Below are 72,089 nucleotides of genomic sequence, written 5' to 3'. Positions count from 1 at the left end.
GGCTAGACAAGGTAGCAACACAAGTAGTAACAGAGAAAAGAGAGAGAGTTTGAGTGAAGTGTATGTTTTTGAACTCAATTGGTTCGTGTCTTTGAAAGAAGGGGGTGCAGGGTATTTATAGTTTTTTGAAAATGAGTGAAGGAAAAGTAATAAGATACAGACATGAAAACAATTATAGGTCATAATCAATTACACGAGTTATTCCCTTTAATTAAGGAATCAATGTTTAATAGATTCAAATAAGGAAAGAGATCAGTTTAGATACAGACTGATTATTGCCATAAAAGAAGTAGTACAAGCATTCAGTAAGTAATCAAGTCTAAGTACAAAATATACTTATTTTGGAAATAGATTCAGCAAGGTAAATATTACAATAAAGGGAAAAGAATCAATCAATTTTGAACGGGTGAGTGAAATCAGGGTTCATAAAAAGGAAACTTTAGAAATCAGTCACAAGGTGAAGATTAATCAAGGAAGAAATTTCAGCATATAAATAAAGTGAACAAGGTCTTTAGACATGCGAGGCCAAACAAAAGAGATAATCACAAACATGCAATAGTGGCATAAATAAGCTAGTAGTAAAGCAAATATTCGAAGAATTTTAATCAAGTAGGTCAAGTCACATTGAATCAATAGTGAAGAAAAAATAGAGTATCAGAAGCATGCAAAGGTCTCACAGTAACATATGTGAAACCTTTTGAAAAGTTAGGGTTTCAAGCATAGTCAAGTTTTAAAGATAGTAGAAACCCAGAGTCAGAGGAATCACATAAAGGAAAAGAGATTCTGAAACAAGGAACTTTAAATCGAGTTAGGCATTTAAACGAACAGTTTTAGACCCAAAGCCACAAGGTTTTCAACAATAGTCGAGCCATAAAAATAGATCAAACAAAACTTAACCAAACAAACACTCATCTAACAAACAGCTTTTAGAAATCGACTGAGACCCACAAGAATTTAGGGTTTTCAACAACAACGAGTTTTAAAGATGGTAAACAGAAGAGTCAAGCAAGATTTTAAACAAACAAACGCACATCTTAAACATATTAAAAGTCAGAGAAGAGATTTTAAATTAACTTAACAGGAAAAAACCCTAATCGGAAAAAGACAAAGAGTCGTTTTTGAAAGAAAAATTGAAGAAACTTCGAGAAGATGCTTAAAAGTTCAGAGCAAGCATAGATATAAAGTAGATCTGAAAGAAATCGAAATAACTTAGAGATTAGGGTTTTAGAAAACCCAGAAAAGATTAGAAAGGCTTCGAAAGTTATCGATCCAACCAGGAGAGTCAAAGGACTGACTCGAATGACCATGGCCGGTCGGAGAAAGTTCAATGATGACCGGAAAAGGGCCATGAACTAAAATCGAATAAAGACTGGATCAGAGCTCTTCATAGTCTGGCTTTGAAACCATAAGGACAAACACATAGGAGCCAGGGGAAGGCTGGTATAGGTCTCCGATGACCTCGGAAGGCCATAGATTAGGGCAGATTAGGGTGGCGGCGGCTACGGTTTAAGTTGTGTTGCAGAGAGTGTTTGAAAGGAAGGGGATTATAAGGCGGAGATGAGTGAGAAATGATAGGGTTTTGGGGTCGTTTGGAATTAATTAGGGCAAGGGCGACTATTGGCCGTTGATCTGAGTGATCAACGGCCTGGATTAAAACGGGTAAGTGCGGCGGTTTATGAAACTGGGTCTGAGTCTGGTCCGATGAGTTCAATTGGGTCGAGAATTGGGTTAAAATTGGGGTACGAGTTAGGCTATGATTGAAATGAATTTAGGCTATTATTTAAATAGCCAATTTTCCCTTTTAAAATTATAACAAAGAGCTAATTGATTTCTGAAGATAAATTAAAGGTACTAAAATAATTTATAACACATAATTATAAATTTAAAAATACTGGAATTAATTTTTATAAATGTAAACACAATTAAATCTCAAAAGGGGCTAATATTGCAATTATATGCAATTTAGCTTTAAAAATACTAAATAGATTTGTAAAAATACGCATAAATATCTTAGCTATATTTTAGTACAATTATGAGAATCCAATAAATGAATCACCAAAAATGATAATTTTGGGAATTATTATTGGATTTTTATGAATAAAATAGGGGAATAAATTGGTTAAAAATCTTTAAAAAAATAAGGAAAAGTAATAAAATATTTGGAGACACTTATACATGCATACACATGCTGTTTTGAAAGTATCTTGCATATTAAAAAATATATAGGAAAAAATTGGGTATCAACACTAACATTTCCGGAATAACGAAAATGAAAGCAAAAAATATTTAACAACTAACTGCAATAGATAATTAAATTACTGATAAAAATATCACTCGGCATGTACAATAACCAACACTCTAGAATACTTAGTACTCCCAAAACCCGAAAATCATAAGTCACAAGCTACAGAAGAAATCTAGTATCTCTATACACCAGAGTCTAAGAAAAAGGTACGGAAAGGTAAATGACATAGGAGGGAATAGAGGGGGACTCCGAGGGGGATATTCCGAGGTACCGCCTCGTAGTCCCAAAAGTAAACACACAGCTCCATACCGACGAATATAACAATTAACATCAAGAATCTTCAATTAAGACTGATACAGATAACGCAAAAATAGGAAATCAACTAAGAATGCTGCACATAGTTCAAATAAGCAGTTAAGAAACGTAGACATGTGAAATTAGGCTAAACAGGGTAACTACATATGCTGGTATAACTCAATTAAGATGAAACATGTTATTACTTAGTAAAAATTGGATTTTACAATAAATAGTCTGTGTACGCACTCGTAACCTCGCCTACATGGCACTCACATATCATAGAAATATCATAACAGTACGAAATTCTAAGGGGACTTACGCCAAACAAGGTTAGGCAAGCCACTTAGCTCGAACCAAGCTCAATTAATCAATAAGAATGTTTTTTTCACGATTTTCCGACTCCGAATATCCCAAATCTAGCGAAAAGCAATTATATATCATAAATATAGCTATAAGAAAATAATCTAATTAATGAAATCAAGGCTTAAGCAAGAAATTAGAAAATAGAAACACCTATTCATTCACGAGTTCACTCGTACCAAAATTACCCAAATCCGATGTCAAAATAATCAAAACTGAAAAATTTGGTTGATGAACTTTTCCCATTTTCCCAAATTTTCTCATCCCAAATCCAAAATTAAAAGGAATTAATGATAGATTAGTGTGATATAAACAAAAATAAGTGAAGAATCACTACCCAATCGATGACACTGAAAATCCCTCAAAATGTCATCCAAATCCGAGCTCTCTATCTCAAGTTATGTTAAAAATGACTAAACCCTCGATTTTGAAATATAATCTGTTGCCCGGGCATTTTATTCTTCGCGAACGCAGACACACCCTCGCGTTCACGTTGAACAATTAATCAGTGACCCAAAATCCCTCCTTCGCAAACACAAGTGACCTCTCACGAATGTGTAGCTTCCACTGTCTGCTGCTTCGCAAACGCGTTCTTTACTACGCGAACGCGTAGAACAAAGCCTTGGGGTCTCAGCTGCTCTACTTCCTTTACGCGAATGTGACGTCCTTCGCGTGTTCACGATGCACTACTGAACATACCTTCGCGAACGTGGACCACACTTCGCGAACGCGAAGCACAAATCGCTTCCTGTTTCTATCTTCTCTTCACGAACGCGAAACTCCCCTCGCGAACGCAAAGAAGGAAACCAACAACTGAAAACACCAGAACTTTTGCAACTTCCACAAGTCCAATTTTAGTCCGTTAACCACCCGGAATCCATCCGAGGGCCCCGAGACCTCAATCAAATATACCAACAAGTCCTAAAACATCATACGGACTTAGTTAGGCCCTCAAATCATTTCAAACAACGCTAAAATCATGAATCACCATCTAATTCAAACTTGATGAACTTTGAAACTTCAAACTTCTACAACCGATGTCGAAACCTATCAAATCACATCCGATTGACCTCAAATTTTGCACACAAGTCATATTCGATATTACAGACCTACTTCAACTTCCGGAATCGGAATTTGTCCCCCGATATCAAAAAGTCCACTCCCGGTCAAATTTCCCAAAAATTCAACTTTCGTCATTTCGATCCTAATTTAGCTACAGACCTCCAATTCAAAATCCAAACACTCTCCTAAGTCCAAAATCACCCAATGGAGCTAATGGGACCGACAAAATTTTATTCCGGAGTCATCTTCATACAGTTTCAACTACAATCAAAATCCTAGAACTTAAGCTTCCATTTTAGGGACTAAGTGTCCCAAAACACTCCGAAACCAAAAACAGAACCTTCCGGTAAGTCACATAAATAGAAAAACATACGGGGAAGCAATAAATAGAAGATTTGGACTATTACTCTCAAAACGATCGACCGGATCGTTACAAAGGTAAAATAGCTAACGGCTGCCCGACTCTCTCTATATATTTATAGCCACAGATACAAATGAGACCGAGTAACATCATTTACTTTATACCCAAAGTACACAGCAAAAACAATGAGCTACTGCGACTGTTCTAAGAGCTATCTTTGAATGTTTTTCTTTTCCTTCATTAAGGTTCTAAAATTTTCTAAAATGTTTTAAAACTAATACTTTTCTCTAAGTTCTAATTTATGTGACCGAGATTGACTCGATACAAAAATAAATTAAAAATAAATTGTTATTTTAAACCTACCGTAACATGTGACTATTAAAATTTGATATCATTCAATTTGAAACAAACTAATAAAAAATTACTGTCACGTAAAATGAGATATTTGAGTAATCTAGCTTTATCTTGAACACTTTTAGCGTGTTTATAACAAACGAAATTTACTAACATCTGATCATGTAATAATACTAACCTAATAAATATACATGTGTAATTTATGCCATTTATCGGTTATATATATTAGATGTAAATTTTAATCAGTATAAATTGACAACAGAGTGTCACGATCCGAAATTTCCACCTTCGGGACCGTGAAGACATCTAACATTTCATTTGCTAGGCAAACCTATAGTACCTATATCTATTAATCATTTTTAATAATTTTCAAATTAAATGAAAATAATAAAACCGAATAGTCTGAAATACGGTATATAACTAATAAGTGACAAAATCCAAATACAAATCCCGGAATTAGTGTCACGAATACATGAGTGTCTAGAATACTATAGATAGTGGTCTGAAATGAACATAACTGTCTGAGTCAAAGTAAACAGCTAAAACGAAGTAGAAGGGGACTTCAGGGCTGCGGACGTCGTGCAACTGTACCTCAAGTCTCCACTGATAGCTAGATCCGAGCAAGTCTACTGAGCGCCGCTAGGGCCAACTCCAAAATCTGCACAAGAAGTGCACAGTGTAGTATGAGTATAATCGACCCCATGTACTCTGTAGTTTTTTAGTCTAACCTCGATGAAGTAGTGACGAGGCTAAGGCGGGCCACTTACAAGAACCTGTATGCGGTATAATAATAATAATAATAATAACATGAAAGAAAAATAAGAAATGAAAGTAAGACAGTTAATTTATGAAAAACAACTCAATCCTTGCAATCATAGAACCCAGAATAACCGATCTCACAATTTCATGTAACAGTGTTGGAAACCAACACAATAACAACAATGAATACAACACACACATTCCATTGCGGTACGCAATCCGATCCCACCGTACACACACTAACCTCCTTTATTTCACCATAGCATCATTTATCAATATCAAGAATCACATATAAAATCTGTTACGGCGCATAATCTGATCCTACCATATCATAATAATCAATGTCATAATCCTCCCTCATTTTACCATGTCATAATTTATCAATATCAAGTATTGCGTACACAACCGTTGCGGCGCGCAACTTGATCCCATCATATCATTATAATCAATATCAAAATACTCCCTTATTTTACCATATCACAAATGTTGCGGCGTGCAATTCGATCCATAAATAATTTTAATAAATATAATCGATCCAATAACTCAATTTACAAGAATCTCCACAATTAAAGAATATTAAATTAAAGCAATAGAAGAACCATATACTAATCAAAGGAATGCTATAAATAATACAATAGCAACAAGACAAGTTAAGTACCTGACAATTAAGGTGTGTAAGTAAGACAACTAAGGCAAGTTTCAAGTAATCACGGAGTCATGAAAGGGGCGAAAAATTCAATACAAGAATAACTAATGACAAGTAATAAATTACGACATAGAAAGCGACTAAAGCATGTAACAGTTAAGGCATGGAATGAGATAATTCATGAAATACGAGAAAATACATGGAAATAATTATTTTGACAGCGTACATGCACTCGTCACCTCGCATATACGTTGTTACACACATAATTCACATAACATATAGTTTAATGGTTCATAATTTCCTCAAATCAAAGTTAGACTCAATACTTACCTCGTTCCACAACCAAATCAAAGCTCAACCGGGGTCTTTCCTCAAATATCCACCTCCAAACCAATCGAATCTAACCAAAATCGACATAATATCATAAACAAATGCTAGAAAATCAATTACAATAGATAAAGTAAAGATCTTTACACTTTTTTCAAAAATTCAATAAAAGTCAACCCCCGAACCGCTTGGTCAAAAACCGAAATTCGAACCAAAACCTAATTACCCATTAACCCCTAGCCCGATTATGTGATTAGTTTCTAAATCCGGCCTCAATTTGAGATCTAAATCTCAATTTTATAAAAATTCCTAATTCTATCCAAACCCTTAATTTTTACCATGAAATATCATAGATTAAAGGTTAAAAATCAATGGGTGTTGATGAAAATGGAAGAAAATGAGTGAAAATTTACTAACCTACGAAGTGGTGATGAATATCTCCTTCAAAATCATCTATATGCCGAGCTCTAACTTGGAATGGTGAAAATGGGTTAAATCCCGATTTCTAGAAGTTTTATAGTCTGGGCATCAGGTGGTGATGCGTTCGCGAAGAGCACTGGCCAAAAAGCCATCACGATTGCGGTCAACTCTTCGTGTTCGCGAAGTCTTATCCCCCCACCTTCGTGTTAGCGAGCCGACGCTCGCGTTTGTAATGGCTCAACTGGTCATTTTGAGTATTTACATCCCGTTTCAACTATTTTAATTCTTGGGCAGCTTCATATGATATATTATGACCAATGTGTATGGTTGGCTTTGGTTTTCAGGTGTTTCAGGATTAGTTCGAAAGAATGAATTTCTTGTTTACAAGCTTAAATGAAAATAGTTGACCGGAGTTTGACTTTTGTGCAAACGAATCCGGAATAGAGTTTTGATGGTTCCAATAGCTTCATATGATAATTTCGGACATAGGAGTGCGTTCGGATATTTATTTTAAAGTTCATAGTTTAATTTGGCTTGAAATGGCGAAAGTTGAATTTTTGGAAAGTTTGATCGGGAGTGGTCTTTTTGATATTGGGGTCGAAATTTGATTCCGAAAATTGGAATAGCTTTGTTATATTATTTATGACTTGTGTGCAAAATTTGATGTCCTTCCGGGTTGATTTGATAGATTTTGGCATTCAATGTAGAAGTTGGAATTCGTTAGTTTTATTCAAGTTTGAATTGGGGGAGATTCGAGTTTTTAGAGCTGTTTGATGTGATTTGAGGTATCGAGTAAGTTTATATGATATTTTAGGACTTGTTGGTCTATTTGGTTGAGGTCCCGAGGGCCTCATGTGGATTTCGGATGGTTAATTTAATTTAGAATGTTTCGATGTGTTTCTTCAAGAATAAGTAGTATCACATTAAGCAAATGAATTCCAAATTCAGCTTTGATTGAAGCATTAGATTTGTAATGAAATTTCGGAGCCATAGCGAAAAGAATCGTCGAAACGGAAATCGTATTAGAGAGTTATGCTCATTTTTGTATCGGAAAAAAATAATTTCTCATCACCAGCGTCCAGGGTAATGTGATGCCCTAGCCTTGGTCCTGGGAATTATATAGCTATTGGAAACACTGCCACATGCAGCGCCCCACGCCACCCGTGGCGCCCGAATAGTAAGACTCTCTAAAGCGGGGGTTTCTGGCATTTTTACACATTTGGGGCTATAGAGCTCAGTTTGGGCAATTTTCAAAGGCAAATTTCACCACATAACTTGGGGTAAGTGTTCTTGAATCTTTTGTGATTATATTCCATGAATTAATCTTCGTTTTCGGCGTTAGATTATGGATTTTTCCAGAGAAATCGGAGGAATTTTCTACAATTCCTTAAAATAACTTTTCGAGATTTGAACATTAATTTGAAGTCGGATTTGATTAAAATTAGTATGGTTGGACTAGTAATTGAATGGATTGTCAAATTTTGTGAGTTTCGTCAGATTCCGATATGTGGACCCCACTGTCAAATTTTTAAGCAGGGTTGGGAATTTTCATAAATTGTTAAATTGTAAGTATTGGAGTATATTTTTATTAATTTGCATGTTGTTTGTCTAGTTTCGAATTGTTTGGCTTGGAATTGAGGAGATAGGAAGGCGTATGGAGGTTGATACGTGCAGAATGGAATTTTTGGAGTATGTTTGTTTTGCTCGGTATTGGATTCAGCTTGTTCGAGGTAAGTAACTCTTCTAAACTTAGTGCTGAGGGTATGAAACCCCGAATTACGTGTTATGTGATTGGTGTTGAGGTGACGCACATACTAGGTGATGGGCGTGTGGGCTGCACCATGTGAATTGCGACTCCGCTATTTCTATGGTAATCTGTAGCTACCTTATCTTATATGTAACCATGAAATTTCTACGTACTTGAACTATTAAACTGTGACCCATGTTAGAAACCATGTCTAGGCTACATGCTTATTCGTTGGGACCCACTGAGTTCATTTCTGCAGTTGAGTCATATGCTTTCATATGCATATCATATCTCAGTCTCTGTTACCATTTATTGGCATATCATATCATCATGTTGGGCTAGTTTCATCGAATTGTGAGCCCGTGAGACTGGATATTGATGACTGAGTGAGGTCAAAGGCCTGAATGTGGGTGATATTATGGGGTCGGGCTGCACGCTGCAGCATGTTATATTGATTACAAATATGGGATTGGGCTGTAGGCCGCAGTGGTTATACTGATTTATGATAGCGCTTGAGCTGAAGGAGCCCTTCCGGAGTTTGCACATACCCTAGTGATCGCGGTTGATTATATTGAGGGATGGATCTTCCTGGACATGGATCTCGTTCGAAGCATTTATATGCCTGGGGATGGATCTTTCCTACGGTTTGTATTGGGCCCTACTCGATACTAAGCTATTGTTGGTCAGTTAATGTATATATTCTGAGATGGATCTTTCCTAGGCCGGAATGGCCATATACGATACTGAGTGATTGAGCATGATTAGCAGAAAGTGTCAGACAGTGAGATTGATTACTCTAAGAGTGTGAGTACATCAGTTCATCTCTGAGATACATGGCATTGACATGCACACATACATGCATAGAGATGCATTTTTCTCATGTCGTACGGTATCACGTAATTCATGACTTCTCACACATAATGATATATGGGCATAGAAAGGTATTTCACACTTGCTATCTGGAAAGAAAATGAAACACTTTATTTATTGTGGAAAGGATTTTTGGGAAAAATTCATAGTTTTCAAACTTATTCATATTTTCGACGATTTCGGTAAAGGATTTGGATTTTCACTGACACACTTGAAAAGCTAAACTATTTTTCAGGACACTATGAAAAAAATGCTGAGTATTTTATCTCTGAGTTACTTCTTTTATTAATTGCTTTGTGTTGTTATGAATTATTATTGGCTATTGGGTGTTGGACCCGACCTATGTTCCAGCTCATCATTATTCTCAACCTATGGTTAGGTTTGTTACTTATTAAGCACATGGGGTCGATTATACTCATACTACACTTTTGCACCTTACGTGCAGATATTGGCTGCTGATGTTGTTGTGTTCAATAGTATCTGGATATGAAGATGTACCTGCGTTCCGGTTGTAGTTGCCTTTTGTTCATGGTAGCCTTAGATTCATAAAACTCTGTTTACGGAATTTTCAAATAGATGTTGTATTTACTTCATACCAGCTTTGTAAACTCTATTCTTAGAAGCTCATGATTTGTAGTATTATTCCTTGGGAAGTGTATACAAGTTAAGTTGTTTCATCATTTATTTTCTCAGAAAAATCTCATTGAATTGGGTTGTTGTTAATTGGCTTACCTAGCGGGTTGGGTTAGGTGTCATCATGACTATTTGGATTTTGGGTCGTGACAAGGTATTATCAGAGCTCTAGGTTCATATGTTCTATAATTTATCAGCAAGTGTCTAGTAGAGTCTTGCGGATCGGTATGATTACGTCCATACTTATCTTCGAGAGGCTACAAGACATTTAGGATATACTTCTCATCTTTCTTTCCTTATCGTGTGACATTGATCCGGCTTGAAGTGTACCTCTTTGAATTCATTCCACTCACTCGTACACATATGTGAACGCTCGATATCAGATGTGCATCGACAGCTTGTGATTCTATTAACGAGGTACAAGATGTGTTTTCCGTGCTTTGGTGATGGCCAGTCTTGAGGACTTGATGTCAGGTTTAGACCGTAGCTTAGGCTCGGTAGTTTCAGTTGTGAGAACTTGTGCTTTTGGACTTATATGTCCGACAATGTTCCTGTGAATGGGATTGCGACTCAATGAGCGGTTGAATGGATATGCGATGAGTATGACGTGGTGGCGGGATACATTCATATGGCTCGAATGTGATGAAAAATGGGCTACTGGGTGCTTGGTGTTTGTCTCGATTTGATGTAGAGCCTCAAGTTATGAATTTGTTGAAGGATCTTTCACTTGGTGAAATTGTGGAACCAATTAGATTTTCATGACTTGTCGATGAGTTCAAACTCAGGAAGGTTAAGTGATTACATAGTAGTTGTGGCGGTAAAAATGGTATAGAAGATGCCAATTTGAGGCTAAATAGGTGTGTTAGCACATGCGGAATAAACTACAGAGGTGTGATCTTTACAATGTTGTGTGGAGAATTTCTTTCCTACCACTAGGCTAGATGTATTGAGATTTGAATTTGAATTAGTCAAGAAAGTTGACTTGACTGTCACAAGAATGAAGGAGATGTTAGAAAACGATTTTAGTTACCCTATAGGTCGTGTTGCATGAACTTGGGAAGAATTTTGTTAAATCTCACTAAGGTTTTATGGCAGTAATTGAATATGGGTATTGTGAGTTATGGAATATTTTGTTCTATGGCTTTGAGCGAAGTGGGTGAGTCTGCTATCTACAACTTGGTTGTACGGTTTTGGATTGCATTGGTTTTGGTCTGAGGCATACTTGTGGGTTAGCTAGAACTTGCAAAGGTTGAAATCGAGGAAGACTAGAATGATGAAATTGTGAATACATGTTATTTTGTGCTTTATGAGTATATGAAAATCATTGAAAGATTAAGTTGTTATTTTAAGGATGCAGTGTGCACAAAGTATGAAATTGATTGGTGTTTTTAAAGCAAGGTTATTTCTTGACTGTTGTTGTACTATTGGGGCACGCGTCTTTCGGCCCGTTTAGGTGGCGCAATTTAGATTTGAGCAGAGTGGATGACTCTCGAGATGGTCCTGATCGCAATTGAAATTTTTTTTCGGATTTGTATATCACTAGAATTGGTTATTTAAATTGGATGGTGTTGAGACTCGCAGTAATTCTGTATGACTATGGATTCTACATTCCAGTATAAGAAAGGTAAACAAACAATTTTAAGATCACATAAGGTCTCTTCATAATGGGTGTCTCGGTGGTGGTGCTTATAGGGTGCTTAAGAAGGAATACAACGGCTTATGGGCCTTAGCGTGTTGTGGTTTTAAGTTAAGATGTCTTGTAACGAGGATTTACGAGTATTTCGTGGCAATACTCTCTGATTTAGCGACAAGTGTGGCTTGGTTGAATTAGAAATATTCAATTCTGATTGCTTGGTTATGTACAAATAGATTTCAAAGTGTTCTTTATGGTTTCTACCATAGTTTGAGCCGGATATTTTCTACTGATGTAGGGAACGTGTTATGTATTGTGATTTCCTCTTGGAAGGGAGCAAAAAGGAAGGTTTCTCACTAACCGGGTATGTAATTTGCTGATGACTCAGAGTTGATAACGAGATCTTTGTGCCTTTCACATGATGGCATAATAGAGGTAGTGTGTTATGTAGGATTAATATTTTCATGTACAAGGTGGCAGTTCAGTCTTGGAGGGAAGGTCACGAATTTTAGACAGCATGGCCAGTTTCAAATATATAGATGAATGTTATAATTACTCGATAATCCCTGAGAAGGGTGCGCATTTCACAAGGCATATTATGTTTTGACTTACGGATGTTCATTGGTATTACTGTACTCTTTTGGTTGATCGACGACTAATATTCAAATTTTTCTATGTGGCACTGAAGAATTATGAAAGTATTTCTTGTGGGATGATCGTGCGTGAAGATGTGTTAGTCTTCGAGTGCTAGGGTTGGGGTCAATTACGGTGATCCATGTGTTATATGAATTTGGAGACTGGGAGTTCTCATAAGTATACTATTCCGGGATTGCGGCATGTTTGAGGTGAGTTTTTATTTAAATTTAGTGAAGGCACTAGTTTCACTAATTGATTATGACAGCTACGCGCTGTGAGTGCACATACATGTGAGGTTTGAACCCATATGCGAGCACCGAGAAAATTATTCATGCTCAAGGAATATGCATAGTCTATGATATGCCCAGAGTTGATTGTTAAGCTTAAATTTATAATGTTTCTCGTATTCGTAAATTTGTTGAGAACTATCTGGACTATACTTGAGGTTACAAAGAGGCTAATTCCTAGACCAAACTTGGTAGTTACTAATTCTGCGCTAACTTTTTGATTTGAGCCATGATAGCGCAATTTGCTCACGCCTACAATATAACGTGTTATTTATATCAGTTTAGGAGTATGAGAATTCTTATTTCATTTATCATATACGTGTGTACTTGTTGGATTGCTCACGTATGATATACTTGGACTAGAGGCATGTGACCATGCCATGTGGATTATGTTATTAGCAAGTGAATTGCCCTTGTGGTTGACGTTAATGTGACCTCTACGAGAGCTAGTTATCGTTATTAGATTCGTGTGTCTTGGTTCTACTATGAATGATGAGCTCATAGTATTTCAGTTGTGGTGTTTCTTGTTGAACTTGCAAAAGTGTTCTCTTCTTTGACACATTTTCCATTTTTGGGTACACGGATTGTGCAGTTTGTGGCTTGAGTTATATTGGTGTAGCGTGTATGCGGAATAGTTGTGTTTGATAATATAAGGCCATCGGACCCTAGAATGTGTACTAACGGATTTGATTACGATATATTTAGGAGGATGATATAGAAAGTTGGCTTAGAAAGTGATTATGGTTCTGTTTAGAATAAGAGAGCTCTATGACTTGTTGATCTAATTGTTGGTTAGGTAATTCCATGTGTTTCTTTCATTATCGATAGTGTACGAAGTTTTTGTAATGAGGTGTTGTTTAATGTGGGGTTTTTATGTCGGTATCGGGATTGTTTTTAAGCAGCTACAGTGATTAGAAACTATTGCGAGTATACAGGTTGTGTGGTATATCGTGTGATTACATCTGGAGTTATGGATAAGGCTTAACACAACTTGTTAACACATATGCAGTGCGTAGATGTGAGATTCAGGTCATGAAAAGAAATTTTTAGATGTTGGGAATTGGATTCCATGGTTTTTGGGCTAATGCTAAATTAGTGATTTTCTATTATGTGGTGTCGTCAAGCTTATAAGGAATAGGGTAATGTGGGATCACCCCTTGGTATGTGGTTGGAACAGTGATTTAAAGGCTTAGGAACAACTCTCAGCACGTTCGAGGATTAACATATATTTAAGTGGGGTAAAATGTAATGGACCAACCGGTCATTTTTAGAATTTACATCTCGTTCAACCATTTGAAGTGAAGAGTAGCTTCATATAATGTATTATGACCAATGTGTATGGTTGTCTTTGGGTTTCAGGTGTTTCAAAGGATTAGTTTAGAAGAATGAATTACTTGTTTAGAATGTTAAATAAAAAGAGTTTATCGAAGTTTGAATTTTGTGCAAACAAATCCGGAATGGAGTTTTGATGGTTCTAATAGCTTCATATAATGATTTGGGACTTAGGAGTGCATCCGGGTATTTATTTTGAAGTTCGTAGTTAAATTTGGCTTGATATGACGAAAGCTGAATTTTTGGAAAGTTTGTCCAGGAGTGGACTTTTTGGTATCGGGGTCGAAATTTGATTCCGAAAATTGGAATAGCTTTGTTATGTCATTTATGAGTTGGGTGCAAAATTTGAAGTCATTCCGGATTGATTTTATATGTTTCGGCGTTCAATGTAGAAGCTGGAATTCGTTAGTTTTATTTAGGCTTGAATTGGGGGTGATTCATGTTTTTAGTGTTGTTTGATGTGATTTGAGGTATTGACTAAGTTCGTATGATGTTTTAGGACGTGTTGGTATATTTGGTTGAGGTCTCGATGGCCTCAGGTGGATTTCGGATGGTTAACGGAATTTAATTTAGAATGTTTCGACGCGTTTCTTCAAGAATAAATGGTATCACATTAAGCAAATGAACTCCAAATTCATTTTTTATTAAAGCATTAGATCCACATTTAAATTTTGGAGCCATATAAAAAAGAATCGTCAAATTCGGACATCGTATAAGAGAGTTATGCCCATTTTGTGTCGAAGAAAAACAATTTCCCGTCGCTGGCGTTCAGGATAACGTGGGACACTAGCCCTGGCGCTGGGATTTTTTTAGCTACTAGAAACAGCACCACAGGCAGCGCCCCATGCCAGTATGGCGAGAGAATAGTAAGACTCTATAAAATGGGGGTTTCGGCCATTTTTACCCATTTGGGATTATAGAGCTTGGTTTGGGCAATTTTCAGAGGCAAATTTCACCATACAACTTAGGGTAAGTGTTCGCCCATTTTTCTCGCGAATTCGGGTTTAGACACGTGACAACTCTTTTAAGGAAGCTGTTAAAAGAGAGAGTCTCAACCTAACGGGTTTGAGGTGCGTTAGGACACCTACTTGCAAATAACCCTGGTTTAACCAGTTTGCGTCACCAAACATCGGGTAAGGCTCAAATTACCTCGAAGAGAAGGTGTTAGTCACTCTTCGTATTCCACAATTGTATGTCTCGGCCGAACTCGAATTATATTAATTAGTCAGACAAACAAAGACAAAGAAAGTAAGAAGTTTGGGAAGTTTTATTAAACACAAATAATTGATTTAAAGACAAGATGGGGGGATCCTAAATTTTTTAACCTAAAGGATCACCCCGTGCAACATAAATTATACTTCGTAACTCCCTCATGATGGGGTGTTACTCATATCATTCAGCGGGCACACTATCATCTCCTTCTATCTGATTACTATTTTAAAGTTTTTACCTAAAGCGCACTAATTGATTCTAAACCGTGCCTTATGCGTGCACTACTTGTCCCATACCTATGGTCCAGGAGGCGTTTTGACCTCTATTTTGGATAGTTCTAGACTTAACTTAGGTTGCTCAAAAATGATAAAACTAGGCGATATACAAAACAAGTTGAATATCATGTAAAAGCAATTAAGGGCTCATGTTAGCCTCCACACTAAGACAACAAATGCACGCAAACAAATTAGGCGTTTGAGAGTTCCAGAATTGAGATGCGTTAAAGTCATTAAACCCGATAGACATGGTTTTTATGTGACCTAGGAATTCAAACATGCAGACAGTTTCATATGCAAGGTGCCATTTTAGATACAACTTCTGAGCGACTACACAATTGCCTACTGATTGTAGGTTATAAGTGATTAAACCTATAGACATGCTATCTAGGTAACTTACGCAATAGTTAGTAGTGATAGTCATGGAAGACATTCAAAATTACTCAGTTTGATCCTTAGGCATGCTTTCTAATAGTGGCAATGAAACATTGTTGAAAGTTTAATATTAGCACTTAAAAAAAGTGTGTGGGATTACCTGATAGGCAGGATATCTACAAATAGCGATTGAACTGGTTTTAGCTCCTATAGGTATGTCTCTTAAGAGAATAACTATAACAATAGCACATTAACCAATTAAAACCCTATAGGCATGATTCCTAAAATGAAGATTAGCATAACATAAACTAACATAACCCTATAGTCATAGTATCTAATGAATATGTAGAAATGCAAATTGAAACTATTGATCATTTTATTTCCTATAGGCATGATATCTAACAAACATATAGAAATAGAATATGTTAAACAAATTAAACATGCAAGTCCTATAGGTAGGTTATGTAACACACATAGTAGCAGAACATGTTCGAGCAAATTATACACCTATAGGCTGGATTAGAATAAACCCATTTTCCCAATTTTAGTAACACCAATTATTATTACAACATTATTACAGACCCAATGAGTCAAATAAATTACAGAATTACAAAATAACTATAGTGGGCCTAAGGCTGGCCCAAAGTATACCCAGCCTGCCCAGGCATTCAATATCATATCCAACAAGCTTCAACATAGCCCAGAAAAAACATTTCTAGCCAAAAACCAGTAACCAAAGCTAACCAACAGCCATTTACAGAAACCAACTGGTTTATACAGTAGGTGAAAAGGGGTGCAAAGTTGAGTAATTAGGAAAAGTTTTAAATAACCTTGGACCCTAGTGCGTCAGAGTTCCCAAGGGCTTTAAGAACCTAGGGCAGTTCTCCCACTAGGGAGGTTGATAGAGCAGACATAAGGGGGTGGACTTTGGCTTTCAACTAGCCCCAGAATTAAACTCATGGCAGGAAACAACCAGTGAAAATAATAGTAGAGTAATAGGTTTGGAAAAGCATTTGCAAACTTATAAGATAATCACATGATGAACATGAACTAATATATTGGGCAGAGTAACATATGACAAGAGACAGAGAATATACGATTGCAAAGTTAACAAGTAAGGGCATTAGGCTAATAAAACCAAGTAAGGCAACCAATTTAGAACTTAAAGGATCAGATTATACCAAACTCAGGATTAACCAGTATAATACAAACAGGATCAAGTATCATAAAGTGCATTAGTCAAAGAAGATTAGTTTCAAAAAGATCACAATTTATTAGAGGTACAGATTGGACATTGCAAGGACACATAGAGTGGAAACAATAGTCATAGGAGCATACAAAATTTAGTGCAAAGGTCTTAAACAAGTTGGGGCAGGTCAATAACATCAATTAACCATTGGAAGTTCATAATTAGGCAGAGGAACATGGATTAAACCATGTAACCAAAACAACACTAACTAAGCATGCTTTATTCTGTCTAAATTAACTAAGTTAGGTGCAAATACATCATTAAGCTAGCAATTATAGGCATAATTAAATAGGAAAAGAGTCAGGAGAACATATTAGATCATGCAATTCAAATAACATGCTAATTAGAACGTCATAAACATTGTAAAGGTTAGAAACTAACCAGTGATCGTTCAATAAACAAGAAATGAACTGCAGTAAGGATCTAACGTCTCGAATGTGTCAAGTTACAAGGGTTTCAAAAACCCAGGGCAGTGCTCACACCCAAGAGAGGTCGAGAAAAGTAGAAATCTGATGGTCTTGGCTTTCAGCCGGCCAAGAGCCAAACAGAACAAAGTAGTAAGCAAATACAGAATAGAAACGTTAATTTTTGGTGAAAAAATAGTGATTGAAGTTTTGTCCAGAAAGGGGAAGGGGAATGTGTTTTTATAGTAGCAAAATTAAACACACAAACAAGGAAAAACAACCAATCAATCTTAAAAAAAAAAGAATAACATGCGAAATTGATTCAAAATCAATTTAGGAGAAGTCAAGCAAACCCTAGTTTTTTGTAGGAAAAACAAATATTACCAGAATATACATGAAAATAGTAACATAGGACGAATATAGACATAATAACACTTAAAATCAGAAATCGAACCAATTTTGGTTCGATCTAAAGAGATCTGAAAACCCTAGTTTTAGGGTAAATAAGAATCAACAGTAAATACACAAAGATTCGTACCCATAATAGAACAAAGGATGAATATACACGGAATAGCAGAAAGGCCAAGGATTTGAACCGATTTTGGTTCGAACTTGATGATATCTGCGTGCCATGTTTAGGCAAGCAGTATACAAGAGTAACTAGTATAAGGTAGAGGCCTTATATGGTAAATAATAACCATGGAATCCCATATTGGGTGGGATTAGGATAGATTTTTAGGGACGGGGCTAGGGTTATTAGGAGGGAGAAGGGAGGTGAGGATATAAGGGTGGCGGATGGTGAGAATAAAGTTAGGGTTAGGGGGGTTGGGTAGTTAAAGGGGGTGGTTTGATGTGGGTTGTTGATCTCAGATATCAACGACCACGATTAGAAGGGAGTTGGGTCGGGTTTGTTTGGACGGGTCGCGAATGGGCTACTATTCATGAATATGGGCTATTATTGCAAAAATGTGCAATTAGCCCTAAAAATGCAAATATAATTATAAGAAATATAGTAAAATATTTAAAAACATTCATGTTGGTGTAAATGATAAGTTTAGATGACTAAATCATCATAAAAATAATTTAAAGGATAATTACTGGATATTTATATAATAATAACACATAAATAAATCGATCTAAAGCCTTTAAAAATTATAGAAAAATATGAAAAATGCTTGTATAGGCTTATAAGATAAATGATGATGCATATGTACCATGTTTAAGTATATATATGAAAATATGGGTATCAACAACTGGCCATTTTTACCCGAGAATGAAGGAAGAATTGTCGGGTAAAGAAAATGATGACCAATTTTGGCCGAATAGAACGAGGAATGATGTGATTAAAAATGAGAGATGAACCCTTGTTCCTGAGTTGCCTACATATCCCTGGTGTTTCGGGAATCAGGCCGTGTGTAGTTTTGGATCCAATGGTGAACGAAACCAATGGAGTTGTTATAGGAATGGTCGTGTGTTTTGGAAAGGGATCTTTTGGGTTGGACAGTATCAGATGAATTTATGTTAAGTCATGAATATGAATTTGAAACATAATGGCTATATCAATGAGCAAATACTTGAACAATCATAGAGTAAGAAGCAGAATTGATGATGTTCGGTTACGTTTTGAAATAATTGCAGGATGTGAACGTTATGAATGGAAACCGTAGCGAAGATTGCTCCTATTTGAAGAACAGTTACTTCTTAGCTTACCTGCAAAACTTAAAACACGATGCATGCAAATATATATGGGTTATTGTGAGAATTTAAACATGATGCAAATTCCCTTTGGACCATAAAAATTGTCTTTGAACGGTGAGGATGATGCCCTTAGACCGTGATGTCCTGGGCCATGAATAATGTGATAAGGTATTCGCAGGTCGTGAAATGATGCTATTAGGCCATGAGAATGGTGCCTCTGAACTATGATGCTTGTAAATAATGATGTGCAATATTCAGAGATCCTCAGGAAATAACATGCTGTCTTCAGGCTATGAAGATGATGCCTTCGGACTATGACGCCTTCGGACAAGATGGCGATGTTTCAGCGCATGAGATGCAAGGATATTATGCTAGGCTATATGAGAAGCGAAACAAGACAAAGCTTAGTCTTGCATGAGATTGGGCAGAGTTTAGCCCCAGGGAAGTAAAGATAGTGCTAGACTTCAAGTAGCATAGCATTTGGTATTATGCAAGGAAATGTAGATCATAGCCTTATGTATTTAAAGAGGCAGTGCTTAGTCTCATGCAGGGAAAGGAAATGCTTAGCCTTATGCAATTGAGGAGGCAGGGCTTAGCCTCATGCAATGGAAGGCAGTGCTTAGCCTTATGCAAAATGGGAGACAATACTTAGTCTCATGCAAGGAATGGAGATGCTTAGCCTTATGCAATTGAGGAGGCAGGGATTAGCCTCATGCAAGGAAGGGAGATAATGCTTATCCTCAAGCAATTAAAGGAGACAAGGCTTAGTCTCATGCAATTAAAAGAGACAGGGCTTAGTCTCATGCAATGGAAGGCAGTGCTTAGCCTTATGCAATTGAGGATGCAGGGCTTAGCCTCATTAAAAATAGTAGACAATGCTTTGTCGCATGCAGGGAAAGACAATGCTTAGCTTTATGCCATTGAGGAGGCAGGGCTTAGCCTCATGCAGAATGGGAGACAATACTTAGTCTTATGTAATTAAAGAGGCAATGCTTAGCCTCATGCAAAATAAGAGACAGGGCTTAGTCCCATGCAATTAAAGGAGACAGGGCTTAGTCTCATGCAATGGAAGATAATGCTTAGCCTTATGCAATTGAGGAGGCAGAACTTAGCCTTATGCAAAATAGAAGGCATTGATTAGTCTCATGCATGGAAGGCAATGCTTAGCCTTATGCCATTGAGGAGGCAGGGCTTAGCCTTATGCAGAATGGGAGATAATGCTTAGTCTCATGCAATTAGGGAGTCAATGCTTAGTCTCATGCAATTAGGGAGGCAATGCTTAGCCTCATGCAAGAAGAGGAGACAATTCTTAGTCTCATGTAAAGAAACGACAATGAGTGATAGCAGAGTATTTCTTATCTAGAGACATATTTGCGTTTGGTAATTTTGTCGTTATCAAGATAATGATTTTGATATGTGTGTATTTATGAAAACTCCTGTTATGTTCATTGTGCCTGCATCCAAGAAAAATCGTGAGTTTTGCGAGGAAGGTTGGTTCATGCCTTCTCCTGCTTGCTTTGGTTTGCTTTGCTTTGGAGATCCTGTTTGAGTTACCCTAGGTAACATCTGGCTGCCAAAGAAATAAAGTTTTTGAAAAATATGCACGCATTTGATAAATATAGTTATTTAAAAACATAGTAGTATACGATGTCGAGTAAATTAGATGAACCAATGACTGTGACACTTTAGAGACATTCCGACTTCTTTGCATTAGAATTTTGAGGGTCCGCCTCAAAATTTGGCCGCAGTTTAATAAGCGATTCTTTGGCTATTCCGCATACGATGAAATTGGCTGGACTTGCACCGGAATGTTGAGGGTCCTCCTCAAAATTCTACCCCAGTTTCTGACAATGGTGAAATGAAGATTTTATTAAAATGTGACAGAACCTACAGGGTTACCTACATATCCCTTCTTAAACGGGAATCAGGTTGTCACAACCCAAACCGATGGGCCGCAACGGGCACCCGGTACCTTACTCAATCGAGTACCAACGTAACGTATCTTTCTTATTACATTATCATATACACGTGATATATGGGCCTAATAGGCCACCATGATTATTTATAAATTCAAAACATAGGCCGACAAGGCCGTACAATCTTTCACGTACACGATATATGTCTACAAGACTCTAAGAGTACATAAATGTCATAAAGGTCGGTATAGAGTCCCGCCATACCAAACAATACACATCAAAATCATACTAGCTAAACGAGCAACTCCGAAGCAAATGGAGCACACCAACATCTTTCGCTGAGCTGATAGCCTACTTGGAGGGCTCTCGACCTGTCTAGAGGTACATGCGATCATCAAATGCAAGTCCCCAGGCAAAAGGGACGTTATTACGAATAATGTACAGTGTATGTAAGGCATATAAATAAGTACATAAGAGACATGGAATAAATATAAGGTACATGACTCAACCTATAAGTCTGAATAACTTTGTAAATCATAAATTACTTTTAGCGTCATGCATATTCATATGAATGTCATGTCGTGCATAGGTACATGTTTCATAACATCATCAGCCTCTGAGGACATCTCATCATATCATATCGGCCACTATGGGCAAAATCATCATCGTATACCAACTGATCAGGTGGTGGTGCATAGATAACGCCATAATATTTTCCATATCCCATATACATATATATACATACATATATACGCGTATATAACGCAGTTTGAATCATATTTCAGCCACTGTGGGCAACATCATCAACATATACCAGCTGATCAGGTGGTGGTGCGTATATAATGTCATAATCTTTCCCATATCCCATATACATATATACGCGTATATAGCGCCATCTGGTTACGAGTCAATGTACGTGAATGCAATGCATAAAAAGTACATTAATAAAATCTTACGGAGTCATCATAAGACCATTTTGCCTTTGAGTAATATCATAAAGTAACCTCTTTTCAACTTTCGTATTTTTTTGAGACCCATAAACAGATGATAAAATATAATGACACATGGAAATTCAAGAACATAGATATTTCTAATGCTTCTATGAATAGAGTCATTCATGGAATTTGGGCATTTGCATGTTTCGCTCGTATCGTATTGATCATGCCAAAAGAAAGAAGGGATAGCCTTAACATACTTGGAGTAAAAAAAATTTGTATGATATTCTTGGAAAACGTTGCACCGTACTCCCTTAGAATCGCAAAATCTCCGTTTGATTTATTTAAGATCCGAACCCTTTCTACGTTAGTTGCCTCCTACATTAGCTTCAGGCAAAAGGGACCTGCGGGCATGAAATGCAGCGTCCCCAGGAAAAGGGACGTCAGTACGAATAATGTACCGAGTATGTACGACACATAAATAAGTACATAAGAGACATGGAAGAAATATAGAGTACATGGCTCAACCTTTAAGTATGAATAACTTTGTAAATCATAAATTACTTTTAGCGTCATGCATATGAGTATGCATGTCATGTCGTGCATAGGTACATCTTTCATAACATCATGAGCCTCTGAGGGCATCCCATCATATCATATCGGCCACTGTGGGCAAAATCATCATCGTATACCAGTTGATCAGGTGGTGGTGCGTATATAACGTCATAATATTTCCCATATCCCATATACATACATATATGTGTGTATATAACACCGTTTAAATCATATTTCAGCCACTGTGGGCAACATCATCAACATATACCAGCTGATTAGGTGGTGGTGCGTATATAATGTCATAACCTTTCCCATATCCCATATATATATATATATATATACATATATACGCGTTAATAACGCCATCTGGTCACGGGTCAATGTACATGAATGCAATGCATGAAATGTACGTTAACAAAATCTTTTGGAATCGTCATAAGACCATTTTGTCTTTGAGTAATATCATAAAGTAACCTCTTTTCAACTTTCGTATTTTTCTGAGACCCATGAACAGATGATAAAATATTATAACACATGGAAATTCAAGAACATAGATATTTCTAATACTTCTATGAATATAGTCATTCATGGAATTTGTGCATTTGCACATTTCGCTCGTATCGTATTGATCATGCCAAAAGAAAGAAGGGATAACCTTAATATACCTGGAGTAGAAAACAAATTCGCATGATATTCTTGGAAAAGGTTGCACCGTACTCCCTTAGAATCGCAAAATCTCTGTTTGATTTATTGAAGATCCGAACCCTTTCTACGTTAATTGTTAGTTGCCTCCTACATTATCTTCAGATTGTGGGTTTTAGAATGCCTTACGTAGAGCCAAAGATTCATATTCTTTCAAATATGTAGGAGGATAAGCATTTTTATTATTAAAAGACTTATGGCTTTTCTAAAGACATGGCTTGCGTTGAAATTAGGTTGCCACCTAATCTAACATGAACAAGAGTCATTTATTTATTGATGGCTTGCTGCCACATGCTATTTTAATCTTATACATTAGTCAATTAATTTAATTAGATAATACTGCGCTACCCGGTAATTAACCAATTACCCGCATAATTAAGAATTATCTCAAATTACTTAAAATTCTACTTATTTTTAATACACTTTATACATCCTACTATCTTGGTCATATAGTACCTTGTATGGTACTAGTCCATAAATATCGGGTATTAACACTCGGCCCGCATTTTATCCCGACATGCCAAACTTTGGACGAAAATTCATTTTCTTTGACTTGCTTCCCCTCTCACCTTCACAAATTTACTCATCACTTGTTTGAAATAGTATAATTCTTATAATCTCCAAATAATCTTTTCCTTGGAATGATGTCAATTACCTTACGACAAATTCAACGTACAATACTACAGAGTGCAACATCATCGTAATTTAATACTGCAAATCGTAACATTATCGTAATATAATACTGTGGGACGTAATATCAACGTAATATTACAGGGCGTAACACAGGTCAATCATATTTCAGTTACATCAAATGAAGAAATGTAGACAATCTCAACATAGTATCTCTTCACTGCATCTGAGTTGATAGGTTTTGGCCAAATCTCTCCATCCATTTTTGCAAGTATGAATACTCCTCCTGTTAGTACTCGATGAACCATGTAGGGCCCTTTCTAATTTGATGAAAATTTCTCTTTGGCTTCATCCTAAAGATTCGCTTCAGCACCAGTTGCCCCGGTGTGAACTGTCTAGGTCTAACCTTTTTTTTGAAAGCTCAGGACATTCTGTTCTGATAAAGCTGACCATGGCATACTGCATTCATTCTTTTCCCATCGATAAGAGCTAATTGTTCATAGAGACTCCATATCCATTCTGCATCATTGAGTTCTTCTTCTTGTATAATTTTTAAAGTAGGAATTTCGACTTCAGCGGGAATGACAGTTTCAGTATTGTAGACCAACAAGTAGGGAGTTACCCCGGTTGATGTGCGAACTGTGGTACGGTACCCCAATAAGGCAAATGGTAATTTCTCATGCCATTTGTTGTGGTTGTCTACCATCTTTCTAAATATTTTCTTGATATTCTTGTTTTCGGCCTCCACGGCTCCATTCATTTAAGGCATGTATGTTGTGGAATTCTTATGCTTGATTTTGAAGGTTTCACACATAGCATTCATTAAGTCACTATTGATTGGCGGCATTGTCGATGATGATGGATTTTGGTACCCCAAATCGGCAAACAATACGATCCCTGGCAAAATCTGCGATGACTTTCTTGGTTATAGCATTGTAAGATGCAGCCTAAACTCATTTTGTGAAGTAGTCTATGGAAATTAAAATGAACATGTGCCCGTTTAAATCGGCATGCTTGACCGGACTGATGACATCCATTCACCAAGCAGCTAAACGCCAAGGTTTGCTTGTTACATTGAGTTCATTTGGTGGCACCCGTATCATATCTGCATGTAATTGGCAGTGATGACACTTTTGGCCATACCTGATGCAGTCTGTTTCCATAGTCATCCAAAAATATCCTGCTCTAAATATCTTCTTGGCTAATATGGAACTATTCATGTGTGGTCCGCAACTTCCGGCATATATCTCTTCGAGCATTTTGGAAGCTTGCTTGGCATCAACGCTACGTAATAATCCTAGTTCTGGAGTCCTTTTGTACAGAATTCCTTCACTTTGGAATAAATGGTTGGATAATCTTCGGAGTGTGTGTTTTTGAGTATGATTTGCATGCTCTGGGTATTCTCCTTTTGCCAAGTATTCCTTGATATCATGGAACAACGGATTCCCATCTGTTTCTTCTTCAATATGATCGCAATATGCTGGCTAATTATGGATTCTTACTGGAACAAGGTCGATGAAATTCTTGTCCGGGTGCTGTATCATAGAGGACAAAGTGGCCAATGCATCTGCGAACTCATTCTAGATTCTTAGAACATGTTTGAATTCTATCTTTGTGAACCTCTTCATCAGCTCTTGCACATGATATAGATATGGTAATATTTTGGTACTCTTTGTAGCCCACTTTCCTAAAACCTGATGTACCAAAAGGTCTGAGTCACCAATTACAAGTAATTCAAAGATATCCATGTCAACGGCCAAATTGAGCCCCAAGATGCAAGCCTCGTATTCTGCCATATTGTTGGTGCACGAAAACCTGAGTTTTGTGGATACCAGATAATGTTGACCTGTTTCTGACACCAAAATAGCTCCAATCTCCACTCCTTTGAAATTTGCAGCCACGTCGAAGAACATTCTCCAACCGTTGTAAGTTTCGGCGATATATTTTCCTACAAATGATACTTCTTCGTCAGGAAAATACGTTTGTAGCGGTTTGTATTCTCCTCCTATAGGATTTTCTACAAGATGGTCCGCTAATGCCTGTCCCTTGAGCGCCTTCTGAGTCACATAGACAAATCAAATTCACTCAACAGTATCTGCCATTTTTCTAGTTTCCCTGTAGGCATGGGTTTCTGGAAAATATATTTTAGAGGATCCATCCTTGATATGAAATATGTAGTGTGGGCATAGAATTAGTGCCTTAATTTCTGAGCTATCCACGTTAGGTCATAGCATGCGCGTTCTAGCAAAGAATACCATGCTTCATAGGGTGTGAATTTCTTACTCAGATAGTATATGGCCTGCTCGTTTTTCCCCGTCTCGACATGTTGTTCCAAGACACAACCGAAAGCCCCATCTAGTACGGACAAATAGAGTAGCAAAGGTCTCCCAGGTTCTGGCGGGACCAGGACTGGTGGTGTGGACAAATATTCCTAGATTTTGTCAAAAGATTTCTAGTAGTCTTCAGTCCAACATGTTGTGGCATCCTTCTTTAACATTTTGAAAACGGCTCACAGATTACTATCGATTGTGCTATGAAGCGGCTGATGTAATTGAGATGCCCCAAGAAACTCATCACATCTTTCTTATTGTTTGGAGGTAGCAAATCATGGATGGCTTTGGCCTTTAATGGGTCTAGCTCTATTTATCGGTGGCTGACGATGAATCCTAATAACATCCTGGTAAGGACCCCAAAAGCACATTTTGTGGGGTTCAGTTTAAAATTGTACCTTCAAAGACGATCAAAGAACTTTTTCAAATCCGCTATATGATTTGTACCCTTCTTGGATTTGATGATGACATCATCCACGTACACTTCTATCTCCTTGTGTATCATGTCATGAAAAATGGTTGTCATAGATCTCATATAAGTGGCCACCGTATTCTTTATACCAAATGGCATTATTTTATAGTAATACACTCCCGATGGTGTAATAAAGGTTGTCTTCTCGGCATCTTCTTCATCCATCCAGATTTGATAATATCTCGCAAACCAATCCACAAAGGATTGGAGTTCATGTTTGGAACAGTTGTCGATTAGTATGTGTATCTTGGGGAACGAGAAATCATCTCTAGGACTTTCTCTGTTTAAATCCCGATAGTCAACACACACTCTGACCTTCCCATCCTTCTACGGAGCTAGCACGATGTTAGCCAACCAGGTAGGATATTCAACCACTCTGAGAACCTTAACTTTGATCTGCTTGGTGACTTCCTCTTTTATTTTCAAACTCATATCTGGCTTGAACTTCCTGATTTTCTGTTCTACAGGCAGATACATCGGGCTGGTAGGTAGTTTATGAGCCACTATAGACGTGCTCAAACCAGTCATATCATCATAAGACCATGCAAAAATATCTTCATACTCTTTCAGGAAATGGGTGTACTCTTCTTTCTCTGATGGTGACATGTGAATGCTTATGCGAGTTTCTTTGACTATTTCAGAATCTCCCAAATTGACTATCTCGGTTTCGTCCAAATTGGACTTAGGCTTGTTCTCAAAATTTTCCACTTCTCTGAAAATTTCCTCAGGTATTATATCTTCTTCTTCTATTTCCTCTGAATCACTATCCTTATGTTGTGTTGTCTCATTACATGTCGCAATCGTCGGTTCATCAGGATAAGTAATAATAATAGTATAGAGAAAAAATGTAAAGGATAATAATAAATACTAAAATAGCAATGCATTAAATAAAATCTTGAAAACATCAAACAAGTAGGGCTCGATGGCTCAAGAAATTATTTCAAAACAAAATACGGTCAAAACAAAATACTAAAAATGTCTTAAATGCTTAAAATTGCTTTTTATTTTAAAATAGATCATGCTAATTGTTAGGCTACCCAGAAACTCAATGGGCTCGGGACGGTGCAGCAGTCCAGTTCTTGAGGATAGCTCCTTTTCCCATGGTCTGAATAGTAAGGTCTTTCTGTCCTCCTTCTCAATTATCACATTGTAGTCTATGTCTTCATCATCCAGAAATAGGTTCCTCAGGCCAGCTAAAGCTTCATCTTCTTCAGATCCCCATATCATGTCAGTTTGTTGAAATGTCTGGTGCAAATACGGTTTTGGATTTTTGAGATGGTAATAAGGACCACACCATAGTGGCAACCAATCATCATACTCCTGCCAGGTGTACTGATATCCTAGTCCAAAGGTTGTACCATAATGCTTTGGTTGTATTGGTTTAGTGATACCCTGGAGATTCTTGCCAAGACCCTTGCCGGGTTCATACCTTGTCCATAACAATATGCTTTCAATCTTATTACTCCACCATTTGTCTTTCTCAATTGCATTGACGTGCTCAATGCGATAGTATGTTTCTCCACCTAACTTCCTTTTATTATCGACAATCGAAATAGTGTGATTGGTATAAATGGGATTGCTCTCATCCCCATGGATGATTACTTCCTGATGATTCCATTCAAACTTCACAGCCTGATATATAGTGGAGGCTACGACCCCAGAATCATGTATCCAAGGTCGTCCCAATAGCAGATTGTATGTGGCGGGTATGTCCAATACTTGAAATTCAACATCAAACCAAGTCGGGCCCATTTGTAAGCATAGGTTGATTTCCCCAATCGTGGCCCTTTGGAACCCATCAAATGCTTTCACTTTCATAGTTCTTGCTCGTATCTCATGCAAACCTTTACCCAACCTTTTCAAAGTGGTAAGAAGACATATGTTGAGGCTCAAACCCCTATATATTAGGACCCTGGAAATGAATTTATCCTCAAACTGCACTGTGATATGTAGTGCTTTGTTGTGACTCAGCCCTTCTGGTAGCAGCTCGTCTTTGTAAAAAGTGATTTTGTGGCTTTCCAACACTTGTTCTACCATATTAGTCATTTCTCCACTAGTGATGCTATTGGATACATAAGCTTCATTCAACACTTTCTTCAATGCATTCCTATGCACCTTGAAATTCTGTAGTAGTGATAGAATGGATATCTGAGCAGGGGTTTTATTCAGATGATCAACCACAAAATACTCTCTTGCTTGAACCTTTCTCCAAAGATCATCCGGGCTAGTTTCAGTGATAGGCTGCTTGGAAGCGGCTTCTTTGCTTGTTCCTCCCAATGTTTGGGTGTATACACCCTACCAGTTCGGGTCTAGCCTTGCGCCGCACCTGTTTCCTCCATTTTTGCCTTTTCTTTCCTTCTTTCTTCTGCAGCATAGTCCCAAAGTATAACATTGGACTTAAAGGTAGTGTAGGTGCTTCTGTCACAGTGAAGGTTGTGGTAACTTCCACCTCAAATGGAGTTGGCATGGCTGAGGGTGTTGTTATTTCAACCTCAAACGGAGTCGGTGCGGCTACTTCAACATCAATTGGTGACTAAATTTGCACCACAATAGGTGTGATAGTGACTGGAGGTATTTTAGGTTCATCCCCTTCACGAATGAGCCCAATTGATCCTTCTAGATCCTATTGTTCATCAGTTTCGATAACATTTACCCCCTTGCCCCTGTGATTTGGGAAGGGATTGTTGCAGACATTAGGTGCATCCTCTTTTTCTTGTATAACCTTGGTATCAATCAATGTCTAGATCTTATCCCTCAAAGTGCAACATTCATCGATAGTATGACCTTTCATGCCTGAGTGGTAAGCACATGTCTTGTTTGGATTGACCCACTAAGAGGAGTTCTCCATGGAAACGGCGGGAATGGGAGTGATATAACCAACAGCCTTCAGTCTTTCATACAATTGGTCGATGGGTTCAGCAATAGGGGTATATTTTCTGGGCAGTCTACGGTCCAAATTTGGTTTGGGTTTTTGGTAGTTTTGCCAGTAGTATGTTGGCTGAGTGTTATAAGCATGGTAATTGGAGGTGGGTTGTTGGTATATGGGAGGTGAAGGCTGATACGTGGGTGGTGGTATTTGGTATGTAAGGGGAGACTTTGGACCTTGGGCTTCCATCACAACCTCTATTTCCTTCTTTTGAGAAATACCGCTTGACTGTAAGGCTTTGTTTGCAGCCTGTAGTGCCTCAAAATATTTCACCATTTCGCTTTTAATTCCTCCCTCTATTATTTCTCCCAGTTTGATGATATCAGAGTACTTATGGTTTTCAATAACCATCAACCTTTCATAGTAGTGTGGATCTTGAGCTCTGACGAAGAACTTATTTATCTGTTCTTCTTCCAGTGCCGGCCTTACCTTCGCAGCTTCCGACCTCTATCGAGTAGCATACTCGTAGAAAGTTTCTATTGGTTTCTTCTTAAGATTCTGAATGTAAAAAACATCCGGAGCATTTTCTATATTGAACCTGAACTAATCCATAAAATCTGATGCCATTCTTACTCAGTTAACCCATTTCTTCGGGTTTTGACTGATGTACCAGAACAGGGTGTCTCCAGTGAGGCTCCTCATAAACAACTTCATGCGGATTCTTTCATCTTTGCCAAGTCCTACCAGTTTGTCGCAATATGTTCTCAAGTGTACCTTAGGATCACCTATCCAGTCGAACATTTCGAACTTAGGAGGTTTGTAACCCTCTGGTAGTTCTACGTCCGGCTGAATACACAAATCGTCATAATTCAAACCTTCGATTCCTTTTCCGCCTTCAACACCTTGGACTCGACTATTAAGTTTCTTGAGTTCTTCTTCCATGTTTTTATGAACAGGTCCTTCTAAGAAGATTCAGGTATGTATAGGGTTTATTGTGGGGTGTGGAATAAAGTTTCCACGTATATGGGGTTGCTTTGATGGACTCCAGGAATCTGGGCATAGTGATGGTCGTTGGTTGAGTTTTGGGGATCAGGGGTAGGTTGTGGTGCGTTTTGAGGAGTGTGGTAGGTGGTGGTTTTTTGATACTGGTTTGGATGGTGATTATGGTATAAACGGGTCGGTACTGGTAGAGGATTAGGATTTTGAGGAGGTGTGGCATACTGATAAGGTGTGAGAGGATTTTGTTAGTTTTGTGTGTTCTGGGGAGGTGTAGGGTTTTGGGCATTTTGTTAGTTGACGTTGGGGACATTCAGGGTAAAGGAAAGGTTTGCCAAATTTCGAACCTGCTCAAGTTCCCCTTGTAGCTCCAGTATTTTTTGTTTTAACCGTAAGACCAGATCATTCTGTGCTAGAGTACTCCGACCATCCGAAGTCTCGACGTTCTCTACATGCGTAGCGTTGCTTTCCTGATACCACTCATATCGTCCATTTTAGCTTTTCCCTTGCTTTTATTATCACTTGAAGGATGTGGAGGTGGAGCACCTCTAGATCTAGTATGAATGTTGATTGATGCTAGTATGCATGAACCAATCTTAGGGGATGGGAATAAACAAATAAAGAAAAGAAGAAAAAAAAAAGTAATCAAGTCAGTAAGGAGCATTAAAGGATGTTTGCGATATTTATACACATATTGTAGAATTATAAATTCGCATCCTATTTTGGGGGACCTCATTATGCCTGAGGTAGGCCTAAGCGACATATAGATTTGGAAAAAATTGATGTCAATAGCTGCGTCATTTCTTTAATATGATGGATGAACCAAATCTCTACTAAAACGACAATAATTATAAAGAATCACTAATGGCATACAACCAAAGTCTAAAACGAGTCTAGAAAGCAGGATAAACATCATTCCCAATATATTTTTTCCTAGAGGGGCCTTCTTCATGCTTGGCCTTCTTTGCCCCATCAATCATATTCCCCAGGTCTCGCATGTCCAGCAGCAGCTATGCCCTTGCTGGATGCCCTCCTTCGCTGCCTTCTGCATTCTGACAGTCCAAGATCCTTTTCCTTATCTTTCCCTCAAGCTCCATCAACCCCTGCTCCAAATATTCCAACGTGTTGACTTAGTAGCGATATCTCTCCACTCGTTGATTGCTTCCATGTCCATTTTATATTGTTACAAATGCCTGGCTTCAGACTTGAAAACCTTTTGTGCAACATCCTGTATTTGACTTGTGCTTCAGCAACGTCGTCTATATTCCTATTCTTTAGATTAATCCCTGACTTGAAATCCCCTGCTATATCATCTACCAACCATGATGGATAGAAGTGCACATGGCCGGCATGATACTGATATGGCTCAGTGGTATCTTTCTCCACAATGATCTTTTGATGCCACATGTGTTGTGCCTCAAACTTGAATGGAATGGCATTCCCTTGGAAGTCCTCTTTGTACTAAACCATTTTATAAACTCGTGGTATAACTTGTTTTCTCCCAACTTGCCTCATAACCCTGATAGGAGAATAAGGATAGATCCCCCTCAATCCGATTAGCACTAGATGAGGACTATCTATCGATCTAATGATGAATTCACTGCTAGGGAACCACTCGAACATCCAATTTACCTTGTCATCAATTAGATTGCTGAAGAAATGTACCCAGCTCACAGCGTTTTCTGGTTGCGCAAACCTGTTTAGGATAAAAGTCATTCTCTTCGGATTGTGATAGGCTGTGTGGTCATTCCATGGTCGTCGTAGAAGTTCTTGACGGTATTATGCCCTCTAAAGGTGTTTGAACAACCATACTTGTAGCAACAGATTGCAATCCTCGAAATGATATACCCTTTTTTGCAATGGTCTAAATCCCGATACATCTCGACCAAAATCATAGGGACAATAGTGTAAGTTTGCCCTCAATCCCTTCCATTAAGGTTTAGTGACCATATCTAGGTGAGTGTGGATCCTCTCTCCATGTATTGGAAATACCAGCATCCCTAGAAAGCAGACAATGAATACAAAAACTCAGTGGTGAGTCCAACCTAAAGAAGTGATGGCAAACTCACCATGATAAAGGCGATATGACTTGTTGTGCCCATAATTCTCATAAAGGAAATTGACTGGTATGTAAGACTTCTTCAGACATACTAACTCATCATTATTCCTGAAACACATCATTTTTAGGAAACCTCGAGAAGTGTGATTTTTCGGTACCAACAAACTAGGGCTATCCCATGGGAGCCCAGCGAAGCCTCTTATTTCTTCTAAAAGGGGAGTCATTTCTATGTCGCCAAAACAGAAGACGACTCTCTTCTCATCCCAAAACATGGTGGCGGCCTCAATTAATGCATTGTTTGGCTGAATGTCTAACAATGAGGGTAAATTTCCGAGAACTCTTTTCATATGATTTTTGTCACTTGGGTGGGAGATTTTCCCGCCAATCCAGTAGCAAAGGTGGGATATTTTGAACCATGCCGAACCTGGGGAATTCGTGCCTCATTTCTGCAAAATAAATAGAGTTAGCCCTTTCCCCCTCCAGGTTTGGCTATTTATACGTTAATAATAAACATATTGGCATGTTTTCTCCAAATAATGCACAGATCGTGATTGTGTCCATTGGAATTATGGAAGTCCTGGCAAAGTTTGGACGAGGTTTGCCTTAGCGAGTTATTACGTGGACAACGTTCTAACCCATACTAGGTTTGGACATGATGCATGTACATTCAATATTAGAGTGGGGGTTTCTAGAAGAGTCTAGACCGGTACCCTCAAGCGGATAACTTGAGAGGGAAAGGCACAGAACCGTCGACGGCTCCACTGATCGACTAGTTTTACCGCAAATAAGTTTTTCCAAATTTAAAGGGTGATTTAAGAAGAGTGCAAACAATCATTAAGTGCCGCTATTGTATTAATTACGCATGAGTGGAATATGATATGGAGCATGCTTTATGCAAAGTTAAAACAATACGTTGTCAAATATTCTGCATGATGAAAATAGTAAATGCAATATTGAATGAAACATAAAGACACAAAAACATAAATGCCTTATGTGTGCACTACTTGTCCCATACCTATGGTCCAGGAGGCGTTTTGACCTCTATTTTGGATAGTTCTAGACTTAACTTAGGTTGCTCAAAAATGATAAAACTAGGCGATATACAAAACAAGTTGAACATCATGTAAAAGCAATTAAGGGCTCATGTTAGCCTCCACACTAAGACAACAAATGCACGCAAACAAATTAGGCGTTTGAGAGTTCCAGAATTGAGACGCGTTAAAGTCATTAAACCCGATAGACATGGTTTTTATGTGACCTAGGAATTCAAACATGCAGACAGTTTCATATGCAAGGTGCCATTTTAGATACAACTTCTGAGCGACTACACAATTGCCTACTGATTGTAGGTTATAAGTGATTAAACCTATAGACATGCTATCTAGGTAACTTACGCAATAGTTAGTAGTGATAGCCATGGAAGACATTCAAAATTACTCAGTTTGATCCTTAGGCATGCTTTCTAATAGTTGCAATGAAACATTGTTGAAAGTTTAATATTAGCACTTAAAAAAAGTGTGTGGGATTACCTGATAGGCAGGATATCTACAAATAGCGATTGAACTGGTTTTAGCTCCTATAGGTATGTCTCTTAAGAGAATAACTATAACAACAACACATTAACCAATTAAAATCCTATAGGCATGATTCCTAAAATGCATATTTGCAAAACATAAACTATCATAACCCTATGGTCATAGTATCTAACAAATATGTTGTAACGCAAATTGAAACATTGGTCATTTTATTTCCTATAAGCATGATATCTAACAAATATGTAGAAAAAGAATATGTTAAATGAATTAAACTCTCATGTCCTATAGGCAGGTTATCTAACACACATAGTAGCAGAACATGTTCGAGCAAATTATACACCTATAGGCAGGATTTCTACCCGTTCATGCAAAAAATTAGAATAAACCCATTTTCCAAATTTTACTAACACCCAATTGTTATTATAATTGTATACGGTCAAAATTGAGGAGTATGATTTTGGAGTCTTAAATCGAGCTCTAGGCTCGAGTCTGAGAGACTCGAGGTGTGGGGGGATCCAACTAAGGGATACCTACCTCGAGGAAGCTGATCAAAGGCCCGGCATGGCCTGCATCGAGGACATCATAATCTAGAATTCAATAAAGAAAGAGCGGGAATTTCTTAAGGACACGTGGATCTGGGCATTAATTATAGGATAAGGTTTGTACAAAATAGTACAGGTCCGTACTAGACCGTTATACACCTGTACCAATAGGATTCTTTAACTTTATGAGCAAGGTACTATATTGGGGTTTTCTCCTCCTTTATAAAGGGGACCCCAAACATTTTGTAAAGATCAAATCATTCGCATCAATATAACATTCTTATTCTTTTTTCGTTTAACGTGCTCAGCAATTACTTTTCAGCTTTATTGCCTTTACTTTATTGTTCACACTTTTTTGGTCTTAACTGACCTTGGGGTCCCTGGATAGACGAGCTCGAGGCCCATACTATATTGACAACACTGATTTGGTTCATTATATCTTCTTACTTAAGCTCAATATTTCTTGTTTAATCACTAGTATTAAAATAAATTACATATCTTTAATTATTACTCACATTTTTTGTGGTAAACAATAATATTATTACGGACCCAATGAGTAAAAAAAATTACAAAATTACAAAATAGCTATAGTGGGCCTAAGGCTGGCCCAAAGTATACCCAGCCTGGCCAGGCCTTCAAGATCATATCCAACAGGCTCCAACATAGCCCAAAAATAATCTTCTTAGCCAAAACCAAGTAGCCAGACCTAATCAATAGCCATTTACACAAACCAACTGGTTTATCCAATAGGTGAGAAGTTTGCAATTAGGAAAAGTGGCAAGAAACCTTAGACCCTAGTGTGTCAGAGTTCCCAAGAGCTTCAAGAACCCAGGGCAGTGCTTACACTAGGGAGGTTGATAAAGGAGACTTAGGGGGGAGGGCTTTGGCTTTCAGCCAGCCCCAGAATTAAACTCATGACAGGAAACAACCAGTGAAAATAATAGTAAAGTAATAGGTTTAGAAAAGTATTTGCAAACTTCTAAGAATATCACATAATGAACATGAACTAACATATTGGGCAGGATAACATATGACAAGAGACAAAGAATCTAGGATTGCAAAGTTAACAGACAAGGGCATTAGGCTAATAAAACCTAGTAATGCAACCAATTTAGAACTTAAAGGACCAGATTATACCAAACTTAGGATTAAATAGTATAATACAAACAGGATCAGGTATCATAGAGGGCATTAGTCAAAGAATATTAGTTTAAAAAAGATCACAAGTTATTAGAGGTACAGATTGGTCATGGAAATGACATATAAAGTGAAAACAATAGTAATAGGAGCATACAACATTTAGAGCAAAGGTTTTAAACAAGTTGGGGCAGGTCAATAACATCAATTAACCATTGGAAGTTCATAATTAGGCAGAGGAACATGGATTAAACCATGTAACCAAAACAACACTAACTAAGTATGCTTTATTTTGTCTAAATTAACTAAGTTATGTGCAAAGACATCATTAGGCTAGCAATTATAGGCAGAATTAAACAAGAAAAGAGTTAGGAGAACATATTAGATAATGCAATTCAGAGAACATACTAATTAGAATGTAATAAACATTGTGAATGTTAGAAACTAACTAGTGATTGTTCAATAATAAGAAAAGAACTGCAGTAAGGATCTAGAGTCTCGATTGTGTCAATTTCCAAGGGTTTCAAGAACCCAGGGCAGTGCTCACACCCAAAAGAGATCGAGAAAAGTAGAAATTCGGTGGCCTTAGCTTTCAGCCGGCCAAGATCCAAACAGAACAGAATAGTAAGCAAATACAGAATAGAAACCTTAATTTTTGGTGAAAACATAATGATTGAAGTTCTGTCCAGAAAGGGGAAGGGGAATGGGTTTTTATAGAAGCAAAATTAAACACACAAACAAGGAAAAACAACCAATCAATCTTAAAAAAGGAAAGAATAGCATGCGAAATTGATTCAGAATAAATTTAGGAGAAGTCAAGCAAACCCTAGTTTTTTAAGAAAAACAAATATTACCAGAATATACACGAAAATAGTAACATAGGATGCATATTGACATAGTAACACTTAAAATTATAGAATCGAACCAATTTTGGTTTGATCTAAAGATATATGAAAACCCTAGTTTTAGGGTAAGTAAGAATCAACAAAAAAACACAGAGATTCGTACCCATAATAGAATAAAGGATGAATATAGACGGAATAGCAGAAAGGTCAAGGATTTGAACCGATTTTGATTCGATTTTGATAAGATCTGCTTGCCATTTTTAGGCAAGCAGTATAAAATATTAACCAGTACTATGGATAGGTCATATATGGCAAAGAATAACCATGGAATCCTATATTGGGTGGGATTAAGAGAGATTTCGGGGGGGAGGGGGGCTAGGGTTCTTAAGAGGGAGAAGGGAGGTGAGGATATGAGGGTGGCGGATGGTGAGAATGAGGTTAGGGTTAGGGGGTTTGGGTAGTTAAAGGGGGTGGTTTGATATGGGTCGTTGATTTCAGAGATCAACGGCCACGATTAGTAGGGAGCTGGGTCGGGTTTGTTTGGACGGGTCGCGACCGGGTTATGGGGTTGGGTTAATTTGGTTTGCACTGGGGCATTTTGGGCTAGTGTATTGGGATTTGGGCCATTGCTTGGTCCGAAAATGGGTAGAATATAAGCTAATTTTTAAATACCCAATAGTTAACAAAAAATAATTTATAAAAGTAATTAATAAATAAAAAATATATTATTTCTGCACTAAAAATAATTAAAAATCATACTTAACATTATAAAAAATTAAAAAATTATTTTTACATAAATAATGTAATTATACATGAATATGGGCTATTATTGCAAAAATATGCAATTAGCCCTAAAAATGCAAATAGAATTATAAAAAAAGTAGTAAAATATTTAAAAACATTCATGTTGATATAAATGATAAGTTTAGATGACTAAATAATCATAAAAATAATTTGAAGGATAATTAATGGATATTTATATAATAAAAATGAAGAAATAAATCGATTTAAAGCCTTTAAACATTATGGAAAATTATGAGAAATGCTTTTATTGGATTATAAGCTAAATGATAATGCATATGTACTATTTTGAATGTATATATATATATATGAGGAAAAAATTAGGTATCAACAGTAAGTGTTCTTGACTCCCTTGTGATTATATTCCATGAATTAATCTTTGTTTTCGGTGTTAGATTATTGATTTTTCAAGAGAAATCGGAGGAATTTTTTACAATTCCATAAAATGAATTTTCGAGATTTGAACATCGATTCGAAGTCGGATTTGAGCAAAATTAGTATGGTTGGACTCGTAATTGAATGGGTTATCGGATTTTGTGAGTTTCGTCGAATTTCGAGATGTGGGCCCCACTGTCGAATTTTTGAGCGGAGTTAGGAATTTTCATAAATTGTTAAATTGTAAGCATTGGAGTATATTTTGATTAATTTTCATGTTGTTTGACTAGTTTTGAATCGTTTGGTTTGGAATTGAGGAGATAGGAAGGTGTATGGAGGTTGATACGCGCGGAATGGAATTTTCGGAGTATTGTTTGTCTTGCTCAGCATTGGATTTGGCTTGTTCGAGGTAAGTAATCCTTCTAAACTTAGTGTTGAGAGTATGAAATCCCGAATTACATGTTATGTGATTGGTCTTGAGGAGATGCACATGCTAGGTAACGGGCGTGTACCATGTGAATTGTGACTCCGCTATTTATGTTGTATTTTGTAGCTACCTGATCTTACCTGTAACCATGAAATTTCTATGTAATTGAGCTATTGAGTTGTGACCCATGTTAGAAACCATGTCTAGGCTACATATTTATCCGTTGGGACCCATTGAGGTCATTTCTGCTGTTGAGTTATCTGCTTTCATTGCTTTATATACTCAGTCATATGCTTTCATATGCATATCATATCTCAGTCTCTATTACCATTTATTGGCATATCATATCATCACTTTGGGATAGTTTCATGGCATTGTGAGCTTGAGAGACATGAGATTGCTGACTAAGTAAGGTCGAGGGCCTGATTGTGAGTGAGATTATGGGATCGGGTTGCATGCCGTAACATGTTATATTGATTACATATATGGGATCGGTCTAGAGGTCGCAGTTGTTATACTGATTTATGATAGCGCTTGGGCTAAAGGAGCCTTTCCGAAGTCTGCCCACCCCCCAAGTGGGTGCAGTTGATTATATTGAGGGATGGATCTTCCCTGGACGTGGATCTTGTCCAAAGCATTTATATACCTGGGGATAGATCTTCCCTACGGGTTGGATTGGGCCCTACTTAGTACTAAACCATTATTGGTTAGCTGATGTATATATTCCATGATGGATCTTTCCTGGGCCGGATTAGCCATTGTAACGATCCGGCTGGTCGTTTTAAGAATTTATACCCCCAACCCCTATTAACTTCTTTCCCCATATTTATTTCTACTTTTGTGAGTTGCCGGGGTGAATTATTGGGAGTTTTGGAGAGTTTTGGGACACTTAGTCCCTAAATGAGAGCTTAAGTTTTAGAAATTTGACTGTAGTCAGAACAGTGTTAAGATGGCCTCGGAATGGAATTCCGATAATTCTGTTAGCTCCATTGGGTGATTTCAGGTTTAGGAGCATGCTCGGATGGTGTTTTGGAGGGCCATAGCTAATTTAGGCTTAAAATACCGAAAATTGAATTTTGAAGTTTCTGGTTCGATAGTGAGATTTTGATCCGAGGGTCGAAATGGAATTATGGAAGTTGGAGTAGCTCCGTAGTGCTGAATGTGACGTGTGTGCAAAAGTTTAGGTCATTCAGACGAGGTTTGATAGACTTTTTGATCGAAAGAGTATTTTGAGATTTTTGAAGTTCTTAGGCTTGAATCCGATGCTAAATTGGTGTTTTGATGTTGTTTTATGCGTTTTGAAGATTGGAACAAGTTTGAATGATGTTTTAGGATTGGTTGGCATGTTTTATTGGGGTCTCGGGGGCCTGGGGCTGGGGGAGTTTTTGTGCTTCGTGTTCACGAAGAGTCTCGTGCGTTCGCGAAGCTAGGAGGTTTTATACCTACGCGTTCACGATGGTGTTCGTGTGTTCATGTAGGAGGAGGAGGTTTTGCATCGCGTTCGCGTCATGGGTATCACGTTCACGATGAAGGAATCTAGACCAAGCAAATTGTGCTCCGCGAACACGAGGGGCCTTCCGCGTTCGCAAAGAAGGAATATCTGGGCAATATTTAAATAGCCCATCCGCGACCCTTCTTCATTTTTCCACCATTTTTGAATGGGATTGAAGCTTTTGAGGGTGATTTTTGAGGAAACCAAAGGGGAATCACTTGGAGGTAATATTTTTGACTTCATAACTCGTTTATATGTAATTAAACGTCTAATTAGTGGTGAAAATTTGGGGAAAATGGGCAATTAGGGCTTGAGATTAAGATACCTTAAAATGGGTATTTGAGAGGCTAATTGAACTCTGATTTCAGTGTTCTTATTATGTATAGACTCGTGAGAGTATGAGGATTCTAAAAATGTAAATTTCACTCGATTCTAAGATGTGGGCCCAAGGGGCATTTTGGTCATTTTACCCAATTTCGTGCATTAGCTTAGAATTTATTTGTAGAATCAGTTACCTGAAGTGTTATTTACATTATGCAATTGAATTGAATAGATTTGGGACATTTGGAGTCGAGTACTCGTGGCAAGAACGTGGTCTTAGGTTGACTTTTGAGCCGGTTCGAGATAAGTGGCTTGCCTAACCTTGTGTGGGGGACATTCCCCTTAGGATTTGGTATGGTGGTAATTGAAATGCCTTGTAAGTAGGTTTAATTGTGTTTCCTTTCCTGCTTACTCTACTTGAAATTTAAATCTGTTGTTAGCTTAGAAAAGCATGTTTAATTTACTTAATTGCTTTATTGCTTAAACTTCCGTAATTGTATTATGTGAAGCATACTTGGTACGAAATTTAGCTTAATTGAGTATTCCTTGTATGGTTGCTGTGTGTTTTACTTTGGGACTACGGGATGGCATCCCGGGAGATCCCCTGCATGTATTTATGATTCGAGTTGAGGTACAGGATACCAAGAGATCCCTAGAACATATATTGAGGATACCAAGAGATCCCTAGAATATATTGAGGATACCAAGAGATCCCTGGCATGTATTGAGGGTACTAAGAGATCCTCGGGATACTAAGAGATCCTCGGTTATTATCTTTGTGAAGAGTGGCATTTCTGGTGATTATTTTTGCATCTGTTTCAGTTGTAGTTGTCCTTATTATCCTGTATTAACTCTTACTGTTATCTTTCAACTGTAATGCTCTATCTTATACTATCGCACCTTATATTTGCATTTAATATCAGTAGGGCCCTGACCTTCCTCATCACTACACGAACGAGGTTAGGCTTGGCACTTACTGAGTACCGTTGTGGTGTACTCATGCCCTTTCTGTGCATGTTTTTCATGTGTAGATTCAGGTACCTACACTCAGACTCATCACGCATGAGAAGAGGCACTTGTAGAGACTCCGAGGTATATCTGCCACGTCCGCAGACCAAAGAGTCCTTTTCTACTCCCTCTTTTAAGTATCAGCCCTTATGTATTTTTCTTTTCCTTTGATAGATATTCTGGAGTTAGTACTTGTAGACATTCAAAGGCTTCTGATCATGAGATTTTGGGTTTTGGGAAATGTATTCAGATCTCAAGAGTTGTTATTGTGTATGCCAAGCGGCACTTTTAAACACTATTTTATTTCACTAATTCATTATTATTATTTCTTCTACAAATTGATTTATTTTTTGCATTGTTAGAATTACCTAGTCGTAGAGACTAGGTGTCATCATGATGGTTTACAGAGGGCGAACCGAGGTCGTGCCAAGTTGGTATAAGAGCTCTAGTTTTATAGCAGTCATGAATCACAAGCCAGTTTATTAGAGTCTAACAGATCGGTACGGAGACGTATGTACTTATCTGTGAGAGATTATGTAACTGTTAGGAAAACTCCATTTCATTTGATTTGCTTGTCGTGCCAGATTTGATGTCACAAATCTAAACTTTTGTCTTCTATTCTCTCACAGATGGTGAGGACACGTGCTACCCGAGATGATCAGGCACCCGCGCCCCCTACTACAGCCGTTAGAGGCTGGGGCCGGGGTAGAGGCCGAGGACATACACGTGGTGCAGCCAGAGCACCTACGCGAGCTACCACCGAGGTACCGCCAGTAGTTCGAGCCGAAATCCAGGCACCTGACACGCCTACTGCCACTACTCCTACACTTCAAGAGACTCTAGCACAGTTCATGAGCATGTACACCACTTTGGCTTAGGCAGGGTTGCTTCCCCTTATTGCAACTATATCTCAGGCCGGGGAAGGAGCACAAACTCCCGCCGCCCGCACTCCTGAATAGCGAGTGCATGTGGATCAGGTTCCCGAGGTTATTCCTGTACCGCCTATAGCCCCAGGTTAGCCCGAGGACAGGGCAGCAGTTTCAGAGGATGAGCAGTGGAGGCTTGAGAGGTTCATGAAGTATGATCCTCCTGAATTTAGTGGGTTAGCCTTAGATGATGCATTGGGATTTCTGGAGGAGTGTCATCGTATCCTACGTACTATGGGTATATTAGGATCGAGTGGGGTATTTTTCACTGCCTTCCAGCTTTGAGGGACCGCCTATAAGTGGTGGCACACCTATGAGTTAGAGAGTCCAGATGAGGCAGCTTCACCGACTTGGAATTGGTTTTAGATATGTTCCTGGGGGAGTTTGTTCCTCAGAGCCTCAATGACGCATGGTGCACAGAGTTAGAGCATTTGTACCAGGGTGCTATGACTATCTTGGAGTATGCTGTCTGTTACACCAGTTTGGCTAGACATGCCCCACCCTTGGTTTCTACTGTTCGTGAGAGGGTTCGTAAGTTTATTGAGGGGCTTCTTCCCAACATCAGGTATAGCATGGCTCGTGAGTTGGAGATGGATATTTCTTATCAGTAGGTGGTGAGCATTGCTAGGGGGATTGAGGGTATGCATGTTAGGGAGAGAGAGGAGAGGGAGGCCAAGAGGTCTCGAAAGTCTGGCCATTATTCTGGTGCACGTGCCCCGGCTGCAGGTCGTCATGGTAGGGGATATATGAGTTGCCCTATTCATTCAGCTCTTCCAACAGCTAGTGGTATTCCAGCTCCTCCTAGGCCTCAGGAGCCTTATTATGCACCTCCGGTATCTAGTGCGCCTCCTGTGTGGGGTGCTTTTAGAGGTCAGTCCAGCAGACCTAGCCCGAGCTAGCCATAGCCGCCATGTCTTCCCAGAGCTTGTTTTGAGTGTGGTGAGACACGCCATCTGGTGAGGGATTTCCCTAGACTTGGGAGGAGTGCGCTTTCACAGACTTCTTAGCCACAGCGTGCCCCACAGAGTTCTCAAGCTATGGTTATAGCTCCAGTAGCTATCCCACCTGCTCAGCCAGCTAGAGATGGAGGTTGGGGAGGTAGAGGTCGCCCTAGAGGGGGAGGCCAGGCCCGATAATATACCCTTCCTGCCCGTACCGAGGATGTTGCCTCTGATTCTATCATCACAGATATTATACTGGTTTGTCACAGAGATGCATCGGTTCTATTCGATCCAAGCTCCACTTACTCTTATGTGTCTTCTTATTTTTCTCCACGGTTGGGTGTACCTCGGGATTCTTTGAGTTCCCCTGTTTATGTTTCTACTCCTATGGGAGATTCTCTTATTGTGGACCGCATTTATCGGTCGTTTTTGGTTGCTCTTAGTGGTTTTGGGACCAGAGCCAATTTATTGTTACTCATCATTGTATATTTTGATATTATCTTGGGCATGGACTGATTGTCGCCCCATTATGCAATTCTTGATTGTTACTCCAAAACTGTGATGCTGGTTATGCCAGGTGTACCACGTGTTGAGTGGAGGGGTACTTTAGATCACATTTCTAGTAGAGTTATTTAGTTCTTTAAGGATCAACGAATGGTTGAGAAGGGGTGTGACACTTATCTAGCTTATGTGAGAGATGTCAGTATTGATACCCTTTCAGTAGATTCAGTCCTAGTAGCACGGGATTTTCCTGATGTGTTTTCAGTTGATCTTCCGGGCATGCCGCCTGATAGAGATATTGATTTTGGCATTGATCTGTTGCTGGGCACTCAGCCCATTTCTATTCCTCTGTATCGTATGGCTCCTTCTGAGTTGAAGGAGTTGAAGGATCAGTTACCGGAATTGCTTGATAAGGGTTTTATTAGGCCTAGTGTATCACCTTGGGGTGCTCCTGTCTTGTTTGTGAAGAAAAAGGATGGTTCTATACGTATGTGTATTGATTATCGCCATTGAACAAAGTTACAATGAAGAAACGTTATCATTTGCCTCATATTGATGATCTCTTTGACCAGTTTCAGGGTGCACGGGTTTTTTCTAAGATTGACTTGTGCTCAGGTTACCATCAGTTGAAGATTCGGGATCCATATATCCCGAAGACAGCTTTCAGGACTCGGTATGGTCATTACGAGTTCCTTGTTATGTCATTTGGGTTGATCAATGCCCTAGCAATCTTTATCCATTTGATGCACAGTGTGTTCCGGTTGTATCTTGACTCCTTTATCATTGTCTTTATTGATGATATATTGGTGTATTCCCGGATTCGGGAAGATCATGAACAGGACCTGAGGACAGTGCTTCAGACCTTGAGAGAAAAGAAGTTATATGCTAATTTCTCAAAATGTGAGTTTTAGTTGGATTCAGTGGCATTCTTAGGCCACGTGGTGTCGAGTGAGGGTATTTTGGTGGATCCTAAGAAATTAGAAGCAGTGTACAGTTAGGCACAAACCATCCTCAGCTATAGAGATCCATAGTTTTCTTGGTTTGGCGGGTTATTACCGTCGTTTTGTTGAGGGGTTTCCATCGATTGCAGCCCCTATGACCAGACTGACCTAGAAGGGTGATCCATTCCACTGGATGGAAGAGTGTGAGGTGAGCTTTCAGAAGCTCAAGACGGCTTTGACTACAGCCCCAATTTTTATATTGCCTATAGGTTCGGGGTCTTACACTATCTATTGTGATGCCTCGAGGATTGGCCTTGGAGAAGTTTTGATGCAGGATTGTAGGGTGATTGCCTACCTGTCCAGACAGTTGAAGGTTCACGAGAAGAATTATCCTATCCGTGACCTTAAGTTAGCTGCCATTGTTCACGCCCTGAAGATCTGGCGTCATTATTTGTATGGGGTTCCTTGTGAGATTTATACCGATCATCGAAGCTTGCAGCACCTGTTCAAGCAAAAGGATCTAAATTTGCACCAGAGAAGATGGTTAGAGTTGCTGAAGGACTATGATATCACTATTTTGTATCACCCGGGAAAGGCCAATGTGGTGGTCGATGCCTTGAGTCGCCGGGCAGAGAGTTTGGGAAGTTTGGCCTATTTACTAGCATCGGAGAGTCCTATGGCGATGGATGTTAAGGCCTTAGCCAGCCAGTTTGTGAGATTGGATCTTTCGGAGCTTAGTCGGGTTCTACCTTCCATGGTTTCTCGGTCTTCCTTATTTGATCGTATCAGGGAGCGTCAGTATGATGACCCTCATTTACTTGTCCTCAAGGACAAGGTTCAGCATGGTGATGCCAGAGATGTGACCATTGGTGACGATAGGGTATTGAGGATGCAGGGTCAGATTTGTGTACACAATGTTGATGGGCTTCGGGAGTTAATTCTAGAGGAGGCCCATGATTCGCGATATTCCATTCATCCGGGTGCCGGGAAGATGTATCAGGATTTAATGCAGCACTATTGGTGGAGGCGGATGAAGAAAGATATAGTTGGATTTGTAGCTCGGTGCCTCAATTGTCAACAGGTGAAGTATGTCACACCTCCTTTTTACACCCCCCAGAAGGGAGTATAAGGGAGTTTTTCCAATTATATGACAATCGAAACGGGATTTATTATTAAAAGATTCAGAGTCGCCACTTAGGCTAGTTTACGGTGTCCCAAGTCACTGGTTCAAATCTCGAATCGAGGAAAAGATTGACTCTGTATTACAGTCTGCGAACACAGAAAAATCCGGGTAAGGAATTATGTTAACCCGGGAGAAGGTGTTAGGCAATCCCGAGTTCCGTGGTTCTAGCATGGTCGCTCAACTATTATAACTGGCATGTTATATGATTTTAATACCTGTTTTAGCCTATGGTGCAATTTTAACATTGTAACCTCTTTTATTTAAAGAAAAATTGCATCGTCATTTAAAATACGTCTCGAACCACGTCACATAAATGCACCCGCGACTCTCTACATATTTTATCTAACATTGTTAAGATTTGGATTTGGGTCACATAAATGCGCACCAGAGTTTAGGAAGGTAAGTTATTAAAATAATGCGCCTAAAGCAACTACGCGTTTGCAACTTTGTGAGGGCCATGAAAATTTGCTAAATGGCACGCTTTGATTATTAATGGGCTTGGTTAACTGAATAAAAGACTTAAGAAATTCACGACTCAATTTCAAGAGAAGAAATTTAACGACTTGTAGCGATGGAACACTGGGCTAGTTATTAGAGCAAATTGGGCCCGTTAATGGCTATCAGCGAGACAGTATTCATGAGACAAGGCCTGCCGTGTCTTTTCCCAAATGTTTTTAAAGTTCTGGGCCCGGATCGAGCCCAAATTTAACAAGAGAAAAGGGCATTAACACATACTGTCCAGCGGTCGAATCCCTGTGAGCCCAAACCAATTTAACTATAGACAATAGTCTCCAAATTACTATGCCAATTCAGAGTGCCAATCAACTGATACAACAGGGAACATGAAATTGATTTTTGCAAATTTAAACTTCTAATTTTCAAAAGATCAGACACCTACTACCTTCCTAGCTTTTCTAATTTTAATTATACCAACACGACATGACTAGATAACATTATGAATATAATAACTAAACATTAAACAATCAGACAAGCATGCTTGATTCAACTTTTAACTAGTTTTAAAAGGCAATTTCAAGATGTTTAAACTTTGAGATTGACAATTGCAAATCCCCAAAACTAAATCGACAAATCACTAAGAAGATGGATTTTAACCCAAAAACATCTCACCAGTAGGTCAACATGAACTTACAATTATTACTCAACATTTAAACAGATGCAAAATTGGAAATTGATGTTAGAACAGAACTAGTCATCAGCAGAAATCACAAAAAAAAAATCCATAGCAGGTGAATTAAATCTTTCCTTGCCACATTTTAACAGTCATTCCTACACTATCTGATTCGAACTCATTCATATCAAGGGGCTAAAACTCATAGTTCACCCAACATTATAAAGAACACTTACAACTAAACAAGGAGGATCAAATATAATTAAAAAACTAAGTTAATTACAAAATCTGATTCTATTCTCAACATTGTAAAACTCCTTCATTCAAACAACTTGCCATTCATTCATATAATCTCTTGTTCTCCCATTTCACATATCAAGGAGAAGGGAAATACCTGGTAAGCAAAACAAAACAGAAAATGAAGGATCAGCAGTGATCAGTAACAACTAGCCTAGATTCAACCAGTCAACACAGTGAGATCAGCTCAAAAATTCAATGCAACAGTAAACCCATAACAAAGCTTGATCTAGAATTTTTCAAAACACAACTTCAGTCCATTTCAAACCCCAAGGTGAGAAACTATGATTTTCAAAAGTTTTGTTCACCAAATTAAATCAGACGACTCCAAAAATGAGCAGAATTTTAGCAAGTTTTCTTAACAAATATTGTGAAGAATTCAGAATTTTCCAAAAAAGAACTCAGCCGTTTAAAAAGAAATGATTTTTTTTTGCTCTTCCAAAATCTGCCTTGAATAACAAGGTAGAGTGCCTTTATAGGCAAGGAAGTAGGGCATCACTTAGGAATAAGTTTTTTGCACTTTAGCCCTTTTTGAATTTTCATTATAGCCTGAATATCCCTATTCAACTATCAGATTTTCCTAGTAAGTCTCTACCCCAGCTTCTAGGAAACTTCCATTTCAGTTATACCAAGATTCCCCTAAGCAGACTACCCAAATTACCGTCCCTCAAAGCCCTGTTAATTACCCTAAAGAATTCATGGATCATGGGTCAAATTGACCCAATAATTAAACCAGATATGGGCTCAAAAATCAACTCGAATCCCTTCTCCATTTGGTCTCTCGGATTTTCATAAACCAAATCAACATTGGAAGCTCAAAATTCTTGAATATTCAATTACAGAGTCTTAAAGACTCGAAAAATTCGGGCCCAACAGAAGCAAAATTCTAACACATCCGTACATAGCACCAGAACACAATGAAACACAACCTAAAACTAACATGCTAAAATAAAAAATAAAAGAAAGAGTAGAAGATAAGAAGAGAATAGAAATTAAATATCAAAAGCAAAGAACAATACCTAAAGAGTCCCGGACCAGTAAACACTTGAGAAGAAACTTCAAATCTTCAAATCTCCGGTCGATTTTGATATTAATCGTGTGTTCTTACCAAGAACACACGAATAAAGTCAAATTAGACCTTGAATTTTCAAGAAATCTCGAATCAGGGGGTTTTGGGATTTTTGGGTTCAGATCTTTGATCTACTATTCGAGAGGTTCTGGGATGATTCGAAGGAAACTGGCTATGATTTGGCATGAGGGGGTCCTGGGGGTTGTGTGGTATTAATTTGGAGTCATTTGGGACTGATGCCGCCGGCAACCAGCGGTGGAAACTAGGGCGGCGTCCGTTGGAGTCATTCTGGGGGGGTCCGTTTCGGACAGTTATATATGGAGAGTGGGCGAGTTGGGGTCCATTGGATCAAAGAACATCGACGGTCTGGATTGAAGCTAACATGAACGGTGTCGTTTTCGGTTGAGAGGTGGGAACCGGGTTGGGGCATGGGTTTGGGCCGAATCTTGAACTGGTCTGGGGGGGAAATTATTTGGGCTGTGACAAAATAGCCCCAAATCAACAGCTTTTTTTATTCTCATTCATTTTCTTTTCAATTTCAATTGTTTTCTTCCTCCTTTTTTTTCTTTCCAAATTAATTAACAAACCAAATTAACTCTTAAAAACCAAAATAATTCACCAAATTAAGCTAATTACTCAACGTAATATTCAGAACAATTAATTAATTCCAAATTAAAAGAGAGCTACAAAATTCAATGCATAAATGAGTCATTTTGTGATCTTTTCTATTTTTGTCAAACAAATTAATTTACTAATTAATCTAAAAATGTAAAATTGAGTCCTACATGCAAATGCAATGCATTTTTTGTATTTTCATGAATAAACAAAATTAAACATGCGCAGACAAATGCAAGTAATTAGCAAAAAGCTACAAAAATCTATGAAATTGCAAATAATGGAAAAAATTTATTTTTCTTGAATTTATGGAAGTAATTCACATAGGGCAAAAATCACGTGCTCACAGCTGCCCCTCTTTGCTCGAAAACACGAATAGTTTTCGTGCAAAGATAAAGTGAGCGGATACGAGCGATTTTTGCCCATTTGAATACTTTGTGAGAAGCATTTTTGAAAGATTTGACCGCACCCTACTTCCGAGGTTGCCTATATATCCTTGGCTATAAAGGAATCAGGTCAGTGTAGTTCGAGAAGTTTTGGTAGCCGGGACTACCATGAAGCAGTGATTTCACTGTTGCTGCTACTGCTTACTAAATTCCTTATTACACCATGATAAAATAAGAATAAGCTAGACTAGACTATGATCTATGCATTACAAAATCCTATCTATATCTTCAAACTTGCTCTTGTGGTTCTTGTTGCCTTGTTAACTTGTATTCTCCCGGTGAAATCCCTTTGTTGCCGAATTGAATTGTAATCTGAGATGTTTTCCCTTTCTCCAGGTGGATGCCTGACTGCTGAACTTGAATTGTATTCCCGTGCTCTCCAGGTGGGCGCCTTATTGCTGAACTTGAAATGTATTCCCGTGCTCTCCAGGTGGGCACCTGGTTGCTGAACTTGAAATGTATTCCCATGCTCTCCAGGTGGGCGCCTGACTGCTGAACTTGAATTGTATTCTCGTGCTCTCCAGGTGGGCGCCTGACTGCTGAACTTGAATTGTATTCCCGTGCTCTCCAGGTGGGCGCCTGATTGCCAAAACGTGAACTGTATTCCCTTGCTCTTCAGGTGGGCGCTTGATTGCCAAAACTTGAACTGTATTCCCTTGCTCTCCAGGTGGGCGCCTGATTGCCGAAACTTGAACTGTTCCTCTGAAACTACTGCCTTTGAACCTGATTACAACAAAACAAACAAAACAAAAGAAATTTTTCTGCCCTAGTTTGGTGCTGGGCGTATCTGTGAGTGTTAATTGAATCATTTTATCAAATATCTCTAAGAATTTGAAAGATAAATCCCGTTATCCAGGAGGGTCCTGACAGCTCCTAATTACACGACAAATTTAAATCTAAATTATATCTCCTAAAGGTATTACTTTTGCTACATCTTGTTATCTAATCCGATCTTAAAACATCACCCCATTATCCAGGAGGGTCCTGACAACTCTTAATTAGACAACAATTTTAAATCTAAGTTATATCTTCTAAAGGTAAGAAAGTATTAAAGCTACATCCCATTATCCAGGAGGGTCCTGAAAGTCAAAAGTCAAGTTTTATCTTAAGAGTGACTATTTTACGGCTAAATTATATTACCCTACACCAGAACTTACGCTAAATATTATTATCCAATGGCAGTCTTAACGCTAGGTCCCATTATTCAGGAGGGTCCTGACAACTCTTAATGAAATCCTATCTTAAACATGCAAACTTTGAAACCAACTTATATTCCTTGGGGTACATTTATGTCAGATTTTGCTACTTATGATTGTTTTGATTTTTAAACTAGGTCCCATTTTCCATGAGGGTCATGAAAATGAAAAGCAAACCTGTCTGGTGCTTTCTTTTCCCTTATGGAGGGTTTCCCCGAACAATCGGAAACTTTCTGCCCCTATTTCAATCAAAGAAAAATCTTATCAGTTTAAAATGTGGTGGTTAGTTTGTGGCATTCTTGCTGAAAGTCTCCCCGCTGTCGTGCTTTGTTTTGACTGGATTCCCCGAACTGGCTCTAAACCTCTTGACTTTCTGACTATCTTTCAACCCACATGACATCGGATGACACGAGTTTTTTATACCCGAACCGCTATTTTACACCTCTGACCCCTTTTACTGAACCTCTATATCTCCCATGAAATTACTAAATCATTTCGTCGGTGGATCTTTTGCTAGCATTTTATCCCACTTTATATCATGCTATCTTTGGTATGTTCTGGCCACACTGTGCTTTGCAATTTTTGAAGTTGGTAGTGAGCTTTGAAATCCTTTCTTATTTTCCTTGACCAAGACTGACATTGAAACATCTTAGAGAAATGAAACCCAAAAGAAATGAAATGCGATGACCTTGAGAGTTAAGCATAAAGAAAATCCAAAACTGGATGACTTGCTAAAAAGGAAAAAAAGAAAGAGACTTATCTGAGTGGAACAACTGGTACCAATGATCATGACATGTATTTCGTATTAATCGGCCCAATCTGTCCAACCAATCAACTTTTAGTTGCCATACTTTGTTGCCCTGGAGTTTCCATAACCCGACTTCTTTGCTAAAACCTTGACCGTGCTTGGCCTGCGGTGCCCTGAAGGGTTTTCACCAACAAGCCTCTCTCATTTGTCCATCTCTCAACTCACTTTCGTCTTACGGTGCCCGTGAGGGTTTTCACCAATAATACTCTCTCATTTTCTTACTTCTCTCAACTCTCGTCGCCTTGTGGTGCCCGTGAGGGTTTTCACCAATAAAACTCTCTCATTTTCATTATTTTTCCTGCTTGGACCAGAGTGTTGCCCCTGATATAAATCACCTCCACTTGCCTGACTTGGCATCTCTGAAGACTGATCGGAAGGTCTTTCTTTGGACCGTAACGTGGGCTTTTAGATAGGGTTAAAATAAAGGATATCAAAGGGTCAAAACAATTCATATGGGTTCAAAATTACAACTTTTGGAACCAGATTTTCTCAAGACAACCATAAATTCTGCCCTAGTTTCTTTGCTTGGGGGCTTTGGATTTTTGTTTTGATGGGACCGAACCGTGAGGCTGCCTACGTATCCTTAAAAGGAATCAGGTCAAACGTAGTTCATGACATAGACGTTGTTTTGCTGTTGTGATTTTCTTTTTTTTTTTCTCTTTTTGCTTTCTTTTTCTCTTCTTGTTGTTTTATTATTTTCTTTTCTTCTTGTTTTTTTTCTTTTTTTTTCTCTCTCTCTTTTTTCTTTTCTTCTTTTCTTTCTCTTTTCATTCTTCTCTTTTCTCTCTTTTCCTTTATTTATTTTTCACGCTTGCGTTTCTGATCTTTGCTACTGATTCCAAAAGAGGGGTATGAAAGGAGGTAAATAAGGCTCAAGGGGATAACAAAGGACAAAGTGTTTAAATAGCAGAACGAAATGCCTTCATCATTCCAATCTTTAAAACAGGCCAAGTACAAAAATACAATTTAAGCAAAGAAATCATACATAATATCTCTTGACCGCATCGGAATTGATGGCCATTTCTACACATTTGCCTTCTATGTTTGTTAAATACAAAGCACCATTGGACAACACTCTCGTCACGATGAACATCCCCTGCCAATTTGGGGCGAACTTGCATTTTGCTTCAGCTTGATGAGGAAGGGTACGCTTCAAAACTAACTGACCCACTTCAAACTTCCGTGGACACGCCTTCTTGTTATATGCTCTTGCCATTCTCTGTTGATACAACTGACCATGACAAACTGCTACTAATCTTTTCTCATCAATCAAACTCAGTTGCTCCATGCGGGTTTTGACCCATTCATCATCATCAATTCCGGCCTCAGCGACAATCCGAAGGGACGGGATTTCAACTTCCGCGAGTATTACTGCTTCAGTGTCATATACTAACAAATAAGGAGTTGCCCCTACTGAAGTACGAATAGTAGTGCGATAACCCAATAATGCAAAAGGCAACTTCTCATGCCATTTCCTAGAACCTTCCACCATTTTCCGAAGTATATTCTTTATGTTCTTGTTGGCTGCCTCGACTGCTCCATTCACCTTGGGGCGATATGGGGTGGAATTGCGATGTGTAATCTTGAACTGTTGACATACCTCTTTCATCAGATGACTATTAAGATTAGCCCCATTGTATGTATGATCACGTTTGGTATCCTAAACCGACAAATGATATTTGAGTGCACAAAATCAACCACCGCTTTCTTGGTTACAGAATTGAATGTTTTAGCCTCTACCCACTTGGTAAAATAGTCGATGGCCACTAGAATGAACCTGTGCCCATTTGATGCCGACTGGTCAATTGGCCCAATGACATCCATGCCCCATGCAACAAAAGGCCATGGTGCAGACATTGTGTGCAATTCAGATAGTGGAGAATGAATCAAATCTCCATGCACTTGGCACTGATGATACTTGCGTACAAAGCTTATACAATCTCGCTCCATAGTGAGCCAGTAATAACATGCTCGAAGAATCTTCTTTGCCAGCACGTATCCACTCATATGCGGTCTACAAACTCCGGAATGTACTTCGGTCATGATAGTTGTGGCCTGTCTGGCATCTATGCATCTCAACAGTCCAAGATCAGGAGTTTTTTTGTATAAAACCCCTCCACTGAAGAAAAATCCGCTTGCCAACCGCCGAATTGTTCTCTTTTGATCACCTGTGGCCTGTACTGGATACACCCCCATCCTGATATATTCCTTGATATCATGGAACCAAGGCTCACCATCAAGCTCTTCTTCCGCCACATTACAGTAAGCATGCTGATCATGGACCTGAATGTGCAAAGTGTCCACATAAGCCTTATCCGGATGATGTAACATTGATGTCAAGGTAGCCAAAGCATCATCATCCTCATTATGGATCCTTGGAATATGCCTGAACTCTACTGCCCGAAACCATTGACAAAGATCATGTAAACATTGTCGGTACAGTATGAGTTTTAAATCACGTGTTTCCCATTCCCCTTGAATCTGGTGCACCAGAAGGTCCGAGTCCCCCAAGACCAAAACTTCCTAGACACCCATGTCTGTAGCTAACCTCAAGCCCAAAATGCATGCCTCATATTCAGCCATGTTATTAGTACAGTAGAAACGAAGTTGAGCCGTAACAGGGTAGTGATGTCCTGTTTCAAAAATCAATACAGCTCCTATCCCAACGCCTTTCATGTTAGCAGCTCCATCAAAGAAAAGTTTTCAACCTGGCTCTCCAACTTGTTACAACTCATCAAGGTGCATTACCTCTTTATTAGGGAAGTAAGTCTTCAAAGGCTCATATTCCTCATCCACTGGGTTTTCAGCCAAATGGTCGGCCAATGCCTGGGCTTTCATCTCAGTCCGGGTCACATAGACGATGTGAAATTCTGTGAGCAATATCTTCCACTTTGCGAGCCTCCCTGTAGGCATAAGCTTCTGAAAGATATACTTTAATGGATCCAAATGAGAGATGATGTAAGTAGTGTAAAATGACAAATAATGCTTCAGCTTTTGTGCCACCCAAGTTAGGGTGCTACATGTCCTTTCTAGGTGAGTGTACTTAACCTCGTAAGATGTGAACTTCTTGCTGAGGTAATAGATGGCCTGCTCTTTCCTGCCGGTGATATCATATAACCCAACACGCAACCAAACTAATTATCCAAAACCGTCAAATACAAAATCAAAGGTCTCCTAGGTTCTGGTAGCACCAACACAGGTGGGTTTGACAAATACCCCTTTATCTTATCAAATGCTTCTTGACACTCATCTATCCACTTAACCGCACCATCTTTCTTCAATAGTTTGAAGATAGGCTCACCAGTAGTTGTAAGCTGAGCAATAAACCTGCTGATGTAATTCAACATACCTAATAGACTCATCACTTCAGTTTTGTTCCTTGGAGGTGGCAATTCTTGGATAGCTTTAATCTTTAACGGGTCCAATTCAATACCTCAGCTACTAACTATGAATCCTAACAATTTTCTAGATGGAATACTAAATGCGCATTTTGCAGGATTGAGCTTAAGATTGTACCTGCGAAGCCTTTGGAAGAACTTTCTCAAATCCTTGACATGGTCAGACTGCTTTCTAGTTATGATCACATCATCCACATAAACCTCGATCTCCTTGTGTATCATGTCATGGAATATGGTTGTCATTGCCCTCATGTAAGTTGCCCCATCATTTTTCAAACTGAAAGGCATGACCCTGTAGCAGTATGTTCCCCATGGCGTGATGAATGTTGTCTTCTCTGCATCTTCCTCATCAATTAGGATCTGATGATAGCCCGCATAGCAATCCACAAAGGACCCAATCTCATGTTTGGCGCAATTGTCAATGAGAATGTGGATATTTTGCAGTGGAAAGTTGTCCTTGGGGCTCGCCTTGTTGAGATCATGGTAATCAACACACACCCTGGTCTTGACATCCTTCTTTGGCACAGGTACTACATTGGCTAACCAAGTGGGATACCGAGTGACCCGAATGACCTTTGCCTCAAATTGCTTTGTGACCTCTTCTTTAATCTTTACACTCATGTATGTTTTAAACTTCCTCAACTTCTGCTTGATAGGAGGGAATGCCGAGTCAGTGGGCAAATCAAAGCAAACTATCAAAACTCCTTTCTGGTAGGGAGAGGAGTAGCTTCCCAATTGTTAATCTTTGCACTGGGCCCAACAAATTGAACATCCGCCTTGCTAAAACCCTCTCCAGCTTCCACCATGTTCACCTCGTCGAATAATTTCTCAAACCTTTCAAGCAACTCCTTATCAGGACCAACCACAGAATTGGGAACTGTTGTTGCTGGGCGTTTCTTGGTGTCGGGCCTGACAAATGATCTGGAGATACGTGGGATGGGCTTTGGGAGGACCCATGCCTTCTGTTTCAACTTTCTAGCTCTTTTTATGTCCGCAACTGTGGTCTTGAACCCCAAACCAAATGTATCCAAGTTTTTGGGGAGAGACACTGGTTGTACGATACCTTGCAGAGATGCACCCAAACCCTTGCCCGGTACAAAACCATTTTTCAACATTTCAACGGCTACCATGACTAATGCAGCAGCTACCCTCGGCGTTGGAACGCATTTCTCTTCTGAAATTTTCTCTACCGACACCGTTTCAAAAACCTGATAAACCCATGGCCCCTTGTCGTCTTCAAACTCTATGAACGAAACAATAGCATCACTGTGGGCACACAAATTATCCTCGTCGTGCACAATAATTTCCTGTCTATCCCATTCAAACTTGACCATTTGATGCAGAGTAGAAGGGACCGCTTTTACAGCATGAATCCAGGGTCAACCTAACAGCAGATTGTAAGAAACAGCCACATCGAGCACCTGGAACTCCATGGTAAAATTCAACTAGACCTATAGTAAGCTCAAGCACTATGTCCCCTACTGAATATTTCCCTCCATCGTCGAATCCCCAAACGCAAATATTGTTCTTGTGAATTCTGTCATCATACACCTTCAATTTGTTCAGAGTGGAGAGAGGGCAAATGTTTGCACTGGAATCATTGTCGACCAGTACCCGGGTAACCACGGAATCTTTGCATTTCACCGTGAGATAGAGGGCTCTATTGTGCTCAGTACCTCCACGGGCAACTCATCATCAGAAAAAGCGACTTTGTTTACCTTAAATATCTTGTTAGCTACCTTTTCCAAGTGGTTTACTGAGATTTTGTCAGGAACGTGGGCCACATTCAGGATCTTCATTAAAGCCCGCCGGTGCTCGTCTAAATGGATCAATAATGACAATAGTGAAATCTGAGCCGGTGTCTTCCTCAACTACTCCACAATGGAATAGTCCTGCACTTTCATCTTTCTCAAGAATTCTTCTGTTTCTTCCTCGGTCACAGCTTTCTTCACTAGCACCGGGTTGGCTTTGGAGATCTTAGCTTTTCTCAACTCTTCGGGGGCAAAGCATCTCCCCTATCGAGTCAAACCATGGGTCTCACAAACTTCTTCTTTAACCTCTTTCCCCTTGTAAGTCACTGTCACTCATTCATAATTCCACGGGATCGCCTTGTTGTTGACTATCGGTAATTGAGTTACCGGCTTGATAATGACAGGGTCTGTGCGGGCACCCTCCACAATTACAACAGGCTTGTTCGCCACTCCTCGCACAACTACTTTTTCTCTTTCTTGTTTTATTGCCACATCACTTGGGGTCCCCTTCTTGGCTACTACAGATGGTTCACTGTTTGCCCCGCTCAACCGGATCACTGATTTCTCACTTGGTGGCTTTTCAACCGGCTTGACTTCACTGGACTGAATCATCTTGACGGTCTGTGAAGGCTTCTTGGGCTCCCCTCCCATATGCACTATCTCGATCATATTTGTCTCAGGATAGGCCGACAACGGATTCTGGTTGATATTGGATGCCTCCGGAGCTTGGACCTTAATCCGATTAGTATCAATGAGCTCTTGAATAGTTGTTTTCAATTTCCATCACTTCTCTATGTCGTGCCCCGGAGCACCAGAACAATATTCGTAACTCACAAAGTGATTAAGGTTCCTCGGATGAGGATTTGGCAGTTTTGGCTCGATCGGACTCAGCATACCCAATTGTCGCAACCTGTGGAACAAACTAGTATAGGATTCTCCCAGTGGAGTGAAGGTTTTCTTCTTTTGCAACCTCTCATTCTTAAATGCTTGGTTGGGCCAGAAACTTGATCTAGGAGAGTTTCGGTAGGCTCTTGGGGGTGGATAGGCATTTTGTGGAGCTGGGTATTTATTTTGTCAATCTGGTGCACGCCATTGTGCGTGGGCTGGAGGTTGGCTATATGTTTGGGCATGGTGGACAGAAAAATAGGGGTCTAGTAATGGGTAGTAGTGTTGTGGTGGGCTATATGGGGCATGAGGGTAGGTTTGGTGTTGGGGTCGAGGCTAGTTATAGTAATGTGATGGGTCCCTAGGTCCGAACCAAGCTCCTGAATCGATCGTTGCTACATCATCTTTCTTCTTCTTTCCAATTACTCCCCTAGTTCCGCTTTGAATGGCCTGGTTGATTGCCTTAATAGCCGAATAACTCATGATTTTGTTTGTCTTGAGCCCTTCTTCTACCATACCGCCCATCTTTACCAGGACATTGAAGGACTTACCTATAGCTGATACCAGATGACCATAATAAGTAGGTTCTAGGGCCTGCAGAAAATAATCCACCATTTCACTTTCTTTCATTGGAGGGTCAACCCTTGCTGCCTGTTCTCTCCATCTAAAACCATACTCCCTGAAGTTTCGTCAAAGACAGACGATCCGGAATAATTTTGAGATTGTACTGGAAGTGGCAAGCAAATGCCTAGGCTAGATCATCCCATGTGTACCATCTTCCGTGATACTGCCAAGTGTACCACTCCAGCGCCGAACCACTCAGACTTTGACTGAAATATGCCATTAGCAACTCATCTTTCCCGCCAGCTCCCCTCATTTTGCTACAGAAACCTCTCAAATGCGCTACTGGATCACCGTGCTCATCATACAAATCAAACTTAGGCATCTTAAACCCTTCCAGCAATTGCACATCAGGAAATAGACATAGATCTTTCTAAGCCACACTTACTTGACCTCCCAACCCCCGCATGTCTCTAAATGACTGTTCCAGGCTTTTAACTTTCCTGAACATCTCCTCCTGTTCAGGATTTTTAGATGGTTTTTCAGTTTCCGTAGGGAGGTCAAAATGAGGAGTGTAGGAATAGGGTTCTGGAACCTTGAAAGTGGGATCCGGGGGGTAATACTGGTTGTCGTGAGTCTGGACAGAGGCTCACTAGAGGATCGGTGTAATGCAGCAAGTGGGGGTGCCACAAAAACAGGAGTGATTGGTAGAGGAGGGTACGAGACTTGTTTGGGTGGTGGAGCTTGTGATGTGTGGGAAATGGTGTCGTGGCATTGTTGGTAGAGGGGAAAGGCCGGAGATGAGTTCACAGTGGGAGGTTCCTGGGTCTGAGCCAATGGCGGGATAAAAGCAGGGTTAGCGGGGAAAAATGGCGTTGGGTGCCTTTTTTCCCATGCTTTGTACATTTCAGCCATTTGCTGCTTCAGCTTATACAACTCATCTTTCAGATTAACCACCGATTCTTCCACCTCTTTTGACGGATCAACAATACTTGCCTCAAGTTCCTGGTTGGCCATGTTCAGCTTGTTTTTGGACCGAGTGTTGTAGAAGTGAGTTGCCAGAATGCCAATCAAACTAACCACCTGCTTGAACTGAATTTCATCAATAACAAATTTGTTAGCGATTAGAGCTTTAATAGATAGGCAACCGCACATTTGAGGAGTGAATGCACCTAAGCAGTTAACCGTTTCTATTATGCATTTGATCAGTTGCTTGCGTCATCCCGACTTTTCCTTATTTCCATTTGCAACTTCTCTTTTCTCTCTCTTGTTTTCTTTTTTTTTTCTTTTTCGTTATTGCCTTCCCTTGCTTGATTTCCCTTTGTTTTATTTTCTCATTTCCCTCTATTGTTTTGTCATTGTTTCCTTCTCACGGTTTCTTATTTTCTCTCTTCCTTTTCGTTTCGCTCTTATTTTTCCTCATTTTTTCTTTTCCTCATCTTTTTTTACCACTCTTTTTTTCTTTATTTTGGTTATGGTCGAATCCTATGGAGATTGCCTACGTATCATGACCCCGCATGAATCAGACCAAGCGTAGTTCTAGGGGATAAGTGTAAAAATAAAATATTTTGGGATTTTTAGATTTTCATAAAAAGAAAATGCTTTGATTACAACGACTCAAAAACTAACAGACTCAAAAGACACTAACAGACTTTGATGAAAAGATGAAACTACAGAATCAAAACAAACTGACAGACTCCAACAGAAAGATGAAAATACAGACTCGAAAACAGACTAACAGACTTCAATGGAAATTACGAATACATCAATGCCTCAACTGCTCCTGGGGCCCGCAGGACATCATTCGGTCTCTCCACGGGCCTACACGCTAAATCCCTTTGGATGTGGTAAAGATCTTCCGTTATCTGGCAGACAAAGGTCATCACGGTGGCAAAGAACATAAATCTGGTCATATCCTCACAACTACTACACTTCATCGCGATGTAGTCGGCGATCCTTCTGACTCTCTCTCTTATGACACCCTTTTCTTGCAACAAACGCCCAATCTGCTGGGCCCTGGCTTCCAAAGTTTGTTCGGCTACATGATTTTGTTCTTGAAGTTGTTGCAAATCTCTTTCTAATTGTGTCATCGCTGCGTAACAATGTTCCCTTTCCTCCTTAAAGTCTTTTGCTTGCTTGATCATTTTGTTCTCAAAGATGGTAACCCTTATCTTCAACCCCACAATCTCATTTTCATATTTCTCTTTTAACTGTTTAACCAGGCGCGCTCGTTGTTCTACATTCTTAGCCAATTTTGTTCGAGCCCTGGCTAGTTCACCCTCTACTTTGTTCAAATCAAAACCATACTCATCCACCTTCTACCTAAGATTCTTTATAAGTTTTTCAGGTTTTGTACTTTTGGCGGAATTTTCAGCTTTGTTTTCATTTCTCGAATCTGGGCTCGAAGGGCCTCATTTTCCTTGGCTAGCTTTTTCTTTTCACCCTCATCCGCCGCGGCTTGCAAACCATTCTCGAATTGGAGATCTCTGACTTGCTTTTACAGCTTTCCTATTGTGGCCATGTACTCATTCTCCTTGGCCAACCAAGACCACTATTCTTGTGACGCCTCATCAAATTCCTGAATGTGAGTCTTTTTGGCTGGTCTTTCAGGTTCAGCCCTTGTGGCATTCTTCTTTCTATACCAGGCAAGATAGGCGGGTGAGACCTCGCCTCTAGATAGGTCATGCACTCGAGTGTTTGCTGTCAAATACTGGCACTCGTTCCAAATAGAACGAACTACTTCTTCATGAAATTGGCCGTCGGAGCTAGCCTCGACCGCATAAACACTAAGATTTTCATCTGGGTGCATCACCTGACATCTTCCCAACTGTCTCATCGCCCGATATGGAGCATAAAGCTGAATTCCTCAAAAACCCATTAGGAGGAAGTAAGGACCAATGGCGGGCATATACACAATTTCTTCAACCGGAAGCCAACCCAGTGTCCATTCTATTTTCCCCGCAGTGATGGAGCGCAAGCGGGATACCCAATCTCCAAACCCTTCTGGTAACTTGAACCCTGAAATCCTTGTGTCGAACTCTTCAATGCAACTTTTCTATGCGGACCCATAACTCATATACTGGGGGCGGTGACACAGGTGTTCGATCATCCACATCTGTAATAGCAAATAGCATCCCTCGAAGAAATCTGCCCCAGCCTTACAAGCTGTGAGATCTTGGTATATCTCAGATACTATCATAGGGGCAAGGGTGCTCTTGGCGTTGGTAATCAAGACTTTGACTACTCCAGCCACCCGCAGATCGATATTCCCATCTTTCCGGGGAAACACCACGAGCCCTAAGAAAGCTACCATAAAAGCGAAACGCCTATGCTCATCCCATTTTGTTGGTTCCCTTTGCTACAAACCCCGCTTTCCGGGTTGTTGAATCCTCCTACATGCATGTACCTCTGGTATATAAAACGTAGAGTGGAAAAACCATCCTCCAACTCGGAGTACGGGACTCCCTTGCTTATTTTTAACAAATCCATGAATTTGTGAGAGTTAACGGCTCTTGGAGCGATCAGATACTTATGGCTCAGACATTCAGTACTTCCCATATAACCTGCTATCTCTTCCAAGGTGGGCGTGAGTTCAAAATCCGAGAAATGCAAGACGTTGTAAGCTGGGTCCCAAAACGTAACCAACGCCTTTATGATGTATCCTCTAGGCCTTATCTTCAACAACTCGGTGAGGCCTCCCAGATGTAGATTGACCTTATCTTGCTTTGATTTACCCAGATCCCCCCACCACATATGCAACTCCAAAGGGATATTGTTTATGACTGTTATTGGCAAACTTTGACACGTGTTCATTCTGCATATTTATTAGGGTGATTAAGCAAAATCAAGACTCATTTGACTCAAAAACAAAGTTAACACTATTTTTCTCTCTTTTCTTTTCAAATTTTCATTTCAAAAATAAAACCCGGTTTTGCAAATACGGCCTTTTAGCACTTCCGGGGGGAAGAATTTAAGGTTGTGCTTGCTAATCGGTCAAAATGTCAAAAAAAAAAAAGACCAAAGGTGGCTGTTCTTGCAAAAACAGCCTTTCGACGCCCTTTTGGGGACATTTGGCGATTTTCGACAATAATGGTTTCACCTTACTTATTTCCAACAAAGTAAGGAAATTTTGATGCCTTTTGGGCTATTTTTGCAAAACGGAAGTTGGACCCGATAGGGGTTGCCTACGTATCCCACATCCGGTGAGAATCAAACTGGCATAGTTCGGGAAATTTAAAACAAAAACCAACTTTTTTTTCTTTTTTCTTTTTTTCAAAATAAAACAAAAGTTTTTTTTTTCAAAATTTCGGCAGAGTTTCAGTATATTTTGGGACATCAGTTTTTCAAAAACAAGCAATTATATCTCTTGGCCCTCACATTGACTTTCCTTCTCTCACCTTTTCCCTATAAGCCGGTCAACATGCAAATCCGAAGCAAATGAATGCACAAATAGCAAGTAGGATGCATCAGGATGGTCTTTTCATTTCGGGCACACTTGTCCTAGACAAACCTAACCCCTGTGTTGAGTCTCCAAAGTCAAATGCACATGATGCAGATAAGCATTCCTACTAGGGATCCGGCATGAGGCTGAGTTATTCTAGGTTTAAAACCTGGGTGTATTGTTCTAGACCTGGCTTACCCGAGCGGACAACTCGAGCCAAGGGAGGGCTGTGTACCGGTAACCAAAAGATCATCCGGCTTTGGAACTTGTCCGAACCTCGTTCTATTTAGGACATGACACTAATAGAAAGAAGTCACGAACAACGTTCACTCCTCGGGATAGAGAAGAGAGGGGTTTCGTAACAGTTTATATATAGAGTTTAGATAATATCAAAGCGGTAAAAAGCAACATTTAGCACATTAGGCCCAAACATGTAATAAAATCAGATAATAAATAAAGCCAAAAATAACAATTCATCTAAGCTCGAATTCTGAACCCTGAACCAGAGATTCTGGGTTCGGTCCCCAGCAGAGTCGCCAGAGCTGTCACACCTCCTTTTTACACCCCCCGGAAGGGAGTATAAGGGAGTTTTTCCAATTAAAGGACAATCGAAATGGGATTTATTATTAAAAGATTTAGAGTCGCCACTTGGGATAGTTTACGGTGTCCCATGTCACCGGTTCAAATCCCGAATCGAAGACAAGATTGACTCTGTATTACAGTCCGCGAACACAGAAATCCGGGTAAGGAATTCTGTTAACCCAGGAGAAGGTGTTAGGCATTCCCGAGTTCCGTGGTTCTAGCACGGTCGCTCAATTGTTATAATTGGCCTATTATCTTATTTTAATACATGTTTTAGCCTATGGTGCAATTTTAACGTTGTAACCTCTTTTATTTAAAGGAAAATTGCAACGTCATTTAAAATACGTCTCGTACCACGTCACATAAATGCACCCACGGCTCTCGATATATTTTATCTAACATTGATAAGATTTGAATTTGGGTCACATAAATGCGCACCCGAGTTTAGGAAGATAAGTTATTAAAATAACGCGCCTAAAGCAACTACGCATTTGCAACTTTGCGAGGGCCATGAAAATTTGCTAAATGGCACGCCTTGATTATTAAGGGGCTTGGTTAACTGAAAAAAATATATAAGAAATTCTCGACTCAATTTCAAGAGACCAGATTTAACGACTTCTAGCGATGGAACACTGAGCCAGTTATTAGAGCAAATTGGGCCCGTTAATGGCTATCAGCGAGATAGTATTCATGAGACAAAGCCTGTCGTGTCTTTTACCAAATGTTTTTGAAGTTCTGGGCCCAGATCGAGCCCAAATTTAACAAGAAAAAAGGGCATTAACCCATATTGTCCAACGGTCGAATCCCTGTGAGCCCAAACCAATTTAACTATAGACAATAGGCTCCAAATTACTATGCCAATTCAGAATGTCAATCAACTGATACAACAGGGAACATGAAATTGATTTTTGCAAATTTAAACTTCTAATTTTCAAAAGATCAGACGCCTACTACCTACCTACCTTTTCTAATTTAATTATACCAACACGACATGACTAGATAACATTATAAATAAAATAACTCAATATTAAACAATCAGACAAGCATGCTTGATTCAGCTTTTAACTAGTTTTAAAGGGCAATTTCAAGATCTTTAAACTTTGAGATTAACAATTGCAAATCCCCAAAACTAACTCGACAGATCACTAAGAAGATGGATTTTAACCCCAAAAACATCTCACCGGTAGGTCAACATGAACTTACAACCATTATTCAACATTTAAATAGATGCAAAAATGGAAATTGATGTTAGAACAGAACTAGTCATCAGCAAAAAACACAAAACAAAATCCACAACATGTGAATTAAATCTCTCCTTGCCATATTTTAACAGTCATTCCTACACTATCTGATTCGAACTCATTCATATCAAGGGGCTAAAACTCATAGTTCACCCAACATTATAAAGAACACTTACAACTAAACAAGGAGGATCAAATATAATTAAAAAACTAAGTTAATTACAAAATCTGATTCTATTCTCAACATTGTAAAACTCCTTCATTCAAACAACTTGTCATTCATTCATATAATCTCTTGTTCTCCCATTCCACATATCAAGGAGAAGGGAAATACCTGGTAAGCAAAACAAAATAGAAAATGAAGGATCAGCAGTGATCAATAACAGCTAGCCCAGATTCAACCAGTCAACATAGTGAGATCAGCTCAAAAATTCAATGCAACAGTAAACCCATAACAAAGCTTGATCCGGAATTTTTCAAAACACAACTTCAGTCCATTTCAAACCCCAAGGCGAGAAACTATGATTTTCAAAAGTTTTGTTCACCAAATGAAATCAGACGACTCCAAAAATGAGCAGAATTTTAACAATTTTCTAAACAAATATTGTGAGGAATTCAAAATTTTCTAAAAAAATAACTCAGTCGTTTCAAAAAAAAATTGATTTTTTTTTCTCTTCCAAAATCTGCCTTGAATAACAAGGTAGAGTGCCTTTATAGGCAAGGAAGTAGGGCAGCACTTAGGAATTAATTTTTTGCACTTTAGCCCTTTTTAAATTTTAATTATAGCCTAGATATCCCTATTCAACTATCAGATTTTCCTATTATGTCCCTACCCCAGCTTCTAGGAAACTTCCATTTCAGTTATACCAAAATTCCCCTAAGCAGACTACCCAAATTACCCCTCAATGCCATGTTAATTACCCTAAAAAATCTCATGGATCATGGGTCAAATTAACCTAATAATTAAACCAAACCTGGGCTCAAAATCAACTCGAATCCCTTCTCCATTTGGGCTCTCGGATTTTCAGAAACCAAATCAACATTGGAAGCTCAAAATTCTTGAATATTCAATTACAGATTCTTAAAAACTCTAAAAATTCGGGCCCAACAGAAGCAAAATTCTAACACATCTGGACTTAGCACCAGAACACAATTAAACACAACCTAAAACTAACATGCGAAATAAAAAATAAAAGAAAGAGTAGAAGATAGAAGAGAATAGAAATTAAATATCAAGAAGCAAAGAACAATACCTAAAGAGTCCCGGACCAGTAAACACTTGAGAAGAAACTTCAAATCTTCAAATCTCCAGTTGATTTTGATATTAATCGTGTGTTCTTACAAAGAACACACGAATAAAGTCAAATTAGGCCTTGAATTTTCAAGAAATCTCGAATCAGGGGGTTTTTGGGATTTTAGGGTTCAGATCTTTGATCTACTATTCGAGAGGTTCTGGGATGATTCGAAGGAAACTGGCTACGGATTTGGCATGAGAGGGTCCTGGGAGTTGTGTGGTGTTAATTTGGAGTCATTTGGGACCGGCGCCGCCGGCAACCAGTGGTGGAAACTAGGGCGGCGTCCCTAGGTTTTGGTTGGAGACGAAGAGACTGAAGGGGTTCTAAGGGGGGAGGGTCCGTTTTAGACAGTTATATACGGAGAGTGGGCGAGTTGGGGTCCGTTGGATCAAAGAATATCGACGGTCTGGATTGAAGCTAACATTAACGGTGTCGTTTTGGGTTGATAGGTGGGGAACCAGTTGGGGCGTGGATTTGGGCCGAATCTTGAACTGGTCTGGGGGGGGAAATTATTTGGGCTGTGACAAAATGGCCCAAAATCAACAGCCTTTTTTATTCTCTTTCTTTTTCTTTTCAATTTCAATTGTTTTCTTCCTCCTTTTTTCTTTCCAAATTAATTAACAAATCAAATTAACTCTTAAAAATAAAATAATTCACCAAATTAAGCTAATTACTCAACGGCTTTCCCCGTGTTTGTTTCTGCTGTTGTGCATTGTTGGGGGGAATTATTGGGAGTTTCGGAGAGTTTTTGGACAAGTAGTCCCTAAATGAGAGCTTAACTTTTGGAAATTTAAATGTAGCCAGAACAGTATAAAGATGTCTTCGGAATAGAATTCTGATGGCTCCGTTATCTCTGTTGGGGGATTTCGGGTTTAGAAACATGTTCGGATTGTGTTTTGGAGGTCCGAAGCTAATTTAGGCTTGAAATGCCGAAAGTTGAATTTTTGAAGTTTCCGGTTCGATTGTGAGATTTTAATCCGAGGGTCGGAATGGAATTCCGGAAGTTGGAGTAGATCCGTATTGTTGAATGTGACGTGTGTGCAAAATTTCAAGTCATTCAGACGAGGTTTGATAGACCTTTTGATCAAAAGCGTATTTTGAAAGTTTTGAAGTTCTTAGGCTTGAATCCGATGCTAAATTGGTGTTTTGATGTTGTTTTGAGCATTCCGAAGATTGTAACAAGTTTAAATGATGTTTTAGGATTGGTTGGCATGTTTAGTTGGGGTCCCGGGGTCCTCGAGTGTGTTTCGGATGCTCAACGGGGCATTTTGAAACTTGTTGGAATTGTAGAAAAACTGCAGTAGCCCAATTCTGGTTTCCTTCTTCGCGTTCGCGAGTAGGGTCTCGCGTTCGCGAAGAGGAGCTGGGGCTGGGGGAGTTTTTGTGCTTTGCGTTCGCGAAGAGTCTCCCGCGTTCACGAAGCTAGGAAGTTTTATACCTACGCGTTCGCGATGGTGTTCCTGCGTTCGCGTAGGAGGAGAAGGTTTTGCATCGCGTTCGCATCATGAGTATTGCGTTTGCGATGAAGGAATCTGGACCCAAGAGAATTGTGCTTCGCGAACGCGAGGGGCGTTCCGCGTTCGCGAAGAAGGAATATCTGGGCAGTATTTAAATAGCTCATGCGCGACCCTTCTTCATTTTTTCACCATTGTTTAACGGGATTGAAGCTTTTGAGGGTGATTTTTGAGGAAACCAAAGGGGAATCACTTGGATGTAACATTTTCGACTTCATAACACGTTTATATGTGATTAAAGGTCTAATTAGTGGTGAAAATTTTGGGGAAAATGGGCAATTAGGTCTAGAGATTAAAATACCTTAAAATGGGTATTTGAGGGGTCAATTGAACTCTGATTTCAGTGTTCTTGTTATGTATAGACTCGTGAGAGTATGAGAATTCAGAAAATATAAATTTCACCAAATTCCGAGATGTGGGCCCGAGGGGCATTTTGGTCATTTTACCTAATTTCACGTATTAGCTTAGAAGTTATTTGTAAAATCAGTTACTTGAAGTGTTATTTATATTATGCAATTGAATTGAATAGATTTGGGTCATTTGGAGTCGAGTACTCGTGGCAAGAACGTAGTTACGGGTTGACATTTGAGCCGGTTCGAGGTAAGTGACTTGCCTAACCTTGTGTGGGGGACATTCCCCTTAGGATTTGGTATGGTGGTAGTTGAAATGCCTTGTACGTGAGGTGACGAGTGCGTACTTGTGCTAATTGTTAAAAAATCTTGTTTTCACTTAAGTAGCTTTAATTGTGTTTCCTTTTCTGCTTACTGTACTTGAAATTTAAATCTGCTGTTAGCTTAGAAAAGCATGATTAATTTACTTAATTGCTTTATTGCTTAAACTGTCGTAATTGTATTATGTGAAGCATGTTAAGTTGGAATTACCTATTTTACTTCGTACGAAATTTAGCTTAATTGATTATTCCTTGTGTGGTTGCTGTATGTTTTACTTTGGGACTACGGGACGGTATTCCGGGAGATCCCCTGCACGTATTTATGATTCGAGTTGAGGTGTAGGATACCAAGAGATCCATAGAACGTATATTGAGGATACCAAGAGATCTCTAGCATATATTGGGGATACCAAGAGATCCTCGGGATACCAAGAGATCCCTGGCATGTATTGAGGGTACTAAGAGATCACCGGTTATTATCTTTGTGAAGAGTGGCATTCTTGGTGATTGTTTTTGCCTCTGTTTCAGTTGTAGTTCTCCTTATTATCCTATATTAACTCTTACTGTTATCTTTCAACTGTACTGATTTATCTTATACTGTCACAATTTATATTTGCATTTAATCTCAGTAGAGCCCTAACATTCCTCGTCACTACCCGACCGAGGTTAGGCTTGCCTTTTACTGAGTATCGTTGTGGTGTACTCATGCCATTTCTGTGCATGTTTTTTATGTGCAGATCTAAGTACCTCCACTCAGACTCATCATGCTTGAGACGAGGTGCTTGTAGAGACTCCGAGGTATATCTGTCGCGTCCGCAGACCGAAGAGTCCCTTTCTACTCTCCCTTTTAAGTATTAGCCCTTCTGTATTTTTCTTTTCCTTTGTTAGATATTCTAGAGTTAGATACTTGTAGACATTCAAAGTCTTGTGATCATGAGATTCCGGATTTTGGGAAATGTATTTAGATCTCGAGAGTTGTTATTGTGTATGCCGAGCGACACTTTTAAATATTGTTTTATTTCACTAATTCATTTTTATTATTTCTTCCACAAATTGATTTATTTTTCGCATTGTTAGGCTCAACTAGTCGTAGAGAATAAGTGTCATCACGATGGTTCACGGAAGGCGAATCAGGGTCGTGACAACCATATACGGTACTGAGTGATTGAGCATGATGAGCAGAAAATGTGAGACAATAAGATTGATTACTCTGAGAGTGTGAGTACATGATTTCATCTCTGAGATACGTGACATTGACATGCACACATGACATATAGGCATAGAGATGCATTTTCCTCATGTTGTACGGTATCACGTCACTAATGACTTCTCACACATATTGATATATGGCCATAGAAAGGTATTTCACACTTACTATCTAGAAAGAAAATGAAACATTTTATTTATTGTGCAAAGGATTTTTGGAAAAAATTCATAGTTTTCAAACATATTCATATTTTCGGCAATTTCGGTAAAGGATTTGGTTTTCACTAACATACTTGAAAAGCAGAACTATTTTTTGAGAAACTATGAAAAAAAAACTGAGTATTTTATCTCTGAGGTACTTCTTTTATTACTTGCTTTGTGTTGTTATGAATTGTTGTTGGCTATTAGATGTTGGACCCGAGCTATATTCCAGCTCGTCACTATTTTCAACCTAAGGTTAGGTTTGTTACTTATTGAGTACATGGGGTCGGTTGTACTCATACTATACTTCTGCACCTTGCATGCAGATTTTGGCTATTGATGTTGTTGTGTTTGATAGGAGCTGGATTTGAAGATGTACTTGCGTTCTGGTTTTAGCTGCCTTTTGTTCATGGTAGCCTTAGATTCATAAAACTTGGTTTATGTACTTTTCAAACAGATGATGTATTTACTTCATACCAACTTTGTAAACTATATACTTAGAAACTCATGATTTGTACTACCAGTCCTTGGGAAGTGTATACAAGTTAAGTTATTTCATTTTTTATTTTCTCAGAAACATCTCATTGAATTAAATTGTTGTTAATTGGCTTACCTAGCGGGTTGGGTTAGGTGCCATCACGACTAGTTGGATTTTGGATCGTGACAGCGTTCACGTAAAGTCACTGCCAGCTCCCCCAGAACCTCACAAAGCTTTGCGTTCGCATTCGCGAAGGGTTAGCCCCCTCCACTTTGCGTTCGCGACCAATACTTCGCGTTCTTGAAGAGTAACTCCTCCCAAGTCCCAAGTTTCCCTTCGCGATCACGTGAGTAACTTCGCGATCGTGAAGCACAAAATACTAGACATCAGCATATATTTTAAACCATCAACTTCCTAAGTCCAAAATGGTCTGTAGCCTATCCGAAACTTACCAGAGTCCCTTGGTCTCCAAACCAAACATATACACAAGTGTAATAACATCATACAAACTTGCTCGTGTGATCAATACGCCTGAATAACACCTAGAATTACAAATCGAACATCAAAATGAATAAAATTTATTAAAAAACTTAAGAACTTCCAAATATACAATCTGACGTCCGAATCACGTCAAATCATCTTCGTTTTGCACCAAAATTTGTAGACAAGTCATAAATAGTGGAAATGAACCTATACCAAGTTCTGGAACCGAAATCTGAACTAGATAGCAACAAAGTCAGCAACCTACAGTCAAACATAGGAATTCTTTAAACCTTCAGGTTAATAGTTTTCAAGAAATTATGTCAAATCAAGTTATGGACTTCTGAATTCGATTTCGGGCTTACACCAAGTTCCAAATCACGATACGGATCCATCTGGACCGTTAGAATATTGATCCGAGTTCGTTTACATAAAATATTAACCGTAGACAACTCAAATTATTTTTAAGGTTAAAATTCACATTTTTTTCAATTTTTCATATAAATATTTTTTCAAAAATTGACACGAATTGCATACGCAAATTGTGAAAAACTAAACAGAGTTATTCGAAGTCTCCAAACATAAAAATAAAGGTTAAAATTAAAATTGACCTATGGGGTCATCACACGGAGTTAAGAATTTAGTGGCGAAGTTATGCTGGGCTAAAGAAGAAATTCCGGGGAGGGGGAGGGGGAGGGGGAGGGCGAGGGGGGAGGCGAAGGCGACGATGTGTTCAATCATAGATTGGGAAACGTGATTGCCTAAACCTAAAGCCTTCAAATCGGATGTTTTTACAACTGACTATGCAATCATTGTGCTTCTTCTGTGACTGATTGACGTTAATTTCCCCTACCCTCTCTACTTCTCTTCTTTTGCATTGAGAAAAGCAAGAAAGAGGAGAAAGGACCTTTTTCCCCAATCACTTCGCTCTCTGGTCTGTGGTATGGTCAGATTGTGAGATGTCACAATTATCGCTCGTCCCCTTTACCCACTAATCTCTCTCATTCTATTCTTCCTCTATTTACGCTATCATATACTTCTGTCTTCTATCTCTTACTTATTATACATTTTTATCTTTTATTTTGATACCTCTATTTTTAACTGGATCTCTCAAATGTAAATTCAAGGTATAGAGTTGTTTTTTATATGAATATTTACCTCTGACGCGAGACTTTTCGGTACGATGTTGATAATCCAGATAACTAATACATCATACTTGGTATTATCCTATGTATTAGTAATGCATAGCAAACCATGACACTAATAATACCAAGGCTATTAATGCTTGCATTAGTATGTTTAAAGACAAAATTGTCCTTAAAGTCCTTTAAAGCTAGAGAATAAGGAGGACATTTTTGTAAACAACTATTTTTCTTAAAAATTATGCAATGCATTATAATTTTAATACACCACACCAAACAGTAGATAAGAAATAATATATGCACAACCAATGCTTGCATTACTAACACATACATTATTAATCCATGCATTACATATACACCTTATTCCGCATTATTCTTATACATCCTACCAAACCACCCCTAAGGATGGGAAACAAAAATACTTAGAGGTGATTTGGTGAAGTACATTACATAAAATAATGCATGCATTCATTTTGTGTATTAATAAAATTTTATTTGGTACACTCTTTCAATCTGTGTATAATTAGTACAAATATTAATTATACATCATATTTGGTATTATCATATATATAGCTAATGCATAGCAAACTATGGTATTAGCAATACCAAGACTATTATGCATGCATCAGCATGGTTAAAGGCCAGGTTATGCATAAAGTCCTTTAAAGCTAAAGAATATGAATGATATTTTTGTAAACAAATAATTTTATTAAAAATTATGCAATGAATTTTAATTTTTAATACACAACATCAAACCATGAATAGACAATAACCTTTGCATAACTAATGCTTGCATTAACTACTAACTCATGCATTACAAATCTATGCATTGCTAATACACATTATTCAATATTATTTTCATACAACCTACCAAACGATACATTAGTTTACAGTTGTGCATATGTCCAGCTCATCAGTCCTCCACTGTCCACTCCTTGTAAAAATAAAATATAGACACGCATTGCTAAATGAGTGTTTTAAATATCTTCCCGCTGCTTGATTATGAAAAAGATTTTACAAAGATGTAAATGTTGCAATTGTCTAAGTTACTCTTCTGATGTTTGAG

This window comes from Nicotiana sylvestris, chromosome 7 (genome assembly GCF_000393655.2).
Source record: "Nicotiana sylvestris chromosome 7, ASM39365v2, whole genome shotgun sequence".
NCBI classification, from domain to species: domain Eukaryota; kingdom Viridiplantae; phylum Streptophyta; class Magnoliopsida; order Solanales; family Solanaceae; genus Nicotiana; species Nicotiana sylvestris.
This window is presented reverse-complemented; position numbering follows the sequence as displayed.